Genomic DNA, 71,019 nt, shown 5'->3' with positions numbered 1-71,019 from the left:
ACAAGAGCGACACGAGAGCCCTAAATGTGGGCTTCCTGGGCTACATGGGAAACTCTGTGATCCTTTCAAGGCTGGCTTTGGGTGTTAGGCAGGAGGAGGGGTGGACCTTCGTCAGCATGAATTGTGACCCTGGCTTGTCACCTTTCATCTAACCATGTTTCCTGGGGTAACAGGTGGGAGGGCTCTGCCCGAGGCCCCAGGGCCTGCTGCACATTGTCTCCTGCCTGCCACTCTGCCCCGGAAGTGTATCCTCCTGGGGCCGCTGAGCTCCCGGCATATTGTCAGCCCAGGGACGCTGCCTGGCCCCCTACTCATCCCGCCCCCGGCTGTGCTCAGAGACTCCTCAAGTCCTGGGCTGAGGTGCCTGACTCAGCCTCCATGTGTTCCCTCTCGCAGACACAGGCTGACCTGTTCCGCCCAACGTCCAACGTCTGTGCCGTACGCACTGTCCATGGCTCTACCTGGGTCAGGCCCGGGGTAAATGGGCTTCTGCTTTTCTGTCTTGCGGGGAGAGGAGGTCCTTTCATGTGATCTTGGGAAGGCAGAAACTGTGTGAACTTTTTCCTACTGTGGGTTTCCTCACTCGAGTCGTGGCCCATAAGGTCCTCGGCGCCCGTCTCTACTTCCCATCCTCCCCACCTTGGTGTGTTCAGAGACGGTGGCCGTGGTTAGCAGCGGTTGCAGAAACTCGCTGACCCGGCGTCCTACTCGCTGGGCTAAACCGCTGTGGTGTGGTCTTGAATTTGGTAGATGAATGGTCCTTTCCTCTCCGTCGCCACTCTGACCCAGGTGTGAAATGCCCAATGGAGTGACCATGTTTTTTGTTTTCTGTATTTTATGGTGTTTTGAAGTCTTGAGGACCTAGCTGGCCAGGACAGACTGTCCCTCTAGGGCTGGCTGATTCCTAACTAGCACATGACTCCCTAGGAGCACCCCTTTCACAGGCAAACCAGCCAACCCACGTCCCGTGTCTGCAGCCACCTTCCTCCTCTAACTCAAACACCAAACTAAGATCTCCCCCTCCTCTAATGACCCAGGGCACCAACCAACACCTTCCTGCTTGTTCACAGCCCGCTGAAATTATTCGGACTGCCTTACCCTGAGTCGCCGACCCTCCTGCCGACCCGCCTGCCTTGCCATTGCTGTGGAAACCCGCAGGAGACGCTCCCACCCTGCTTCTCCTTGCCTTGCCTCCAGTCCGCAGTGTGCCGTGTTCCACGTGGCCCCTTCTCCTGGGGTTTGTACGTAATAAAACTCTTCCTTCAAAGGCAGGAGGTCTGTGTCGTCACCTCCACGGCTGATGCTGGAAAGCCTGGTACAAGCTACGGCCTCTGGGAGTCACTTCGGCTGCTCTCAGCCCACACTCTCATCTCTTTTTCCAACAATTGACAGCGTCCTCTTGCCTGTGTTCAGTCTTTCACCGCACAAGACGCCCAGGCTGCTTTCTCTTCCTTACGGACTGCTCTGCAGATTCACACGGCAGGCCCTATAAGAAGAATTTTCATAGGGATATTAAAAGTCATGGGTGAAGGGAACTGAGTCTTGCTGTAGGGTGGGTGGGGGAAAAGAGCTCCTTGGCGGAATGCCTGCCTCATCCGGGAACAATAAGGCCAGGCTTCATTGCCTGGGTTCGTCTACAAACACTAAGTCTCTATCTTGAAGTCTTTTTTTTTTTTTTAATCTATTTTAGAGAGGGACAGAGAGTGAGAACACGAGCAGGGGGAGGGTCAGAAGGAGGAGAAGCAGGCTCCCTGCTGAGCAGAGAGCCCGATGAGGGGCTCGATCCCAGGACCCTGGGACCATGACCTGAGCCGAAGGCAGAGGCTTAACCCACTGAGCCCCCCAGGCGCTCCCCAACCCTGAAGTCCTTTAAAGGGCTTTTCAGGATGATCTGAGTTTCTTCACGTTCTACAGGACAGGGGGTTGGGTCAGCTGAAGGGGCAAACCCCACAAATCCTGAAGGTATTTGTTGTTCTAGAATCTGTCATTAATTCCGTGGATATTCAGGCCGAGGAGATACTCAGAAGTTTTGGAGACATACACACTGCTGTAATATTCTTTTACGGATCGAAGAAGTTCTGATCATTGCCACTGGCAGCCAGAATGGCCCTGGGCCACCTTGGGACTCAGCACACACCTGAGAGGGGCGAGCCCGGAGTCCAGATCACAGACTGCACGCTCTCCAGCCACCAACTGCCCAGCTGCTCCCTCTGGTGGCCACACGGCCCACGGCCGCGCCACCGCCCACACCCTCATCCCAGCTCCGTGGCTCCCTCTCGCCTTAGTGGCTGGGGAGGTGGGTCTCGGACGAGGTGGCACAGCCGCAGGAGGGGCTGCCACAGAGTTCCTTCCAGGCTGGGGCGCCGGAGGAGGTTGCAGAATGGGGCTGGGGTTGGTGGTCATTTCCTGTTGAGAGACAGATAGTAAATGCTCTGGGCTTTGCGGCCACCGTGTCCCAGTGACAACAGCTCCGCTCTGCGGATGGGGCACAGAAGCTGGAGCATGTAATGACCAAGTGTCTGTGCCCACAAAACTTGATTTATGGATGCGGAAACGTGAACCTCGTGTGACCTCCATGTGTCATGCACTGTTGCGCTTTTGATTTTTTTCAACCATCTGAAGATGTAAAAAAACCACTTAAAAGTACACTGGACATTTAAGGGGACTCGAGAACTATTTGCTGTTTTAGGTACGATCCTGATATTGTAACACGCGCCGCAGTGCTTGTCGATAAAAGGGTAGGACCCCTGGAATTTGTGGGGGTGTGGAGGTGTGCGAGGACAGTGCAGATACAGGTGGGGCTGTCGCTGTGCAGGGGGGTGTGGGTGGAGGTGTGGAGGGCGTAAGGGGGGGTGTGGTTATGCAGGGTGTGGGTGTGGAGGGAGTGTGGGAAGAGTTGTGGGTACGGAGGCTGTGCAGGGGGGTGTGGGTATGCGTGGGGTAGGAGGGGGCGGATGGGTGTGGGGGCAGATACGGTGCGGTGTGAGGGGTGAAGAGAGGTGTGAGGGCTGGTGTGGAGGGGCAGGGGTGCGGGGGTGCCTGTCGGAGAGCGTGTCGGGGGACGACCAGGCCCATGGCCCACGGGGGATGAGCCACTTAGCTCCGTCACAGTACTGTGCCTTCCTTTGCCTCTTCCATGTTTAAATTCTCCACAATAAAGCCTCCACGATAGGGAGACGCAAGATTTTGCCGATTACCCCAGCCTTTGCGAGCCGCCATCTCCCAGGAGCACCATTTAACCCAAGAAAGGCTGAAGGCTGTGAGGCCCGGGAGCAGTCCCCTGCAGGCCCGCTGGAGTCCCCCCCCGTCTGGTCCGGGCCCCTGCTCTTCCACACCTCAGGCTGGCCAAGGAACCCATAGGAGCGTGGCTGCGGACACTGCTGGCCAAGGGGCCGTCCGGAGAGACCTGCAGGCCCCGTGTGGACCCCGCTCTGGAATCAGCTGTGTGTTTGGCCGCTGCGGCTTTCCCGGGCGCGACCCTGTAAACCAGGAAGGGACTAAACAGCCCCGCCACACCTGCTCGGGCAGAAGGTCCTCGCGAGTCACAGCGGCTCTGGCTGTGGTGGAACGGTGGGGGCTGTGGCTGGGGACCCCCTTGGGGTGCGAGCCTGTCGCATGTGTCCTGATGTGGAATTCAGACTGGATCAGAATTTGTATTTGCCTAATTTTACCAGGAACCGAAACTCCATCAAATCAACAGATTGACAATTTTTCCCAGAACTGCGTTGGAAAGATAAGTCATGCTTCATGAAAATGATTGACAGGTAAAAAGACTCTATTCAGGACCACTGCTAATGTTTGAAGACGAGGACTGTTTTAAAGAATTTAGCTAAGACGGCGGATCTGAACGTCTTCATGTCTACTGTTCAGTTTCCTTTCTCTCTCCGTGTCTGTGACGCCCCGGGTGAGACCGTGAAGCCGCGCCCGGCCCGCACGTCCCTTCATGGCTCGCCCGGAGCTGGGCTTCACAGCGCCCACGACGGCTGACGCTCCAAGTCCCACGCGTGGCAGCTCCCGTTCACCGCTCTGCGGTGCCTTTCTGTTCTCCTACTAAGGATCTCTTCGTTTACGGGTCGGGCGTGAGACATCTGAGGGTCGAGCTCATCAGACTCCTCGGCTCAGGGAATGTCAATGTAGGACAAGGACAAGGGCAAAAACACTTTCTTCTGCTTAAGCATTTACTGCATTTGTTCTTATCAGCCACTTACATGCCCAATTTCATACACACACAACCACTTTCCTATTGGGTAACTTCTAATTTCTGTGTATGTCCTCTTGCAGATAGTTTTGTGTGCACGCATTTTACATTGTCATAAACGGTGTTTGATAGCGACATTGCTCTGACCCTTCCCATGGTTTCCCCCAAACGCTGCCTGAAGACTCATCCCACTGCGTGTGTACATCTAGCCCATCCATAGACGCCATGTGAAGGGGCGGGTCTGGCACACAGCGGCTGTCACTCACCTCGGGGGACCCAAGTCACCTCTGATGCCGCACCGTGAAGACCTATGTTTGTTCCGTTATGGGCATGACACTATAAGCCTTTTACCAAGGTTACAATCTTTAGGGTACCGAAACATTTTCTCAACAAAGGTCTCGAGTATTTTAATAAGGAGTAAGTGGGCACAGCCATGGACTCCCCAGGGCACAGTGGTTGGCAACTAGGATTCCCGCTGATGAACACACAGTACAAGGAGCACCAGGGAGCTCCCACCACCTGCTGATCTGGAATAGTCTGCCTCGGGGAGCTCTATTTCTTACTTTTTACTTACACTCTCCTGTTGTGTATAGAGAGGTCTTAGGGATGAGCCGTGCTGGCCAGTGGAAGTGCCACACACAGGGCAAGTGGGCAGAAGCTCCATTCCTCCCATCCATATGGCCTTTCCTGCTGCCACAGCTGGCATGGTCCTGAGGACAATGGGGGAGACAGGCTGTCCCCCTCAGGAGCAATTCATTATGTAGGTAAAGGAAGGTAAGTGCTCCCTGACCAAAAAATCAAAACAAAGTTGAACAATAGGGGTCCTGACCCCAGAGGACAATGTACTACACTGACCCCGTATGTAGCAGGATACAGCAGCAGAGACCATGTCCCTGGCTCAGGTACGGTCATCGTCTGTCAGGGCACTTGTGCCGTCTTACCGAGAATTTGGGGTGGGTGGGCGTTTCCACGAACCACTGAAAGCAAAGACGTCACGGATGCTGCCATCTGGGTCTTCTTTTCCCCGAGGACACTGCATACCTCGCTGGAGTCAGGTGTTCAGATTGGCGTGTCTGCTCAGCCCCACTAAGAACACACGATCATTCATGGGTCCTTCCAGCGTGGAGAGCAGCGACTGGAAAACACGGGATGAGAACAGACGCCCTCCAGCAGAGCCACGGCGCGCCAGCAAACCAGGAAACAGAAGGGGAGGCGTCCCACGCCTACATGACGGGCCATCGACAGGCTCCTTCATTTCAGACCAGACTTCAATAGTTCAAACAAACGGAGATTCCGTGTGGCAGAAGGGACAGGAAGCTGTGTGGCTTTCTCTTCTTTGGATGCCTCCTCACGCCTCCTCACGCTGTGTGCTGTGTCGACCACTACAAAGTCATTGTAACTTCAAGATGAAAGCATCAGCAGCTTCTTTGCAGTGAGTAATTCCAGGCTCCTGAGGGATTAATCTGTGACTCTCTGGTGAGGACTGAGCTCCGAGCGCCTGTTCCAGACTTAGTTCTCCCTCCTTGTAGTGAACTTCCTGCAGAACCATCAGGGTTCCCATGCCCTGCTCTGCTTCTGCGTCTCTGGGCTGGACCCCTGATGCCCTTGGCTCCCCACTGTTCCATTGCCTGCCCTCTGACATCAGTGGTTTACTGCTCTGGGTCTCCTCTGTGTCCCAGAGCGGAAGCGCAGCCGCTGCCCCTTCCTCCTTCTCTGCAACAACTCCTGGCCCTACTCCTACTGGTTTTTCATCTGTTACACATTTTGTGTGTTTGCTTTTGAAGAAGCCAACTTAGAGAGACCCTAGACTCTGTGGGTCACAGTCTCCAAGAGTATGTCCCTTCTGCGTTCTATGTGCACAATAGGATCTCCTAGGTTCGTGACACAAAAAGGGAATCCTAGATCCCGTACCGAGTTTTAAATGTAACTGCCTTCTTTTCCTCTTTCTGTTTTTACACCAAGCAGGAGATAAGTACCATAAGAACCTCATGTTAGAAAAAATAAAATAAAGAGAAACTGTAGTTTTCTTTGCAATTTGGCTAGAATTTAAACACAATAAACCATTTCCTGGCTGAGATATGAAAGGATGTAGATCTTTGTTTTCATTGTAACACCACAATGTTTAGGGAGTATAAACACTGTACTTATCGATGAAGCCACTGAAGAGACGTGGAGGCACGAAAATCCCCAACGCACAGATGTTCAAAGAGAGGCACTCTTTACACATGACCGTGGAGGCAGCTCTGGAGAAGAAAGCCTGCTGACGTTCCAAGAGACACGCCGGCCGTGGTGGGGGTGGGGGCGGCTGGGGCACTGGGGTCTGAGAGACTCTCAAATTCAGCGATAATTTACTTGAGCTAACAGTTCTCGCTGACTTCCCTCCTGTAGTGCTGAGGAAAGGGCAGTGTGGGTGAGTCCGTAAGTAGAAAGACTCTAGTCTCATGTACTCTTGTGATTTTTAGAAACAGAGGACGCTACCATTGACTCAAAAGGTGAAACACGTCCAACTCCCACCGGGCTCCGGGATCGAAAAATTGAGGAGACCAACAAAGTCCGACTTGGCTCTGGGAGGAAGGCTGAGAGGCGAGGTCAATTTTAAAAACATGCCTAGGCCGACCTAATTTCATACCTGGGACAATCTGGATACTGACTTCCTCACTTGAGCAGCCGTGCGTTGGACAGAGGCTGCACACTCCTAGAAATAAAAACAAAGCAAAAGAGCTGACTATTTAAGCCACCCCCCCATTATCTATGTGCGATGCCCAGCACGTCATAAAACACTGTGAAGTATGTGAGGAAATGGGACACATAAAAAAAAAAAATTCGAAAGAAAGGGATCCACTGATAACCCCGATGTTGAAACTAGCAGAAAAGGAACTTAAAACTAATATTATCAATATAACGCTATTATATTGCAGCATTTGGCTGGCTCTGTCCCTCAAGTAGAGATCACTGCTCTTCTCAGAGTGGTTGACTCTGTGTGACTTTCTCCCTCTGGGTTCCAGGAATGACTCCCTCTGTTTGGCTAATAGGCCCTGAGCTGGGGATGGCTCTGTGGCTCCTAGCTCTGGGTTATGTTGCTTGAGGTTCCCCTACACTGTGTAAATAGTCCTTTTATAAATGAAACCTCTTTCCATTAAAAAAAAATACATATATGTATCTAGAAATTTACAAGTCAAGATTAAAAAAATGGGTGAACATATGGACAAACATATAGAATATGTGAAAAATTTATTTTTTAAAGGTTTTATTTATTTATTTGATAGAGACATCACAAGTAGGCAGAGCGGCAGGCAGAGGGAGAGGGGGAAGCAGGCTCCTGACTGAGCAGAGAGCCCAATATGGGACTGGATCCGAGGACCCTGGAATCATGACCTGAGCTGAAGGCAGATGCTCAACAGCTGAGCCACCCAGGCACCCCCATATGAAGACTTTACAAATGCGTAGAATGTGTTCTGAGAAAAGCGTAATGGATGATCTCAGTAACAGGATAAACACTGTGGAAGAAGGAGTCAGTGATCTGGAAGAAAGGGCCATAGAAAATACCTGAAATAAAACACTGGGGGAAAAGCTAAAATAACTGAACGGTACCTCTGACTAGTGTTATAATAACTAGATAGAGGCAGAAAAACTATTTTTAGAAATAATGGCCAAATATTTCTCAAAATTGATGAAAGTTCCAGAACCCGTATCAATGTATGTCATAGTCAAAATGCTGAAAACCAAAGAGAAAGAGAGAATCCGAAAAACAGCCATGAAGAAAGACACTACGCACAGGACAAAGGTCAGAATGGCATTGCCTTCCTGCTAGAAACATAAGCTAGAGGACAATGGAATGGTATCTTCCCAGGGTTAAGGAAAAAGCAAACAAAACTATCAACTTAAAGTTTTATAGAATGCTAGATATAATCAGCAAAACTATCCTTCAAATTTAAAGGTCAAGTAGAGATATGTCCTGATAAATGAGAGCTGAGGGGATTTGTTGACAGTAGACTTACTAAGAAATGCTACGGTGAGTCTTTCGGGATAAAGAGAAATGATACCAGCTTTAAACTTGGATATACAAGAGGAATTAGAAAGATCTGGGAATAGTAAATAAGAGGAATATTTAGTAATGATAAAATGATCTATTCAGAGGGATGCCTGAGGACTCAGTCAATTAAGTCTCTGCCTTCTGCTCAGGTCATGATCTCAGGGTCTTGGTGTAGAGCCCGATGTCGGGCTCCCTGCTCAGCGGGGAGTCTGCTTCTACTGCTCCTGTGTACTAGTGCTCACTCTCATATTTCTCTCTCTCTCTCAAGTATATAAATAAAATCTTAAAAAAATAAAATCTTAAAAAAGGGATTAGTTCATAAAGAAAGCATAAAAACCGTAAATGTCAATGCACCTAATAACAGAATTTCACAACTCCTGATGGAAAGATTGGCAGAATCAAAGGGAGAAATACACAAATAGAAATCATGATTGGAGAGTGTAACACACCTGTTCTCAGCAATTAATAGAATAAATGAACAAAAATCAATAAGGACATAGAAGACTCAAGCAACAGGATAACAATATGACTAATATACACCCACTGAACGTTGCACCTTATGAATTCTGGATATATATATGAATTTCCACTGTGCATGAGCAAGTATCACTGTAGACCATTGTGGGCCATAAAGTAGTCTCAGTAAATATCAGAGAACTGAAATCACTCTCTGTATTCTCTGATCAAAATGGAATTGAATTTGAAGTCCATAATAACAAGACATTTAAAATACACAAATATTTGAAAATTAAGCAGCACAATTCCAAATAATTTATTGGTTAATGAAGGATTTGAAAGGGGAATTAGAAAATAGATTTAACTGAGTGGTAATGAAGACATAGCATATCAAAGGATGTGAGATTCATCAGAAGAGGTACAGAACAAAGAGGAACCACAGAGTTTAAAAGCTTGTATTAAACGTGGTGAGAAAAATTTAAAATCAGTGATCTATGTTTTCCTTTGAGAGGCAAGAGCAGAAAGAGCAAAGTAAACCCAACAGAGATGGGAAATAATAGGATCAAGAGGAAGTCAGCCAAGGAGAAAACAACACAATCAATGAAGCCCCCTGTTTGGTTTTAAAAGGATTAATTGAATTAATTTATAGAAGTTTACCAACATGAACAAGGGAAGAGGAAAAAACAAAACAAAACGAACGACCAGTATTAAGAAGAAAAGAAAGGATATTACCACAGACTTTATTACTAAAGGAATATGATGGGAATTCGGAAAACTTCATGCCAACACATTGGAAAACATAGATTAAAAACAAAAAGCCTCCTGAGACATGCAGTTCCCTGTAACGAGAAAAGAAGAGGGAGTACATCTGACTAGCTCCGTATTAATGATTCGTTAGGAATAGAATAAACTTTAAATAGTAAAAGTAGTTTACTTAAATTTTGGAGATTTAAGGAGAATGCCTCCCCAAAGCTGGAGAAATTAGGACTTTCATTACAGATGTGACATAGAGATCTCATTGGAGGCTGACGGTGGCTGTGGGAAAGAATGGGGGATGTGGCCCACAGTCAGATAAAGTCCCGCACCTGCAGCAGAGCCTTCCCGCAGAGTTCCCCACGTTGATGGAGGTCGCTTACAAGGCACCAGGTTGCACCCGCCTGCTCTTCTTAAAGTGGTGGTTAAGATCAGGGTCCCCACCGACGAACAGATGTCACAGCAGGTGACGGGTCACACCCGCTGACAGGCACTGGGCACATCAGGCTCTGGGTTTTTAATTCGGAACGAGCGAGTCTGAGCCGCACGGAATTCGGGCGGTTTCCGCAGACATCATGCCAGCATGGGAACTCGGGGCTTGTGGATGTCTGTATTCCCCGGGCGTCCCTGGGGGCACGTTCCTGAACACACTGGTGTCTTGAAGTCTCCCTATGAAAGAACTGGGTGATTTTCTGTATAGATTATGTTTTGCTTGTTTGCTCATAAAACCCTGTGCCCTGCCTCACCCCACCTCAGCCCAGCTGCTGGGAACCCGCTGCAGCTGCCCTGCTTATCTCCTGCATTTTGGCGCCACGGTGTTTTCTCAGCATGTGGTTGGGGCCCCCGAGTGAAGCGGGTTATGACTTGTGGGCGCTCGGAACTGCAAGCATGGGGAAGTAACAGCCCACCGGGCAATCCTGGACTATTGGGAGGGTCTGGCTCTGTGCTGCCCTCACATTCCTCAAGGGTACCATTGAGGATCAGGGCTTCTGGTGACCACTGTGAAAACATGCCGTTGTGCTGGCTTTCTCGCAGTTCCCGGTCTCTCTTCCCAGCGTCCCACAGCAACGGCCTGGTGTCATGTCTTAACCTATGAACGCCCCAGGTCAGTGCGCTTTTGATTCTCTCTCCTTCCCTGTTGTGAAGGAACCTACGCGTGACCCAGTGCCCTGCTGAGGAATATTCTCAGCACCTGGTAGTCTCCCTCGTGGTCCTTTTATTTTTTATTTATTTTTTAAAAGGTTTTTAAAATTTGTTTATTTGACAGAGAAAGAGAGATCACAAGTAGGCAGAGAGGCAGGCAGAGAGAGAGAGGAGGAAGCAGGCTCCCCGCTGAGCAGAGAGCCCAATGCGGGGCTCGATCCCCGGACCCTGGGATCATGACCTGAGCTGAAGGCAGAGGCTTAACCCACTGAGTCAGCCAGGTTCCGGTTCATGGTCCTTTTAAAGACAGCAGATTTCCCCTCTCCATCAGCACAGAGCAGTTTTGATTCTGTCCTTCACTTCCCGTCACTAGACTCACGTGGTGTGCCCTACTCTGTCTGTCTCCCCCCCAGCAGGGTGACTTCTCCCAGGCTTGTCCATGTCATGCCATGGAGTGGTGGCTCTGTAGTAAGCCACCGGGTAAATATACCACAGTCTATCCATTCTGCTGGGCACGGATATTTGAATTGTTTCCTGACTTTACCTATTTTGAATCGTGCTGCTTTGAACGTTTTTGTATATGTCTCGTTGCAAACGTGACCACTCATTTCTCTCGGGACTGTGTGTGGAAATGGAATGGCCGGCTCACAGGTCACACGTGGTTTTTGCATTTGGTGGATGCTGGCAAACAGGTTTTCACAGTGGTCCACCTTCCGCCTTCCCCACATCCTCCTCTATCCTAGGTACTAATCCTTTGAATTGAAGCCATTCTGATGGGGACATAGTATATCCACTGGTTGTTTTAGTTCCTGTTTGGTGACTAACGGTATGTACCTTTCTCTCATAGGCCCATTAGCCGTTTGGATACTGTCTTTAGTGAAGTACCAGTTTAGGTTTTTAGCTCTACGTGTTAAGGGGAGGGGTCAGTCTTTTTCTTGTTGATTGGAAGTTCTTTATCATTTCTGTATACGAATCCTTGGTTGGACATAAGATTGTGAATATTTCCTGCCAGGCTCTGGTTTACTTTCCAGTTTTATAAAGTCATATTTGGGTGAGGAGGATTTCTTTTTAACAGGACAAAGTTTGTGGATGCTTTTCTTTATGACTATAGTTATCTAATCCTGTGAATTAGTCACTCTAGTCCTGAGGTCACGAGATAATCTCCTGACTCTGTAATTCTCAAATTTAAGTGGAATCACCTGGAAGGCATTTTAAAGCACAAATTGTTGGCACATACCTTTAGAGTTTCAAATTCCTTAGATTGGGAAAGAGGTCCAAGAATTAGCATTTCTTACAATTCCAGATGATGCTGTTTCTGCTGGTCTGGGGATCACCTTTGAAAACCACTGTAGTATTTTACCTTTGAGAAACTCAATTATTTTACCTTTTACATTTAGATCTATAATATACCTGGAACTGATTTTTGTGCCTGGTGTGAAATACAGGTAAGATTTTTATTTTTAGCAATGTTAGTCACTTCACTAAGGCCAGTGCTATGTAGCACCAATTACATTGGGTCTGTATATACGGATCTGTTTCTGAGCTCTTGTCCCATTCCTGTGTTTTGTAAGTCTGTTATGCAATGAAATCTGCTGAAGTAATCTTAATTATTTAGAGTTATAAGAAATCTTAATACAAAAGTAGCTCTTCCTTTTTCCTCTTTTCAAGTGAATCTAGTGGAAGAAGGGGAAAATGTGTTTCTTTTTCAATTTGATAAAGAAACACCAGAATAATTTATACATCTTAGAACATAGATGTTGATTTAAACATAAACACCAAAGCTGTAACTATTAATAAGAAGACAAAACAGAGTCACAGGCTTTGGGAAAGCGGACATTATTTTCACAAGCCAGAGCAATAGTCTCTGAGGTCTAGAAATCAATAATACCCTTGTTAAACACACACATACATGCACACGTGCACACACACATGTGCACACATGTATGTATGTACACACACACACACACACACACACACACACACACACTGGATGGGGTGCCCGGCTGGCTCACTGGGTTCAGTGATGAAGTCTTGGTTTTGGCTCAAGCTGTGATCTTGTGGTCACAGGTTTGCGTGCCACATCAGGCTCCGCACTGAGCATGGGGTCTGCTCTGGAGTCTCTCTCTCTCGCCTTCCTGCTCTTTCTCTCTCTTAAATAAATAAATAGAATCTTAAAAAAAAAACCCCACATTTGAAAGTGAAGAAGATTTTGAAAAGTGAGCTGAGCTGTATCTCCTGGGAATTCATATTTTGAAGCCTTAGCACTCAAGAGTAGGGCCCTCGAAGAGTCATTAAAATGAGGCCTGAGGGTGGGCCCTAGTCTACTCTGAATGGTGTTCTTAAAGAAGAGGAAATTTGGACATTGACACGTGGGGTGTGCAGAGAAAATGTGATGCAAGGACACAGGGCTAAGGTGACCATCTGTCTACAAGCCAAGGAGAGGCCTTAGGAGGAACCAAACCTGCTGACCCCTTGGTCCCAGACTTCCGGTCTTTGGAACTGTTAGAAATATGTGTTTGAATATTATACTTAAATGAAACAATAGAATGAAATAAAATACATATTATAATTAAAACAAACAAACAAACAAACAAGAAAATACATGATTGAGCCCCCCTGTCTAGGGTATTTTGCCATGGCAACCCCAGCAGACTCATACAATGTTTTCTTCTGGGTAAATAGGCATTAAGCAAGATAGCAAAGTAAGCAAACATAGAACAATCCTTGCAGGATAGTAAGTAAACACTTAGGCAGCATTTTCAGAACTTGCTAGCAAAAATTCACGTCTTCTTCAGGTCATGTTTGTAGAGGGTGCTCTTAAGGACGAGTGTGAGTAAACACGCGGCAGAGAGTACCTTCACCGACTTTCTATCTGGTAACAAGGGTCCTGGCAAAATAAGTCAGAAAAAAAAATCAACATTAAATGCAATCAGTACAACTCTATTTGTTACTTCCTCTACCCACTGAGTTTTTAATTGCAGTGGTAAGAGTTTTTATTTCTAGAAGGTTATTTTGCTATTAAAAATCTGGTATTTTTTGATAATGTCTGTTTCTTTTCTGGTGTTATTTCTTTTTATATCTTTGAGCTTTTAAAATATAATTTCTGCTATGTTTGATTTCTTGTGGGATCTAATGTATTATTTATTTGCCAACTTGACTTCGTGATGCATTATATCTCTCTGCATTCTCTAATTTAGGAGTGTGGCCTCATACAAGGAAAGGCTTTATGTGTGGGGAACCCTTTGTACCTGGTGTTGAGGGTGGCTCTCTTGAGGTTAACATAGCATGAAAATTTCACCAAGTGACACAGGTGTGTTCCAAACTTGGAATTGACTATTACTTTAATTTGTCAGATTGTGTACTCCAGTGTTACACAAGTGAAAAATTTGTGAACTCCAGGGTAACCCTTGTGATTAGTAATTCTTAGAATGAGGAACAAGCAAATAAGGAAGCCAGCATTCGGGGAATACACAGATGGACCAGCTTCCTCTTCTGTACAGTTGGGTGGTTTTCTTCTGATTCCTCCTGTCACTGAGAGGAGACAGCAGAAGGCTCGATGCCAACACTCATCCATTCGCCTGGTCTCAGGCGTTGTGTCCTGATCTGAACAGAGCAGCAAGAACAACCAACCCCTGGGAGATACACATGGTTACTGGTATGCTCACACGCCCTGTTTGCCATGTCACCTTTCCATTTCTTTCTTTTTTTAAAAAATTTTTAAAATTTATTTTCAGCATAACAGTATTCATTGTTTTTGTACCACACCCAGTGCTTCATGCAATCTGTGCCCTCTCCAATACCCACCACCTGGTTCCCCCAACCTCCCACCCCCCAACCCTTCAAAACCCTCAGATTGTTTTTCAGAGTCCATAGTCTCTCATGGTTCACATCCCCTTCCAATTTCCCTCAACTCCCTTCTCCTCTCCATCTCCCATGTCCTCCATGTTATTTTTTATGCTCCACAAATAAGTGAAACCATATGATAATTGACTCTCTCTGCTTGACTTATTTCACTCAGCATCATCTCTTCCAGTCCCGTCCATGTGGCTACAAAGGTCGGGTATTCATCCTTTCTGATGGAGGCATAATACTCCATAGTGTAATGGACACATCTTCCTTATCCATTTGTCCGTTGAAGGGCATCTTGCTTCTTTCCACAGTTTGGCAACCGTGGCCATTGCTGCTATAAACATTGGGGTACAGATGGCCCTTATTTTCACTACATATGTATCTTTGGGGTAAATAACCAGTAGTGCAATTGCAGAGTCATAGGGAAGCTCTATTTTATTTTTAATTTCTTGAGGAATCTCCACACTGTTTTCCAAAGAGGCTGCACCAACTTGCATTCCCACCAACAGTGTAAGAGGGTTCCCCTTTCTCCACATCCTCTCCAACTTTTGGGACTTCCCATTTCTTTTGTGTTATTCTCTGGGTGTTTCCATTTTTTTTCCCACTATGACCACAGATCTGGATTCAGAAAAAAACTAAAAGACTTTTTTTTTTTTAAATTTTAATCTTGCATTTCTGGATGTTTGTTTTTTATGTCTTTTCAAGTTACGGAGCATGTCATCTTGCCAGAATAGAGTTCATATCTGTTCTGTATATTTGCACGCAGAATTCCAAAGGGCATGTGAGAAAACAGTGTTTCAGGTTTGAAAGTGAGTCTGGAAGGAAGGACTGAGATTAGATTGAATGGGCAGGAGGAGGAGGAAATGGGGGAGGGGGTCCTGGGAGCTGAAGTGAAGGTTGTGTGGACCCCATGTGGCCACAGAGCAGAGTAGGGAGGAGCAGGACATGTGGGTGGGGGGGACACAGGAACACAGGAAGGCGTGTGGAGTGTCAGAGCCCAGGGTACTGCGAGAAAACATTCACTTCTTTCAATCCTGTCATAATACAGATGAAGACATTGAGACCAGACACCAGTATGTTTTCTCCAACTCACTGCATCTAGTGCGTGTCCACCCAGGACTTTTCTTGATACTTAGCCCAAAGCTCTTTTAGTACAAGAGATGTGTTGTGAGAGGTGAGAAGGGCCCAGAGTAGATGTGGGGAGAGCTGCTCGAGGCCAGACAACTGGGAGAGAAATGGGAGGCAGAGTGTGGGTGGAATGAGAAGCTCAGGAAAGGGAAACGGTTATTAGGGGCAGTGGATTTCTTCAGCAGGGAAGTTGAGGTTTCTGTTGGTGGGAAGGGCACATCAGTTGAGTGTGTGGGGCTGTTGGGGAGGGGGATCACATCTGGGTCCTGAGGAGGGAGGAACTCAAGGACTATGATGATGTTTGGGGGGCATCCAGCAAGGGCTTTTGGAGAAACAGGACTGTGCTCAAGGTCTGAGCACAAATGAGCCAAAAGGAGGGTCTCAAGGACATCTGGGGACATGGCTGATGCCCTGATCTCTGAGGGGGGCTTGAATATCCTGCCAGATAGCCTCCAAGCACCTCCTAGATTTCTCCTTGGGGGGCTCCTCTGTCCAGGGATTACACAAGTGTCAGTGACATGACAAACATTCCTTCACCCCCAAAAGTTTGCTCTCTCTCTTGAGAAGACCCTCTCCTATCTACTGCTTCAGAGCTTGTCCTCTGTCCACTATCAGCCAAGCATACACAGAAGTGGAGCTGGCTGGTGCTTGGGAGGAAGAAATTCCTCTGCCTTTCACGGTCCTTCTAGCTGGACTAAGAATCAAACTGACACGAGACAGATTAATAGCAGAAAATAAAATCCAATTGCATGTGTCCAGGGAATCCACACAGATATGGGATTCCAAAGACAGTGAGGCAACATGAAGCTCATGTGAGCTCAGGAGAGGTGCACAGGTCTGGACAGGAAGGGGAGGAAGACCATTAAGGGGAAGGTGAGGAGAGGATGGAAAACAAAGATGTTTTATTATGCAGATAAGTTTTTTTAGGTAAAGAGGACTCTCTGTTGATAGCTCTCTTCCTGGTACAGTCTCCTTTCCAATGTAAATTTAGACAGTTGAGGGTGAGGCAAAGAGCTTTTTCTGAACCTGCTGGATTTTGATTTCTTTTAATTCACAATAATGTTCATGCTAAAGTGGTCCACACTGGGGCAGCCTGCCTTTGACCTCGATGCTGAGAAAGTGGCAGATCTTCAGTGGAACCATGACTAATGCAACAGCTACTTCCTGCACCACTGATTGGAGTCATCCTGCCCACAGGAGCTGAGCCGAAGGATGAGGGGCTCCCCTCCAGTTCAATTTCCAACCCTCTTCTGCTTCCTCTTCCTTCACCTCCTTCTTCTCTTCCTTCTGTTATCTGAAATCTGCTTGCCTCTTGGTAGGTGTTGAGTCAAAAGACACAACCAAGCCAAAGAATAGGACAAGGAAGGGTTTTACTTGCAACAAGTAAGGTGAACACTGGGGATTTTCCCAAAGCAGTGTTTCCACAGACAACAAAATTGAACAAGTTTAAAGTATGGGCAATGCATGCATTTGCAGGAAGGGACTCGTGCAATGAGGAATTCAGCATTGAACTGGGGGAAAAGTCACCTCAAGATGACAGAGTTTGGGTCAGTCATGAGGTCAGCAGAAGTGGGCATCACCTATTATCTGACCCCCATAGGTCCAACATCTGGGTGCCCAACGGGCTTAGATACTGCAAAGATAACTCAAGAGTGTGTCAGGTTAGTCTTCATTTTGAACCAGCCCTGCGAGTTTTACCACTGACTTATTGTGAAAGGATTAGACTCTCTCTTGGCCTGATTAGTGGCTGTTCATACCTACTTCACAGAATGGAGGTTTAAAGTGACTTTTCTTATGTCAGGAAAGCTATATTTTGCCTTTTTTTTTTTTTTCCTGGAGACCCCTAACTCCTCTTGCTTATACTCTGTCTTCTGGCTCCCTCCTTCTCTTGCATCAGTTATTTCCTTTGGTGTCTCTGAGCATCTCTGGACACTTTGATCCCAGAATTGCACTCCTCATTTCGTTATCACTCTTTCTTCTTCCTCCTCAAACCTACCACCCCCTCCCACTATCCCCACACCAAACTTAAGGGTGTTAGTACTGGACATTTATAATTTTCGTGGTCTAGTGCAAAAGGCAATTGTGAGGTGTCATACTCAAAAAGAAGGGGAAAAAGTGCTCTTAAAGACTTTAAAATAAAAAAACTTCTCCTTCCTTTGAAGTACTTACCATTCAACCTGTCATAGTGTTTCTTGTTGCTGTAGGTTTTGTTCATTTCATGTGCAAAATGTCACTCTCCCCTGGGTATAGGGACTCAGAGGGCAAGCGCAGATTCTCTTAGGTGCCAGGGGGACACCATTCACCTGCATTTATTTGCACGTATTTAATAATTTTTGAACGAACTGCAGACATCTCATTAAGATAAGACTCTGAGGCACATAGAATATATATTTTAGCATGGAAATGCTTCTGCCTGTTCTTTTGCTAAGTGCTGTGTAGGGGGTTCAGTCCTTCTAGTCCAGTTACCTGGGTTTTTGTTGGTGGCTCTGTCCACAGTCCTCACATTCTTTTCCCATTACTTTCTTTGTAGGGTGGGGTTGTTTGCCTGAGGGCTTACTTCCTATCAACTGTGAGTGTTACCTTTGGGATGTGCCTCAGGGTGATTTATCTTTATAGAGACCAATAGCAGACCATTCTAAGATGGGTGACTTTGAAAAAAACAATATTTTTAGTTAAAAGCTATAAAAATGAGACAAATTCAAGAAAAGGTCTTTACCTCCCCCTCCCCTGCCTGCCAACGCCAGGAAGAGAGCTGAGATTCTTCTTTACCTAAGAAATTTATCTGCATAATAGAGCACCTTTCCCCACCAAGACTCTCTTCTCACCTTCCCACTAATGGTCTTCCCTGCTTCGTATCCTCAGACCCCTACACCTCTCCTGAGCTCACATAAGCTTCATATTGCCTCAGTGTCTTTGGAATTTCATGTCTATGTGGATTTCCTGGACTTAAGCAGTTGAATTTTATTTTCTTTTGTTAATCTAGTTCATGTCAATCTGATGCTAGCCTAGTGAGAGGGACTGTGAAAGGCAGAGAAAATTTTTTCTCCTTGACATCTTCATCCTTTAGTCCCTCCATTAGCAAGAGCTGCTGTTTGTACCCTGCTGGCTAGCCTACTTTGGACAGAGCAGGACACTAGCTCTGTTCTGATCCAGGCTCATACTCAGCCTGAGGCTTTGTTTTTCAGGTTAGGGATTGGGCCTTCTAAGGGTTTCCACCTTTCCCTCAGCAGATGGAGCTTCTTAGTCTGGGACGGGATGTGGTATTCTCCTTCCCCTACAGGCCCTTTCCCCCAGTGGCTGCATGGCCTCACTTGTGTGCTGAAGCAATTCCCTGACCTCTCCACACCTCATGAATGCTTCATTCTGCGTGGGAGACGATGGTCTTCCTGCCCTTCTCAGGTAGCAGGTCCTCTCAGGCCTCAGGCTTGTACCCCAAGAAAGCAGTTCTCTGGTCCATATCTTGGATTCCAGCCTGTCAGGAGCCCCAGAAATGTCAACGGGAAAAAGCCTAAAGAGACAGAGAACTTCCTGAGTCCATGACTCTCGAAGGCTCCAGGTGCTCACCTTCAGACATTTGTTAATCATTTCAGTGGAATTTTTCTTTCTGGCTGTAGAACATCTGGCGTCTGTCCCAAGTAAGTGAGGATTTGTATCTCTGTTTCCTTAGAGGAGACTGTCTTTTCCAAGATGTTAGGTTAAGTTGCTCTGATCCCTCAGCTCTGATGAAGTCAGATGGAGTCAAGAGATTTTGATTACCCAGCTTTTCATAAGATTAAATACAGCAGTGATCTCTTTCCAGTTTTCTAGATTCCAATCTTAACTTTCCAAAAAATGTTATCTTTATAATGTTAGCCCGAGATTATTTATTTACTTGTAAACCAAGAAACGACAAGACAAATAGTTCAAACACATTTATCCAGATGATATAAAGCACAAACAAATACTGAAGAACTTTTAGACACTTACAAACACCATGAAGGAGGAAGGTCAGCATGTCCAGCAGAGGCCAGCTCATGATAAGACAAGCAAGGAGCTTTCAAGCAGGAACAGTAAGAAAGGAATCTGGATACATGATTCCAGAACACTCTATTAACTTTCGTTGCTGCAAATTCTCATCATTTCTTACTACAAGTAATAGGAGATTCACAGCAGAACCCTCTGTGTAAACATACCGATTATTAGCATCTGGCTTTATTCTAAACAAAACTGTATACAATTCTCATTTTATCAAATAGGATTACAACTAATATATTGTGATGCTAAAAAAATTTTATGTTGAAGATTTCCATAATATTTAAGAATAGTTGGATCCCAGAGCTGAAGTAATCGATCATTCAGAAATAATCTTTGAGCACTTACCACTTGCCAGGCCCTCTTTAAGATGTGGGGATCAGGAGGAGGTAGAAACACCTGGGGCCAAACAGTGAGTCAAGATTCTGAGAGTGCAAACATCAGCAAGGGTCACCACTTTAGAAAATGTTGTTTCAAGCAGGCTTGTTTTTGTCTAGAGTGTGCATTTTACAATAAATCTCAGAACACCAAAATTAATAGTCTTGGTTTACATGCTTTTCTTCTCAAGTAGGGTAAAAGCTCCTTGAAGAAGGGATTGGGCTGTCAACACTGTATTTTCATCAGAGTAGCACAGTGCCTAGATCCAGGCAGGTGTAAGTGACTGTTCCCTGAGTGAACATATGTTAACACAAGGCAGCTGTTTCAATGTCCTGTGGTCTCTGCAATTGCTACTGGTTCTTCCCTAAGACAATGGTGGACTGGTAGTTGCAGGCAATCAAGGGGAATCTGGACAAACAAATAGATTAACTGTTGAACAAAAAGTGGGCCCCAAATGGTGCCATGGGCCATGCCAAGTCCTTAAACCTTGCTTACTCCCTAACCTAAATGCAGTTCTAGCTCCCCCCAGAAATGTCCACCTGTCACTGAGGAATTCTCTGGTCAACACAAGGGAACTATTCTGTCACAGGGGCCCTCTCCAACCCCAAGGAGGAGGGGAGATCATCCTTATGATAGCACCCCTGCTCTCCCAATTAAGGGAGGGTGACCTTCCCTGAAACACTCCTTTCTCTTCTTTGCCAACTTCCTTGCTATAAAATCTTCCCATTTGCACCACTCTTCAGAGCTCCCCTCTACTGGCTGGATGGGATGTTGCCCCATTCTTTAATCACTTAATAGAACCAATTAGATCCTCAAATCTATCTGGTTGATTTTGGTTTTTAACATAAACAATGTGAAGTCAGAGATGTGAAGAGAGTTAGGGGAAGGGGCTCCCCGCTGGGGAGAGCCCGAAATGGGGCATGGGACCCTGAGTGTCACAAGGGCCTTAGGGACCCAATGGCAGCAGTTTCCAGGGCTGTGAATGGTTAGGGTGGTGGTGGGAGCCACATGGTGATGTCACAAGGGCCTTAGGGACCCAATGGCACTGTTTCTGGATGTGAGAACTGTCTGGATGAGAAGAAAATGTAGGAAAGGTAGGGTCATTTTCTATGCCACATAGGACTCATCCTATAGCAACTGAATTAGGGGACAGGGAGCAGGATAGAAGTTGGTGACAGGGAGAAGATGGAAGTCAGAAAGGAGAATCAGACCATGAGGGGAAGTGAGATTCTGAGTAGGTGTCCAGGGTTGAGGGAGAAACATATTTGCATTGTTTCAGAGACTCAGGGAAGGTTGTGTGTGGAGAGGAAGTCAGAAGAGAAGTGCTATGTGGGGGGTAGGTTTGTTAGAACAACCGTCAAAGACCAACTTTCTAAGAGACAGAAAGAACATCTGCAAATACAATGCTATTCTTACAACTTGTGTTGCTGGTGTTTCTCCTCCCAGGTGGTGACAGTGAAGATGGTGAGAACTGTGGCCCTACACTGTGTGTGTGTGTGTGTGTGTGTGTGTGTATCTGTTTCTGTGATACGTGTACTACATGTGTTTGTATGTGTGTGTACTCATGTACACATGTGTGTCTGTGGGTGTGTTTGTGTGGGAGTGTGTAAATGTGTGTATGCTGTATGTGTGTATTTGTGTAATCATGTGTATGTGTACACTGGGGGAGTTGGTTCCCCAGCACATACCTGGGAATGAGAGCGTCTGCCTGGTTCCTTCCTGAGCATTCCCAACCCCAGGGCCGTGTGCTCTTCTGAAGGATGGGTATGAAGCTCTGGGCTGTGGGGCAGCACATGTCTCCTGAGACAACTATGGCTTCCTTGTCCCCTAGATTTTGGTTCCCCTCCCTGGCCCTATCTTCTCCATTCTCTCTCATGTGCTCCTCTTCCAATATCAAACTGTTCTCTTCCACAGATTTCGAGGAGCCGACCTCCTTCCAAATCATCCTGATCTCATCCTTTTACAACCATCCCTGGGCACAAAATTCGGGCTCAGCGTGAGTGGATGAGCTGCAGCTGGTGGATGCCTGGGACAGCAAGACTGGAGCTTTCACATATCCGCAGCCTTGGTCCAAGGGCAGCTTTAGCAGGGAGATGCTCAGAAAGGGAAAGGATACTCCATACAAACGCTATGAGATTTTTTCAGATAATGTAATCATGTCAGTGAATGGCTGTTTGAATGTGAGTTCAGTTTCCTCCTGGGTGAGATGAGGGTGGCAGCTGTGTGTGTGTGTGTGTGTGAGTGTGTGTGTGTCTTCTTGAGCTTATTTTTCCTCTAGGAAAAAGAGGAGGCATCTGAAACTCATATCTCCCTATTATAACTGAATCACACTTGTGTGGGCAAGAGGTAGAAGCCAGACCCTTGAGAAGCTTCACATCTTCTGCTATTTCCCACTCCTCTCATTGACTACAAGTTGTGCTATCCTGTCTCATAAACTTTCTCCTGTGACATCCCCCTCACTGGTCTCCAACCACACACCCACATGTGCTTCCTGACATGTTTGTAGTGGTTGAAATATTTGGTACTGTTAATGTTAGAAGTGTCTCACTTGGCTACAGTCTTCAGAATTTCCCTGTTCTTGTTGACATCTCCAGGCCCCTAAATAGAAACAAGTTTTCATGTGAAGGTTTATATTATATAATTATAGACACCTACTGGAGTGGACCTGCAGCTCCAAGTATTCTGAATAAAAAGAGGAAGTTAGGGTGCTTGCTGTTTGTGGGGCTTGGGGACAGCAACACTGTTGTCAGCATGGGGCTTGTTGGAAATACAGGGTCTTGACCTCAGCTGAGACCCAATGAATCACAACTTGCATTTTAGCAAAATCAGCAACAGATTCACATGTGCATAAATGTGATGTCTGAGAGGTAGCAGTGTAAATGCATCCCTGAGGGGAAAAGAGATGCTCCAGGAAATAGAACAGGAGTGTTGTGGTCGGGAATGAATGAAGATCCAGCGGGGACCGTACATACAGTGATTCCTGGCATTTGTGGCTGCCCTATACAGTCCTGAGGACTCAGAGTCAGTGACTGTTGAACCATTGCTCCTGGGGGAAATGTGGAGTTGTGTTTCTGGGGACCTCTGCTTACAATGCTTGCCAACTGATGACCACCTGGTCTGATTCCATGTGTGTTTCTGTTTAAAGACAGTGTCTCCTAAAATTTGTGTGGAATCAGAAAAGACCCTGAATTGCCAAGGAAGTGTTGAAAAAAAACCAACCGGGGGAATCATATTGTCTGATTTAAAGCTATATTATAAAGCTGTGATCACCAAGCAGCATGGGACTGGCACAAAAACAGACACATAGATCAATGGGAACATAATAGAGAACCCAGATATGGCCTTCAACTCTATGGTCAACTAATCTTCCACAAATCAGAAAAAAAAATATCCAATGGAAAAAAGACAGTCTCTTCAATAAATGGTGCTGGGAAAATTGGACAGCTATATACAGAAAAGTGAAACTGGACAATTTTCTTACACCATTCCCAAAGATAAACTCAAAGTGGATGAAAGACCTCACTGTGAGATAGGAATCCATCAAAATCCAAGAGGAGAACATAGGCAGTAACCTCTTAAACATCGGCCATGGCAACTTCTTTCAAGACATGTCTTTAAAGGCAACGGAACCAAAAGCAAAAATGAACTTTTGGGACTTCATCAAGATCAAAAGCTTCTGCACAGCAAAGGAAACAGTCAACAAAACAAAGAGGCAACCCACAGAATGGGAGAAGATATTTGCAAATGACAGTACAGACAAAAGGTTGATATCCAGAATATATAAAAAAATTCCTGAAACTCAACACACACAAAACAATCATATCAAAAAATGGGCAGAAGATATGAACAGACACTTCTCCAATGAAGAAATACAAATGGCTATCAGACACATGAAAAAATGTTCATCACTATCCATCAGGGAGATTCAAATTAAAACCACATTGAGATACCAACTGACACCAGTTAGAATGGCCAAAATTAGCAAGACAGGAAACAACATGTGTTGGAGAGGTTGTGGAGAAAGAGGAATCCTCTTACACTGTTGGTGGGAATGCAAGTTGGTGCAGCCACTTTGGAGAACAGTGTGGAGATTCCTCAAGAAATTAAAAATAGAGCTTCCCTATGATGCTGCAATTGCACTACTGAGTATTTACCCCAGAGATACAGATGTCGTGAAAAGAAGGGCCATCTGTACCCCAATGTTTATAGCAGCAATGGCCACAGTCGCCAAACTGTGGAAAGAACCAAGATGCCCTTCAATGGATGAATGGATAAGGAAGATGTGGTCCATATACACTATGGAGTATTATGCCTCCATCAGAAAGGATGAATACCCAACTTTTGTAGCAACATGGACAGGACTGGAAGAGATTATGCTGAGTGAAATAAGTCAAGCAGAGAGAGTCAATTACCATACAGTTTCACTTATTTCTGGAGCATAGCAAATAGCATAGAGGACAAGCTAGAGAGGGGAAGGGAGTTGGGGGAAATTGGAAGGGGGAGGTGAACCATGAGAGACTATGGACTATGTAATATAATAATTATAATTATATAATAATTATATACCTTGAGGCCCCACTCCTCAGTGCATCCTCAGGGAAAATCAGCCAAACCCTCTCTTGTCTTCATGATCTCTATCTGCACTCTGTGCTCATCCAGCCTGTGACTGAGTAGTTCTAACTCAAGTATAAAACCCCATTTGGAGTCTCCACATGCTGCACTGCAGGCTCCTATGGCTCACACCTGCACTGCTCCTTTGATTCTGCTGCTTGCTGGGACCCTGCTCAGAAAGTGGCCACTGGAATGTGTGGTAGGTTATGGTACATGGCAACCCCAAACTGAGAGCCCACTCTTAGGCTCACTGGTTGTAGCTGGCTTCTGTGCTCTGATGCCTGGAAACTCTGCTGCACTCTGGCACCCTGGTCTTCCTGTGACTTCAAGGATCCTGAGACCACACTGCCCCTCCTAGGATTCTGTCCCACTTGCCACCTGAACATCTTTCATACAGAGATGTCCCTCACTGGAGCAGACTTCTAAAAGTTCTGATTTTGTGCTCTGCTGCTGTATCACTTTCTAGTAGCTGGCTTAGAGAGTCTCCTTCCCCCTGTGGTTTATCTTCCCATGTATCACTTTGGATTCACTTCTCTGCACCTCCTACCTTGCAGAAAGTGGTCATTTTTCTATTAGCAGAGTTGCAGGTATTGTTTTTTTTTTTTTTTTTTTTTTTTTTTTTTTTTTATATATATCTCTGGTTGCATTCTGAAGTGTTCAGAATGATTTGATAGCTGTCTAGGTGAATTCCTGGGACCAGATGGAACTAAGTTCCCCTACTCCTCTGGCATCTTGGACTCCCTCTCCCTTGCATTTCTATACAGTAGTGATGAGGCAAAAGGAAGAGAAATTAAGCAAACCATCCCATTTATAATTACACCAAAATAATAAAATACCTAGGAATATACTTAACCAATGAGGTGAAAGACGTTTATGTACAATTAAAACTATAAAATATTGATGACAAAAATTGAAGGTGACACAAAGAAATGGAAAGATATTCCATGCTCATGACTAAAAGAGCAAATATTGTTAATATGTCCATCTCATCCAAAGCAATCCAGAGATTTAATGTAATGTCTATCAAAATACCGACAGTATTTTTCATAAAATGAGAGCAAGCAAGCCTAAAATTTCTATGGAACCACAAAAGACTCTGAATGACCAAAGCAATCTTGAAAAAGAAAAACAAAGCTGGAGATAGATTTCAAGTTATCTGTCACAGATCTTGTAATCATAGTACAGCACTGGCATGAAAACAGACACAAATACCAATGGAACATAGTAGAAAGCACAGAGATAAAAACACTACCTTATGGGCATTGAATCTTGGACAAAGAAGGCAAGATTATGCAATGGGAAGGACAGTGTCTTCAACAAACTGTGTTGGGAATATTGGACAACTATAAAGTTAAAGAATGAAACTGGACCACTTTCTTCCACAAAATACACTCAAAGTGGATTAAGAACCTAAATGTGAGACTTGAAATCATAAAAATCCTAGAAGAGAGCACAGGCAGTCAGGTCTCTGACATTGGTCCCAGCAACATTTTTCTACATGTGTCTCCTGAGGTGAGGGAAACAAAAGCAAAAATGGACTGTTGGGACTACATCACAATAAAAGCTTGTACACAGGAAGGGAACAGTCAGCAAGGCTGAAGGACAATCTGCTTAATATGAGTAGGTATTTGCTAATGATATCCAATAAAGAGATAGTATCCAATATATAAAGAACTTGTAAAAAAACAAAAGAACAACTTGTGCAACTCCACAACAAAAGAACAAAAAAAAATTTAATAAAACAGTAGGCAGAAGACATAGACATTTCTCTAAGAAAGTCATCCAGATGTCCAATACATTGTTCAAAAGATGCTTAACTTCTCTCATCATCAGGGAAATACAAATGAAAACCACAGAGATATCACCCCACAGCTGTCATATTGGCTAAACCTAACACACACACAAGAATAAGTGGTGGGGAGGATGTGGGGAAAAAGAAACCCTGAAGCCCTCTTGGTGGGAATGCAAACTGGGGCAACCACTGTGGCAAACAGTATGGAGGTGCCTCAAAACATTGAAAACAGGAATACCACCTGATCCAGTAACTGTACTACTGGATATTTACCCAAAGAATGTGAAAACACTAAACTGAAAAAAAAAAAAAGTGCATCCAAATGGTTACTGCAGCATTACTTACAATAGCCAAATTAGAGATGCTGCACACGCATCCATAGACAGATGAATAAAGAAAAAAGTATGCAGCATATACACACAGCAGAATGTTACTCAGCCATAAAAATGCGTGAAATGTTGCCATTTGAAACAATATGGATGGAGCTAGAGAATATGATGGGAAGTGAGCTAAGTCAGTTAAAAAAAAAAAAAGGCAAGTACCACACGGTCTCACTTATCTGTAGGATATAAGAAACAAAAGAAAGGAAGAAAAGTAAAAGTGACAAAGGGAAACACAGACTCATCTATAGAGAACACACTCCTGGCTCCCGGAGGGGAGGTGAATGGAGAGACGGGGATTAGCATTGCACTTACACTGATGAGGACTGAGTACTATCTAGACTCTCTGGATCACTATATTGTACATCACTAATTTAACCCTGACTTAACTAGAATTTAAAAAAAGAACCAACTAAACAGAAAAGTAACTCCGCACTCTGAAAGTTATAGTTCTCAGTTTACGTGTGTGTGTTTTTTTCCTCCCGAGTAGACGGAAAGCTCCTTGAATGAAGTGACTGCACGGTGCACACCATATTTTCATGAGGGTGGCGCAGTGCTTGGATCCGTGCAGGTGCTAAATGTTTGGTGAGTGAATATATATTAATGCAAACCAGATTGAGGGGGTCTTATTCCTCAGATGTTTCAACGTCCTGTCGTCCCTGGGATGGCTACTTGTTTTTTGTTTTTTTTTTTTTTCCCACATTTTATTTCTTTTCAGTGTTCCAAAATTCAGAGTGACAACACGGTCCAGGGCTGGGTGCTGGGGAGTCATATGTTTTCATGGGTTATTGTCTGGATGAGAGGAAAGTCAGGGGAGAGGTGTAGTCACTTTTCCATGTCACACAGGACTGGTTCTGCAGCAACTGAATTAGGAGATGGGCAACAGGATGGAAGCTGGTGACAGGGAGAAGCTGGAAGCCAGAGAGGAGGGTCAGACCAGGAGGGGAAGTGAGAGTCTGAGTAGGTGTCCAGGGTTGAGGGAGGAGCACAATTCTATTTTAGCAGAGACTCAGGGAAGGCTGGTACATGGAGAAAGAAGTCAGAACAGTAGTGCTGTGTGCGGGGTAGGTTTGTTAGAACAACTGTCAAAGACCGATTTTGTAAGAGACAGACAGAACATATGCAAGTACAATGCTGTTCCTGCAACTTGTGCTGCTGGTGGCTCTCCTCCCAGATGGTGACAGTGAAGATGGCGAGAACTCTGACCTTATTCAGTGGGTGCACACGTGTGTGTTTCTGTCAATCTCTCTCTGTGTTTGTGTGCTTGTGTGAGTGTATGTATGTGTTTTATTATGTGTATGTGTGTACATGTGTCTGTATATATATGTGTTTCCGCGTTTGTATACTTGTGTGTATATGTATCTGTGTCAGTTCTTTGTATAAGTGTTTTTGTGTATATGAGCATCTGTGCACCTGTGGGGTGTGTGTGTGTGTGTGTGTGTGTGTGCATTTCCCTTTGAGTGTGTGCACTTGTGTAGTGAGTTCTCCAGCATATATTTGTGGAGTGAGCGTGTCAGTCTGATTTCTCCCTGAACATCCTGACCCCAGGGCCCCGTGATCTTCTGAAGGATGGGTACCAAACTCTGGGCTATGGGTGGCACATGTCTCTGGAGACAACTATGTCTCCCTTGTTCTCTAGATTTTGGCTCCCCATTCTTCCACTTTCTTCACCATTCAGTCTCCTTTTAATGCCATCTTATTCCAGTCTATCTGTTCTTTTCCACAGACTTCCAGAAGCCGATCTGTATCCGAATCATCCTGACCACATCCTTTTACAACCATTCCTGGATGCAAAGTCAAGGCTCAGCTTGGCTGAATGAGTTGCAGACTCATGCCTGGAACAACAAGACTGGAGCTTTCATTTTCCTTCAGCATTGGCCTAAGGGCAAATTTTGCAACAAGGAGCTGATGGAAGTAGATGAATTATTCTCATCATACTACACTGGATTTCCTCTAAAATTTTATGACCATGGCAGCCAATGGCAGCTTGAATGTAAGTTCATTTCCCTCAGAGATGTGATGTGATGGAGGTAGCTGGTGTGTGTGTGTGTGTGTGTGTGTGTGTGTGTGTTTCTTTGAGTTCTTTCCTTCTCTAGGAAAGATCCTCCACCATCTTCTGAAACTCACATCTCCCCGTCATAAATCTGAAGCACACTCATCTAGGCAGGGGTAGAAGCCCAATTCTTGTTAAACTTAACAACTTTTGCTATTTCTTACTCCTCATTAACCACAGTCTGTGCTCTCCTGTCTCCCACTAATGTCTCCTGTGACCACCCCCTTCTCTGGCTTCCAACCGGGCACCCTCTGCTCCCTCATTCTGTGACTGACGATTGCACTGTGCTTTTGTTCCCCATTCAATCCCAGCAGCAAAATCTGACTATGCTTTCCCCCAGCCCCACTGCACTCCTTTGGCTCTAGACTGTTTTTATCCTCAGGTTCCCCACTGAGCCCTTCTTTACTCTCTCCCCACACCCTTTCTATCTCTCCTCCAACATTTGTTCCTTCCTCAATAATTCACCTCTTCCTCTCCCTCTATCCACCACTACTTCCCCTTTGTGTGAGCCCCCCATCAAACCAAACTTTGTTGCATTCCTTCCATTCCCCTGAGACTTTTCCTTTTGCTTCCTCCATTCCTGGTTTCCACTCATCTCATTTCTTCTCTTTCCCTCTGTACAACAACTCAGAGTCTTTCTTCCCCAGATCCCTTTCAGGTACAGCTGATAATAGGTTGTGAACTGCACTTTGGAGAAGCATCAGTAGGCTTCATGAGGATTGCTTATCAAGGATCAGAACTTGTGAGTTTCTGGAACATGACATGGTGGCCATCTCCAACAGGAGGAAGTAGGGCTCAACAGGTCTGCAGACTACTCAATCAGGACCATGAAGGCAATGAATTAATGCATACATTCATCATAGATTCCTGTCCTCTTTACCTCTCAAGTCTTCTTGATGCAGGGAAGGCAGATCTCCAACGAAAAGGTCAGTCCCGCTCCATCCCTCTCTCCAAGTATTCTGCTTCTGCACTCACAAATTTGCACCATACACTCATTTTCAGGGTAAGAAGGAGTCAAGAAGGAGAGAGGATGGTGGTGGCAGAATTCTACAGGTGGAAAAAATGTGTCTAAAGTGATGTGATATGTACCCATTTAATCTGTGAATTCCTGTTCTGTCTCTGCAGTGAGGCCAGAGGCCTGGCTGTCCACTGGCCCCAGTCCTGGTCCTGGTCATCTCTTGCTGGTGTGCCATGTCTCTGGCTTCTACCCAAAGCCTGTGTGGGTGATGTGGATGCGGGGTGAGCAGGAGCAACAGGGGACTCAGCGAGGTGATGTTCTGCCCCATGCTGATGGGACGTGGTATCTTCAGGTGTCCTTGGATGTGAAAACCAGGGAAGCAGCTGATCTGTTGTGCCGGGTGAGACACAGCAGTCTAGGAGGCCAGGACTTGGTCCTCTACTGGGGTAAGAAAGAACTTGGGTCTGGCTGCGAGAGGGTATGGGTGTTCCTCCAGCACAGCAAGGGAACCACGTGAAAAATTAGGGAATCTAGGGACCCCAGAACAAAAAGGGCACAAAACCAGTAACCCATAAAATAGAAAAGGTGAGGGTGAGGGTCCTGAGGATGTGGGAGGGTGCATGTGGTTGGGTGAAAGACCATCCCTGAGAAGGGATGGGTGAAGAGAGAGGAAGAAGGGCAGTTGGTGAGGCAGAGGATGACATATGGAAAGAGGAAGAGGGAGGTGCAGGTCAACATGGGATGGATGGGAAATGGTATCTTCTGTGGACCAAACCCACAGAGCAGTCACACACCACAGCCTTGGACTTCCTGGTGGTGATAATGCCCCTGGTGCTTCTGGCAGGTCTGACGTTGTGGCTCTGCAGGCACTGGTAAGTCTCTGGAGCCACCTTTCTGCTCTTTCCCAGGTGTCTCCCCACCTTTTAGTCTGTCCTCAGCCCTCTTGCTCTCAGTGCCCTTCCCCCCTACAGTCTTCACCTCCACCTGCTGCAGAATGACTCTTCCTCTGTTCCTCTCAGGAAAACACACTGGAGACTTCAGTGCACTGGCTTCCCTTCTGAGCAAGATCCCAGTAGCCCAGGCTCTGGTACGTACCTAAACCCTACTCAACAGTGATACCCTTGCAACTCTCTGTGTGCAACTTTGTCTTTCATTTCTGCTTAATGATCAGTTGTCAATATAAGCTCCATGTAATTTAGCAGGATTTGTTGTTCTGACTTAGTTCTACAGTCAAAATTTGACTCAGTGTAAAATGAAGTCTCAGCACTTTCATTGGTCACAGGCATCAGATGTCACTTCTTCTAGTGAGCCCTTTCTGAATCAGTAGTGGAAGCAGTTTCAGCCTGGTGAGAATTTCCACCACTTAAGCCTGCACTTTGGCTAATCTATTCCTGACTCCCAGTCCTTGTTGACCCATTAGGTCCCTTTTGCCTTTTAAGTCTTAAGGTTCTTTACAGCAAAGACCATATCTTTTTAATATTTGTATCCTTGATGGGGAGTGTCACCTGCATGAAATATGTCCCTAAAGAAAACCAGGTGGTGGGTATTGGGGGGGGCACAGATTGCATGGAGTACTGGGTGTGGTGCAAAAACAATGAATACTGGTACGCTGAAAAGAAAGAAATAAATAAAAAAGAAAATATGTGTTGAATGTATGCTAAATTCATTCTTTTTTTCTTTCTATCTTGCTCACATGTTTGTAGTAGTTGAGATGTTTGATGCTTTTCTTGTTAAATGTCTTGTCACCTGGCTGAGGGAGTTCACACTTTCCCTGTTCATGTTGACATCTCTAGTGCCCTCAGTAGAAACAAGTTTCCTGTGTAGATTTCTATTATTTAACTACAGCCACCTATTGGACTGGACCTGTTGCTCCAAGTGTTCTGAATTGAAAGGGGAAGGCAGAATGCTTGTTCTTCGTAGGGTTCAGGGACAGCAGCAGGTTTGTCACCTTGTGGTTTGCTAGAAACATGGGGTCTTGGACTCAGCAGAGACCCACAGAAGCAATTTGCATTTGAGTGAAATTAGCAGGGGATTCACAGGTGTATAAAATGTGATGCTTGAGAGGTAGCAGTGCACGTTTGTTGCTGAAGCAAGAGGAGATGCTCTAGGGAGGAGAACAAGAGTGTCATGGTCAGGAATGAATGGGGATCCAGCAAGGACCGTGCATGCAGAGCATCATGGCATCATGGCTTCTGTGTTATAGTGCTGAGGACGTGAAGTCAGTAATAGTGAGCCATTGCTCCTATGGGAAATGTGGGGTTGTATTTCTGGGAGCCCCTGCTCATAACATTTGATGACTATCCAGACTGCTTTTTTGTGTGTCCATTTAAAGACATTTTTTGTTATCCATTGGTCCGTTGAAGGGCATGTTGGTTCTTTCCACAGTTTGGCGACTGTGGCCATTGCTGCTATAAACATTGGGGTACAGATGGCCCTTCTTTTCACTACATCTGTATCTTTGGGGTAAATACCCAGGAGTGCAATTGCAGGGTCATAGAGAAGCTCTATTTTTAATTTCTTGAGGAATCTCCACACTGTTCTCCAAAGTGGCTGCACCAGCTTGCATTCCCACCAACAGTGTAAGAGGGTTCCCCTTTCTCCACATCCTCTCCAACACATGTTGTTTCCTGTCTTGCTAATTTTGGCCATTCTAACTGGTGTCAGGTAGTATCTCAATGTGGTTTTAATTTGAATCTCCCTAATGACTAGTAATGATGAACCTTTTTTCATGTGTCTGATAGCCATTTGTATGTCTTCATTGGAGAAGCGTCTGTTCATATCTTCTGCCCATTTTTTGATATTATTATCTGTTTTGTGTGTGTTGAGTTTGAGGAGTTCTTGATAGATCCTGGATATCAACCTTTTGTCTGTACTGTCATTTGCAAATTTCTTTTCCCATTCCGTGGGTTGCCTCTTTGTTTTGTCGACTCTTTCCTTTGCTGTGCAGAAGCTTTTGATCTTGATGAAGTCCCAAAAGTTCATTCTCGCTTTCATTTCCTTTGCCTTTGGAGACATATCTTGAAAGAAGTTGCTGTGGCTGATATCGAAGAGGTTACTGCCTATGTTCTCCTCTAGGATTCTGATGGATTCCTGTCTCACATTGAGGTCTTTTATCCATTTTGAGTTTATCTTTGTGTCCAGTGTAAGAGAATGGTTGAGTTTCATTCTTCTACATATGGCTGTCCCATTTTCTCAGCACCTTTTATTGAAGAGACTTTTTTCCACTGTATATTTTTTTCCTATTTTGTCGAAGATTATTTGACCATAGAGTTGAGGGTCCATATCTGGGCTCACTACTCTGTTCCACTGGTCTATGTGTCTGTGCCCTTCAACGGATGAATGGATAAGGAAGATGTGTTCCATATACATTATGGAGTATTATGCCTCCATCAGAAAGGATGAATACCCAACTTTTGTAGCAACATAGATGGGACTGGAAGAGATTATGCTGAGTGAATTAAGTCAAACAGAGTCAATTAGCATATGGTTTCACTTATTTGTGGAGCATAACATGGAGGACAAGGAGAGGTGGAGAGGAGAAGGGAGTTGTGGGAAAATAGAAGGGGAGGTAAACCATGAGAGACTATGGACTCTGAAAAACAACCTGAGGGTTTTGAAGGGGCGGGGGGGGGGGTGGGAGGTTGGGGGAATCAGGTGGTGGGTATTAGGGAGGGCACGGATTGCATGGAGAACTGGGTGTGGTGCAAAAACAATGAATACTATTACACTGAAAAGAAATAAAAAATTTAAAAAAATAAAGACATCTTTTCTAATATACACTTGTATTTGTAAATAATTTATTGTATAGTGTATTTCCCTATACTGAAACACCAGCTCGGAAGTGTGTAACCTTTCTCAGTTTGGGTACTGTGATCACCAGGGTCTCTGGCTTCCTGCCCTGCATCAGTGCTGCTCACAATGGTTTTCTGAACAAACAGGAAATGGTCATCTTCTCATGAATTCATGAATATAGTTACTTTCATCCTTTTTCATTGCACCATCATTGTGTGCTAGATGTTACTCTAGCAATTTCTGGAGTGGCCCCACATAGGTGGGTCCTATTCCTAGGACCCACCTAGGTGTCCCATTCCTAGGTGTCTTATTCCTTTTCCTGGATTTCCTGCATCTTTGACTCATTATCAGTGAACACAGGGCCCACAGCTCTGCATCAAAGGTCTGAGCAAGTCTCACCTACACACATATTTTGTCATGAGGAACATTTCACCTTCTTGTGCTTAGAATACCAGTCATTCCTGCAGAATACCTGTCAGTCTGGGCTTCAGAGCCTTTTTAAACTCTGAAATCACCAAGTGGGAGCACATAATTCAGAAAATGCGGCACCAAATGGGCTGTGAATAGGACACATATTTACAGTGTGGGAATTAACACCATAAGGTAGAGGGGCACCTGGTCTGGCCTCAGCTGAGATTACCTGAGGTGGGTGATTCTTGTCAGCTACTCTACGTGTCCATGAATAGTGGCAGGTGCCTGTGTTGGGGGTTACAAATCAATGTGAGGAGGTAGGCCAATTCATGGAGTATGTGCTGACAGACAGACTCCATGAATAATGAAGATGGACCCTCTGTAACTGATGACTCCCATGGCAGTGTGAGTGGAGACATCCATAACTAGATTTCAGCTATTCTTGGTTTCATTAATTAACACAACAAACCATTCTCAAGCTCTGACATGCAGCTGGGACATTTTGAGTGTAAAGTAGTGAGGAAGAAAAGGTCTTCCCTGTCTTCATAGCTTGAAAATTTTGCTTTCCTGATTTGGTTGTGGTTTTCATTGTTGTTTGTAACCAGTTTGTTATTGCCACTATTTATGTGGGATGAACTAGGTGATAGGGACTTAGTTTTAATAAGTGCAGGTGCTGAGAGAGGAGCCTAGGGCAGTGGAGCATCCAGAGGGAGCATGTGCAGGCTCCTGGCCCTACATATGTGGACATTTCCAGAAAATAATGTTGACATAGGAGAGGTGGGAAAGGTGAAAATATGGGAAGGGAGAGAGCAAATCATTGGATTTCTGGACTCTTCTCATGGATCAGACTGACTGGCTGTTTCTCTAACTTGCAGTCCGTCTCATCTTTCTGTGGTCACCATGTGGATTTTGGATGGTTGACTGCACACTCATGTGTACCCTGGGCCAGCCTGAGGTCATTAGTAGAAATGATCCTTAAAAATGTGACAGGCTATAGGAAGGACAGGTAACATGCAGTTCAGGGCTGTCATCTGATAGATGCCACTTGTATTACCCAGAGTGATGATTCAGGCCAGGCACCTGCTCCAAGTGGTACAGGTCAGTGGGGTCTGATTCTGATGCTTAATGAAGGGAAAAGAGGTATTCTCTCTTGTTCTGGATAATAAGATCAGGGTATAAAGCCTGAAATAAATGCAATCATTTTTTTCATCACCAGAGATAAAAGCCTGAAGATGAAGCCTGCTTGCAACAGGCAGAGAAGTTAAAATAAGTGAAATTTACCAAGAGGTGGGAATCCCAAGTGTTCTCACCAAAAGAAAGCAAAATAAGAGAGAAAAGAAGACATTCTAGATGAGAGTCCATGGCACTGTTAATTGACTTGGTTGTAAGCATGATGTCACTATGTACACATACACAAAAAACTCAAGTGATTATTTTATGTTTTTAAAATAAAATAGCAATAAAAATATACAAACACATGACTAATACTACATTAAAGAATAATTTTCACGATTTGCCTCAATGCAAGTTTTCTTGACCAATTCAGCCTTTTCTTTACAAAATGTGCTTGCCTCAGTAGAGACTCCACGGGCAAAGATGTGCATTCATGTGTAGCTCTATGCACACCCCAGTGCACCAGGCTCCTGTGGTTCTTCAGGACTTCCTCTTTGAGAAGTTGTCAGAAGGCTTTCACAAGAAAGACCTTTGTTCATGTCACATCACAGGACCTGCTATACCTATCAGAGCCCATGAGGGCCTACACGACCCTGGTGCCTCCCAGCCTTCCTCCCTGGGCAGCTGGAAATCTTCATACTATCCATAGGTACAATTTTTATTTGTTATCATATTCCAGTGCCACCGAAAATAACAGCAATAACAAAACCAAAGCATCAGAATAGTGAAGGCAGACACATAAACCCACAGAAGGGGATGGAGCCCCAGTGACCCTAAGCTCCACAGTTACACCAGCCAATACCTCCTTTGAGTAGTTTTAGCACAAGGTGGATTTTTGTCCTTAGGGACTGAAGATTCCCCCCAACCCCACCAATGGACATGGATGTGGCCCCCAGGGGACAATGGGCCAATGTCTCTCTTCCTTGCAATGTGCCTCCTGACTTTGCTTTCCTTCTCTCAATGCTTCAAAATATGCTTGCTTTTTTCTCATGTGCCCTTATCTTGTGACACTCTTACTCTGTCTTGCTTGTTAGCCCTGGCATCTGGAACGATCCCTCTCCTGGGTGTTTTTATGGATTTCCAGCAAACCACTAGTCAGGAATTGCTGACTACATTGCTATGTTGTCACATTGCTGGCTACATTAATGGTAAAAATTGACATGAGGGATTTTACAGAGATGAAAGGACAAGCTGCCTGCATCCATTGGCTGCAGTCTTTTTCCAAGATAATCTTATACAAGCCTTACTAACACGCTGTCTCCCACCACCATACTCTTCTGAAGATCTGCCTTCTGCAATAGACTTTTGATAGGGCCTTTCCTAATTGGTGTCACAAACCTGGGAGTGTGCAAGCAGCCCATACTGTTCCATGGGAGTCCTGCTCCAGGGAGAGGGGAGGATTACCACAAGAACATCTGACTCAGGCCCCAGATGTGGCCTGGTAGCAGACATCTGGTCTAATGGTAGGGCCCTCCCAACAATGAAACTTATCAGGGGACAACTTAGAAAATGTGCCCTGCAGTTCACTGATATTTCATCTCTAGAAAATGCTTGGTTTGACACAACTTAACCCCAAGGGGGTCCAACTGGCCACTAACACAAAAGGTACTAAATCTGGCCCACAACAGGCAATGAGAGCCATTTAAAATGAAAGGACTGAAACTAAAGTGGCTCAACCACCACAGGAGGGCACATGCATCTCACATAGGAAACACTCTTGCAGTGCAAGGTCCTGAAAAATAAGGGACACTGAACTGAAGGTCACTACATAATCTCTTCTTTATAAAGTCACTACTTTGAAGAGTAGGAGACATAGCTAACCTTCCTGACACAAAGAAATAGAATTGGACACAATGAGGAGACACAGGACTATATCCCATGAAAAAACGTATAAAAAATAAAGAATTAAAAAAAAAAAAGAAAAGAAAAAAAAACAGAATAAATTCACATAGAGAGTTAAGTAGAAAGAGGATAAGTGTTACACCTGACAAAGAATTTAAAGTAATGGTCATAAAAATACTTGCTATACTTAAGAAAAGAGTAGAGGCCCTACTGAGATCCTCAACCAATAGATAGAAAGCATAAAAAAGATCCAATCAAATATCTTCTCCCATTCCGTGGGTTGCCTCTTTGTTTTTTTGACTGTTTCCTTCGCTGTGCAGAAGCTTTTGATTTTGATGAAGTCCCAAAAGTTTATTTTCGCTTTAGTTTCCTTTGCCTTTGGAGACATATCTTGAAAGAAGTTGCTGTGGCTGATATCGAAGAGATTACTGCCTATGTTCTCCTCTAGGATTCTGATGGATTCCTGTCTCACGTTGAGGTCTTTCATCCATTTTGAGTTTATCTTTGTGTTCAGTGTAAGAGAATGGTCAAGGTTCATTCTTCTACATATAACTGTCCAGTTTTCCCAGCACCATTTATTGAAGAGACTGTCTTTTTTCCACTGTATATTTTTTCTTGTTTTGTCGAAGATTATTTGACCATAAAGTTGAGGGTCCATATCTGGGCTCTCTACTCTGTTTCACTGGTCTATGTGTCTGTTTTTATGCCAATACCATGCTGTCTTGGTGATCACAGCAAATCTATCTATGAAAGACCCACAGCAAATATCATCCTCAATGGGAAAAAGCTTGCATCCTTCCCGTTGAGATCAGGAACACGACAAGGATGCCCACTCTCACCACTCTTGTTCAACATAGTATTAGAAGTCCTAGCAACAGCAATCAGACAATGAAGGGAAATAAAAGGTATCCAAATTGGTAATGAAGAAGTCAAACTCTCTCTCTTTGCAGATGACATGATTCTTTATATGGAAAACCCAAAAGACTCCACCTCCAAACTACTAGAACTCATACAGCAATTCAGCAACGTGGCAGGATACAAAGTCAATGTACAGAAATCAGTGGCTTTCTTATACACTAACAATGAAAAGACAGAAAGGGAAATTAGAGAATCGATTCCATTTACTATAGCACCAAGAACCATAAGATACCTGGGAATAAACCTAACCAAAGAGGTAAAGGATCTGTACTCAAGGAACTACAGAACACTCATGAAAGAAATTGAAGAAGACACAAAAAGATGTAAGACCATTCCATGCTCTTGGATTGGAAGAATAAACACTGCTAAAATGTCTATACTGCCTAGAGCAATCTATACTTTTAATGCTATTCCGATCAAAATTCCACCGGAATTAGCCTGGCCCCTGATAAGGGCGGGGCAATTCCTCCTCTGGCAAAGACCCTTGAGAATCACTATAACAGGCTCCACCCCCAGAAGATCAATAAGAAACCAGCCAAGACCAACTTCACTCACCAAGGAGAACAGCGGAATTCCAGAGGAGGAGAAAGCAAATCTTATCTGGACAAAATGACAAGGTGGAAAAACTCACCACAAAAAAAAGAACAAGAGGAAATACCTAAGCCTGGGGACCTAATCAATACGGACATTGGTAATATGACAGATCTAGAGTTCAGAATGACAATTCTCAAGGTTCTAGCCGGGCTCAAAAAAGGTATGGAAGATATTAGAGAAACCCTCTCTGGAGAGATAAAAGCCCTTTCTGGAAAAATAAAAGAACTAAAATCTAACAAAGTTGAAATTAAAAAAGCTATTAATGAGGTGCAATCAAAAATGGAAGTTCTTACTGCTAGGGTAAATGAGGCAGAATAAAGAATTAGTGACATAGAAGACCAAATGACAGAGAATAAAGAAGCTGAGCAAAAGAGAGACAAACAAATAATGGACCACAAGGAGAGAATTTGAGAGATAGGTGACACCATAAGATGACACAACATTAGAATAATTGGGATTCCAGAAGAAGAAGAAAGAGAGAGGGGAGCAGAAGGTATATTGGAGAGAATTATTGGAGAGAATTTCCCTAATATGGCAAAGGGAACAAACATCAAAATCCAGGAGATGCAAAGAACGCCCCCAAAATCAATAAAAATAGGTCCACACCCCGTCACCTGATAGTAAACTACAAGTTTTAGTGACAAAGAGAAAATCCTGAAAGCAGCCCAGGAAAAGAAGTCTGTAACATACAATGGTAAAAACATTAGATTGGCAGTGGACTTATCCACAAAGACCTGGCAGGCCAGAAAGAACTGGCATGATATATTCAGAGCACTAAACGAGAAAAACATGCAGCCAAGAATACTATTTCCAGCTAGGTTATCATTGAAAATAGAAGGAGAGATATAAAGCTTTCAGGACAAACAAAAACTGAAGGAATTTTCAAACACCAAACCAGCTCTATAGGAAATATTGAAAGGGGTCCTCTAAGCAAAGAGAGAGCCTAAAACTAGCAGATCAGAAAGAAACAGAGAGGGGCACCTGGGTGGCTTAGTGGGTTAAAGCCTCTGCCTTCAGCTCAGGTCATGATCCCAGGGTCCTGGGATCGAGCCCCGCATTGGGCTCTCTGCTTGGCGGGGAGCCTGCTTCCTCCTCTCTCTGCCTGCCTCTCTGCCTACTTGTGATCTCTGTCTGTTAAATAAATAAAATCTTTAAAAAAAAGAGAAAGAAACAGAGACAATATACAGTAACAGTCACCTTATAGGCAATACAATGGCATTAAATTCATATCTCTCGATAGTTACCCTGAATGTTAATGGGCTAAATTCCCCAATCTTTTGATTGGGTATCAGAATGGTGTAAAAAACAGGGTATCAGAATGGATTAAAAAACAAAACCCATTAATATACTGCCTACAAGAAATTTATTTTAGACCCAAAGACACCTCCAGATTTAAAGTGAGGGGGTGGAAAACAATGTACTATGCTAATGGACATCAGAAGAAAGCAGAGGTGGCAATCCTTATATCAGATCAATTAGATTTTAAGCCAAAGACTATAATAAGAGATGAGGAAGGACACTATATCACACTCAAAGGGTCTGTCCAACAAGAAGACCTAACAATTTTAAATATCTATGCCCCTAACATGGGAGCAGCCAACTATATAAACCAATTAATAACAAAATAAAAAAAATACATCGACAATAATACAATAATAGTAGGGGACTTTAACACTCCCCTCACTGAAATGGACAGATCATCTAAGCAAAAGGCCAACAAGGAAATAAAGGCCTTAAATGACACACTGAAATCACAGATATATTCAGAACATTCCATCCCAAAGCAACAGAATACACTTTCTTCTCTAGTGCACATGGAACATTCTCCAGAATAGACCACATCCTGGATCATAAATCAGGTCTCAACTGGTATCTAAAGATTGGGATCATTCCCTGCATATTTTCAGATCACAATGCCCTGAAGCTAGAATTCAATCACAAGAGGAAATTTGGAAAGAACCTAAATACATGGAGACTAAACAGCATCCTTCTAAAAAATGAATGGGTCAACCAGGAAATTAAAGAAGAATTGAAAAAATTCATGGAAACAAATGATAATGAAAACGCAGCAGTTCAGAATCTGTGGGACACAACAAAGGCAGTCCTGAGAGGAAAATATATAGCGGTACAAGCCTTTCTCTCAAGAAACAAGAAAGGTCTCAAATACACAACCTAACCCTACATCTAAAGGAGCTGGAGAAAGAACAAGAAAGAAACCCTAAATCTAGCAGGAGAAGAGAAATCACAAAGATTAGAGCAGAAATCAATGAAAGAGAAACCAAAAAAACAATAGAGCAAATCAATGAAACTAGGAGCTGGTTCTTTGAAGGAATCAATAAAATTGACAACCCCCTGACCAGACTTATCAAAAAGAAAAGAGAAAGGACCCAAATAAATAAAATCATGAATGAAAGAGGAGAGATCACAACTAACACCAAAGAAATACAAACAATTATAAGAACATACTATGAGCAACTCTACGCCAACAAATTTGACAATCTGGAAGAAATGGATGCATTCCTAGAGACATATAAACTACCAAAACTGAACCAGGAAGAAATAGAAAACCTCAACAGACCCATAACCAGTAAGGAGATTGAAACAGTCATCAAAAATCTCCAAACAAACAAAAGCCCAGGGCCAGACGGCTTCCCTGGGGAATTCTACAAAACATTTAAAGAAGAACTAATTCCTATTCTCCTGAAACTGTTCCAAAAAATAGAAATGGAAGGAAAATTTCCAAACTCATTTTATGAGGCCAGCATCACCTTGATCCTAAAACCAGACAAGGATCCCATCAAAAAAGAGAATTATAGACCAATATCCTGAACACATCTGAACACAGATGTGAAAAGTCTCACCAAAATACTGCCCCTATAGAGATCCAAACATGTACAATTCTGATATCAGGCTGATTTCATGGGTGATCAGAGCTCTTTGGTAAGTAATCAGCTCACTTTAGGGTACAGGTTGAAATGGTGCTTCCTCCTACTTCCCCGCCATCTTGTATACCCCCTCACCAAAATACTGGCTAATAGGGTCCAACAGTACATTAAAAGGATTATTCACCACGACCAAGTCGGATTTATTCCAGGGCTGCAAAGTTGGTTCAACATCCGCAAATCAATCAATGTGATACAATACATTAATAAAAGAAAGAACAAGAACCATATGATATTCTCAATAGATGCAGAAAAAACATTTGACAAAGTACAGCATCCCTTCCTGATTAAAACTCTTCAGAGTGTACGGATAGAGGGCATATACCTCAATATTATTAGAACTGTCTATGAAAACCCCACTGCAAATATTATTCTCAATGGAGACAAACTGAAAGCTTTTCCACTAAGGTCAGGAACACGTCAGGGATGTCCATTATCACCACTGCTATTCAACATAGTACTAGAAGTCCTAGCCTCAGCAATCAGACAACGAAAAGAAATTAAAGGCATCAGAATTGGCAAAGAAGAAGTCAAAGTATCACTCTTTGCAGATGATATGATACTATATGTGGAAAACCCAAAAGACTCCACTCCAAAACTGCTAGAACTTGTACAGGAATGTAGTAAAGTGTCAGGATATAAAATCAATGCACAGAAATCAGTTGCATTTCTTTACACTAACAACAAAACAGAAGAAAGAAAAATTAAGGAGTCAACCCCATTTACAATTGCACCCAAAACCATAAGATACCTAGGAATAAACCTAACCAAAGAGGCAAAGAATCTACACTCAGAAAACTATAAAGTACTCATGAAAGAAATTGAGGAAGACACAAAGAAATGGAAAAATGTTCCATGCTCCTGGATTGGAAGAACAAATATTGTGAACATGTCTATGCTACCTAAAGCAATCTACACATTTAATGCAATTACTATCAAAATACCATCCATTTTTTCAAAGAAATGGAACAAATAATCCTAAAATTTATATGGAACCAGAAAAGACCTCGGATAGTCAAAGGAATATTGAAAAACAAAGCCAAAGTTGGTGGCATCACGATTCCGGACTTCAAGCTCTATTACAAGGCTGTCTTCATCAAGACAGCATGGTACTGGCACAGAAACAGACACATAGATCGATGGAACAGAATAGAGAGCCCAGAAATAGACCTTCAACTCTATGGTCAACTAATCTTTGACAAAGCAGGAAAGAATGTCCAATGGAAAAAAGACAGCCTCTTCAATAAATGGTGTTGGGAAAATTGGACAGCTACATGCAGAAAAATGAAATTGGACCATTTCCTTACACCACACATGAAAATAGACTCAAAATGGATGAAGGACCTCAATGTGAGAAAGGAATCCATCAAAATCCTTGAGGAGAACACAGGCAGCAACCTCTTTGACCTCAACTGCAGCAAATTCTTCCTAGGAATATCGCCAAAGGCAACAGAAGCAAGGGCAAAAATTAACTATTGAGGCTTCATGAAGATCAAAACTTTTGCACAGCAAAGGAAACAGTTAACAAAACCAAAAGACAACTGACAGAATGGGAGAAGATATTTGCAAACGACATATCAGATAAAGCGCTAGCTATCCAAAATCTATAACGAACTTACCAAACTCAACACCCAAAGAACAAATAATCCAATCAAGAAATGGGCAGAGGACATGAACAGACATTTCTGCAAAGAAGACATCCAGATGGCCAACAGACACATGAAAAAATGCTCCACATCACTCAGCATCAGGGAAATACAAATCAAAACCACAATGAGATACCACCTCACACCGGTCAGAATGGCTAAAATTAACAAGTCAAGAAATGACAGATGCTGGCAAGGATGCGGAGAGAGGGGAGCCCTCCTACACTGTTGGTGGGAATGCAAGCTGGTGCAACCACTCTGGAAAACAGTGAAAATAGAGCTACCCTATGACCCAGTGATTGCACTACTGGGTATATATCCTAAAGATACAAACGTGGTGCTCTGAAGGGGCACATGCACCTGAATGTTTATAGTAGCAATGTCTACAATAGCCAAAAAGAAACTAGATGTCCATCAATCGATGAATGGATAAAGAAGATGGAATACTATGCAGCCATCAAAAGAAATGAAATCTCGCCATTTGCGACAACATGGATGGAACTAGAGGGTATTATGCTTAGCAAAATAAGTCAATCAGAGAAAGATAACTATCATATGATCTCCCTGATATGAGGAAGTGGAGATGCAATGTAGGGGGTTTGGGAGGTAGGGAAAAAAAATGAAAGAAGATGGGATCAGGAGGAAGACAAACCATAAAAGACTCAATCTCAAAAAACAATCTGAAGGTTGCTGGGGGGAGGGGGGACGGGAGAGGGTGGTGGGGCATGGACATTGGGGAGGATATGTGCTATGATGAGTGCTGTGAAATGTGTAAATCTGGTGATTCACAGACCTGTACCCCTGGGGATAAAAATACATCATATGTTTATTAAAAAATTTAAAAATTAAAAATTAAAAAAAAAGGAAAAAATGGTGTTGGGAATACTGGACAGCTCTAAGGTTAAAGGATGAAACTGGGTCACTTTTTTATACTATTCACAAAGTAAACTCAAAGTGGGATTAAGGACTTAAATGTCAAACTTGAATCATTAAAATCCCAGAAGATAGAACAGACAGTAAGGTCTCTGACATTGGCCCCAGCAATATTTTTATAAATGTCTCCTGAAGCAAGGGAAAGAAAAGCAAAAGTAAACTATTGGAACTACATCAAAATAAAAAGCTTGTGTGCAGGAAGGGAAGCAATCAGCAAAACTGAAAGACAGTCTACTGAATGTGAATAGACATTTGTTAATGACATATCTGATAATGGGTTATTACTCCAAATGATATAAAGAACCTGTAAAAAACAAGAAAACTTGTACAACTCAACAACAAGGAACAAATTATTCAATTAAACAATGGGCAAAAGGCATGAATAGCTGTTTCACAAAAAAGACATCTGGATGCCCAATATAACATGAAATAATATTCAACATCACTTATCATCAAGGAAATGCAAATGAAAACCACAATGAGATATCACCCCACACCTGCCATATTGGCTAAACTTAAAAACACACACAAGAATAAGTGGTGGGGAGTATGTGTGGGAAAAGGAACGCTGAAGCCCTCTTGGTGGGAATGCAAACTGGGGCAGTCACTGTGGCAAACAGTATGGAGGTTCCTCAAAACATTGAAAATAGGAATACCACCTGATCCAGTAACTGTACTACTGGATATTTACCCAAAGAATGTGAAAACACTAAAATGAAAAGAAACATACACCCCAATGTTTACTGCCACATTAATTACAATAACCAAACTGTAGAAGCTGCACAAGTGTTCATAGACAGATGAATAATGAAAAAAAGATGTGATATGTATACACAGCAGAATATTACTCAGCCATTAAAATGCCTGAAATCTTGCCATTTGAAACAGCATGGATGGGAAGGGCCGTAGAGAAAGAAGCAAAGGAAAAAAAATCGACATCTACAGAGAACACACTACTGGTTCTCAAAGGGGAGGTGGGTAGGGAATGGGAAAAGTATATGAAAGGGATTAGAATTATACTGACACTCACGAACACTGAGTAATGTATCGAATTCCTGAATCACTCTATTGTACATCAGACCCTAATATAACACTGTGTGTTAACTGAGTTTAAAGAAAAGAACAAACGAACACATGAAAACTAACTCAGCATATCAAAAGTTATAGTTCTTGGTTTATGGTTTTTTCCAAAATAGACTAAAAGCTCCTCGTTTAAAGTAATTGCACTGTGAACACTGCATTTTCATGAGTGTAGCACAGTGCTTGGATCCAGGCAGGTGCTAAGTGACTGTTTGGCGAGTGAATACATATTAATGCAAATCAGGCTGAGGAGGTATACTTCCGGTGTTTCAGTGTCCTGTGGTCTCTGTGATGGCTGCTGGTTCCTCTCTAGGAATAACAGTGGACTCGTGGTTGCTGGTACTGTTACACAGACAATCATGCGAGAATCTGGACAAGCAAATAGAGTAGCCAATAAAAAGAAACCCATGGGTCAGGCTAGGTCACCGAATTTTGGTGATCCATAACCTAACTGCAGTTCCAACCTCCCCCAGAAATGCTCACCTGTCAGTGGAGAATTCTCTGGCCAGCACCAGTGAGGTATTCTGTCACATGGGTCCTCTCTATCCCCAAGGAGGAGAGGCACCTGCATGGTAAGCCTCCCTGCTCTCCCAGTTAAGGGAAGGTGACCTTCCTTGACATTCCTTTCTCTTGTTTTGTCAACTTCATTCCTATACAAACCTTCCATTTGCACCACTCCACAGAGTTCCTCTTACCTGCCAGATGGGATGCTGCCTAATTCTTGAGTCACTTAATAAAACCAACCACCAACCAGATCTTCAAATTTACCTGGTTGATTTTTTTTTTCACACAAGCAGGGAGAATTCAGAGATGTGAATGAGCTGGGGTGGGGGAGAATGGGGATGGAAACATATAGGGGGTGTCACAAGGGCAGGAGAGACAGAGTGACAGCAGGGTTCAAGGCTGGGTGCCAGGGGCTGTGTTTTACCATGGGTCATTGCCTGGATGAGAAAGAAAGGCATGAGAGGTGTGGTCACTATTCTATACCACACAGGACTGGTTCTGCAGCAACTGAATTAGGAGATGGGCAACAGGATGGAAACGGGTGACAGGGAGAAGCTGGAAGCCAGAGAGGAGGGTCAGACCAGGAGGGGAAGTGAGAGTCTGTGTAGCTGTCCAGGGTTGAGGGAGGAGCACATTTGTATTGTCACAAAGACTCAGAGAAGGCTGGTATATGGAGAAGGAAGTCAGAAGAGAGGTGCTGTGTGTGGGGTAGATTTGTTAGAACGATCATCAAGGACTGACTTTGTAAGAGACAGAACATCTGCAAGTACAATGCTGTTCCTGCAACTTGTGCTGCTGGTTGTTCTGCTCCTAGATGGTGACAGTGAAGATGGTGAGAACTCTGGTCCTGCCCAGTGGGTACATGTGTGTGTGTGCGTGAGTGTGTGTAGATATGCTTGTGTGACTGTATGTGTGGGTTATTTTTTTAAAGATTTTATTTATTTATTTGACAGACAGAAATCACAAGTAGGCAGAGAAGCAGGCAGAGAGAGAGGAGGAAGCAGGCTCCCCGCTGAGCAGAGAGCCCGATGTGGGGCTCGATCCCAGGACCCTGAGATCATGACCTGAGCTGAAGGCAGAGGCTTAACCCACTGAGCCACCCAGGCGCCCCTGTGTGTTTTAATATATGTATGATTATGCATGTTTGTATACATATGTTTCTGTGACTGTATACTTGCATGTATATGTATCTGTGCATGTTCTTTTGTGTAATTGTGTTTGTGTATATGAGCATCTGTGCACTTGTAGTGTGTGTTATTGTTTGTGTGTGTGTGTGTGTGTGTGTGTGTGTATCTGCACTGTGGTGTGGGTTCCCCAGAACATACCTGGGGATGAGAGTGTCAGCCTGGTTCCTTCCTGAGTATTTTGACCCCAGGGCCTTGTGCTGCTCTGAAGGAAGGGTTAGAAGCTTGGGACTCTGGAGCAGCACATGTCTCCTGAGACAACGATGGCTTCCCTGGCCTCCAGATTTTTGGCCTCCAGAGTTTGGTTCCCCTTCATGGCACCTTTTTCTCCATTCTTTCCTCTTCCCAATGCCTTCCTTTTCATCAGTCTTTCTGTGTTTTTTCCCACAGTCTTCCAGGAGCCTATCTCCTTCCGATTCATTCTGACCTTATCCCTCTACAACCGTTCCTGGACACAAAATTTTGCCTCAGCTTGGCTGGATGAGATGCAGACTCACGGCTGGAACAACAAGACTGGAGCTTTCATTTTCTTGTGGCCTTGGTCCAAAGGCAACTTAAGCAATGAGGAGGTGATTACAGCAGAAGAGTCACTGTATTCAAACATCGTTGGAATGCCCCAGTGTTTTCATGACCATTTCAGTGAATGGCGGCTTGAATGTGAGTTCTATTCCCTCAGAGGTGGAATGGAGGTGGCCGTGTGTGTCTCCTTGAGTTCTTTCTTCCACTAGGGAAGAGATTTCTGTGGCTTCTGAACCTCAAGCCTCCCCAACATAAATCTGAATCACACATGTGTGGGTAGAGGGTAGAAGCCAGATCCTGATTCTTCAAAACTTTCACGTCTTCTGCTCTCTCCCACTCCTCTCATTGACCACAGGTTGTGTTCTCCTGTCTCCCACTAGCATCTCCCATGACCCCTCTTTTCCCTGGCCTCCTAGCAGGCACCCTTTGCTCCCTCACTATGTGACTGACTCTCCACACTCAATCACATCAGTGAACTCTGCCTACATATTCTCTGTACCCCCTACACTCCCTTCATCCTAGATGGTTTTTACCTCAGCTCTTCCACTGAGTCCTTCCTTATTCTCTGCCCACACCTTTCGTCTTTCTCCTCTAACACTTCTTCCTTCCTCAATAATTTACCTCTTCCTCTGCCCCCATCCACTACCACTTCCATTTTGTGTGAATTTTGCCTCAAACCAAAGTGTGTTCCATGCCCTCCAATCCCCTGGACTTCACTTTTGCTTCCATTACCTTGGTTTCCACTCATCTCATTTCATCTTATTCACTCCCCCTGTCCTGAAACTCACAGTCTCTCTTCTCCAGATCCCTTCCAGGTACAGCTGGCAGGAGGCTGTGAGCTGCATTTTGGGGAACCATCAGTAGGCTTCATGAGGATTGCTCATCAAGGATCAGATCTTGTGAGTTTCCAGAACACGTCATGGTGGCCATCTCCAACAGGAGGAAGTAGGGCTCAGCAGTTCTGCAGACTACTCAATGAGGACCATGAAGGCAATGAACTAATGCATAAGCTCATCATTAACTACTGTCCCCGTTATCTCTCAAGTCTTCTTGATGCAGGAAAGGCAGATCTCCAGCGACAAGGTCAGTCCTGCTCCCTCCCTTCATGAATTCTCTACTCTGCACTCATAAATTTGTACCATTCCCTCAAATTCATGGTATAAAAGAGCCAAGAAGGAGAATGGAGGATGGTGAAAGGTTTCTAGAGGTAGAAAGATGTGTCTACCTAAAGTGATCTACCCTCTCAGTCTATGAACACATATCCTGTCTCTGCAGTGAGCCCAGAGGCCTGGCTATCTACTGGCAGTAGTACCAGTCCTGGCCATCTCCTGCTGGTGTGCTGCATCTCTGGGTTCTACCCAAAGCCTGTCTGGGTGATGTGGATGCAGGGTGAGCAGGAGCAGCAGGGGACTCGGTGAGGTGACGTTCTGCCCCATGCTGATGGGACATGGTATCTTCAGGTGTCCTTGGATGTGAAAGCCACGGAGGCTTCTGGCCTGTCATGTCGAGTGAGACACAGCAGTCTAAGAGGCCAGGACTTGGTCCTCTACTGGGGTGAGAAAGAGCTGGGACCCAGCTGGGAAAGAGGGAGGTCTTCCTCTTGGAAAGCTGGGGAGCCTGATGAAAAATTTGGGAATCTAGGGACTCCAGACCAAAAAGGATACACAATCACTAATTCAAGAAATGGAAGCGCTGAGGGTGAGGGTCGTACAGTTGTGGGAGGATGCATCAGGTTGGGTGAAGGGTACATCTCTGAGGAGAAATGGGAGAAGTAAAAGGAGGAGGGCAGTTGGTGAGAGAGAGGGTGACAAGAGCAAAGAGGACCAGGGAGGTAGATTTCAGTACTGGCTGGATGAGACATGATACTGTCTACGCACTGAACCCACAGAGCAGCCCCACTCCATGGGCTTGGTCTTCCTGGCGGTGATGGTGCCCCTGGTGCTTCTGGCAGGTCTGGCATTGTGGCTCTGGAAGTGCAGGTAAGTCTGTGGAGCCACCTTCCTGCTCTTTCCTCCCACCTTTCAGTCTGTCCTCAGCTCTCCTGCTCCGAGCACCCTTCTCCTTTGCAGTCCTCACCTCCGCCTGCCACAGAGTGACTTCTTCCTCTATTGCTCCCAGGAAAACACACTGGAGACTTCCATGCACTGACCTCCTTTCTGAACGAGATCCCAGCAGCCCAGGCTCCGGTACTTACCTACGCCCAGCTCAGCAGTGACATCCTTGTAAATCTCTGTGTGCAACTTTGTCTTTCATTTTTGTGTAATGATCAATGGTCAATATAAGCTCAGTGTAATTTAGCAGGATTTGTTGTTCTGACTTGGTTCTGGAACTTAAATCTCAAAATTTAACTCAGTGTAAAATGAAGTCCCAACACTCATGTGTCACAGGCATTAGATGTCACTTCCTTTAGTGAGGCCTCCCTGATTCAGAAATGGGGCATGTGTTGTGATGAGCACTGGGTGTTTTATGCAACCAATGAATCATTGAACACGACATCAAAAACTTATGATGTACTATATTGCTGTCTAACTGAACATTAAAAAAAAGAATATATAAAAAACAAAAACCAACCAACCAACCAACCAACAAAAACAAAGTGCAAGCAGTCTCTGCCTGGTGAGAATTTCCACCACTTTTTTTTTTTTTTTTTTTAAGATTTTATTTACTTATTTGAGAGAGAGACAGTGAGAGAGAGCATGAGCGAGGAGAAGGTCAGAAAGAGAAGCCGACTCCCCATGGAGCTGGGAGCCCGATGAGGGACTCGATCCCGAGACTCCAGGATCATGACCTGAGCAGAAGGCAGTCGTCCAACCAACTGAGCCACCCAGGCGTCCCAAGAATTTCCACCACTTTAACCTGCACTTTGGCTAATCTGTTTTTGATTCTTGGCCCTTCTTGTTCCTGGTTAGGTTCTTTTTCCCTTCTAAGTCTTAGGATTGTTGAGAGCAATAACCATATCCTTTCAATATTTGTTTCCTTGACAAGGAGTCTCACCTGCATGGAATATGTGCTCAATGAAATACATATTGAATTTACGACAAAATTAGAGTTTTTTTCTTTTGCTCCCTGGCATTTTGCAGTAGTTGAGACATTTTTTTTCTTTTTTTGTAAGTTTTCTTACTCGGCCAAGGTCTTTAGTCTTTCCCTGTTTCTGCTGACATCTCCAAGCCCCTAAGTAGAAACAGGTTTTCCTGTGAAGATTTCTATTATTTAACTAATAAACCTACTACACTGGACCCATTCCTCCAAGTATTCTGAAGTAAAGGAGGAAAACAGGATTCGGACCCTTGCTATTTGTGGGGCTCCAGGACAGCATCAGAGTGGTCACCTCAGGGCTTTTAAAAAATACAGGGCCTTGTCCTCAGGACAGACCTCCTGAATCACAATTTATGTTTTTGCAGAATCAGCAGAGGATTCACAAGTGCATAAAATGTGATGCCTCAGAGGTAGCAGTGACAGTGTGTCCTTAAAAGGAAAAGAGAAAATATAGAAAAAAGAAGACTGCTGTCCTCTAGAATGAAGAGAGATTCCGCAAGGAGGATGCTTGCAGTTCATTCTGGCGTTCGGGCTGTTGGGTTGTAGTCACTGAGGACATGGGGTCCGTGAAGTGAACCATGGCTCCTGGTGCAAATTTGGAGCCGGGTTCCTGGGAGTCTTTACTCACAATGCTTGCCAACTGATGACTACCCAGCCTTGTTTCATTTGTTTCTGTTTAAGGACAGTTTCCTTTATATATATATATATATAAAGGAAATATATATTAAGGAAATATATATAATATAGAATTTATATTGTATTATTATATTATTAATATGAATAATTAATACTATATTATATATAAAAATAAATTACTTACAAATATATATGTAAATAATTTATTTCATGCTCTATTAAATAATTTATTTTATGCTCTATTAAATATATATTTTATATTATATTATTAATATTAATAATTAATATATCATCATATATAATATATCATATAATATCTAATATATATTAAAATAAATTATTTACACATATATATGTGTAAATAATTTATTGTACATTCTTTTTCCCCATACTGAAATACTAGCTCAGAAGTATGTAACACTTCCAATTTAGATCCTGTGTTTCCCAGTGTTTTTGACTTTCAGCCCCACGGCTCTGCTATCTGTGATGGTTTTAGAAACAAACAAACAAACAAGAAGTGGTCATCATTTCTGAATCCATGAATATAGCTCCGTATCCCCTTTCCTCTAGTGTTATGATAGCATCCATATGTTAGTTCAGCACTTTCTGAGTGGTTCCACATAGAAATTATGAGTGTCTTATCCTTTTTCTTGGATTTACTACATTGTTTACTCAGTAGCACTGAACTCATGCCCCACAGTTCTGCATCAGGAATCTGAGTAAGTCTTAGCTAAAAAGGTGTTTTGTCTATGAGACTCATCCTCCCTTTGTGCCTAAGAATACCAGTCAGCCCAGTAGCTCTGGCTTAATGGCCATTTTAAACACTAAAATCACGAGAGAGAGCATGTAATTCAGAAAATGTGACACCAAATGGACCATGGATAGGACACATACTTCCAGTGTGGGAATTAACACAGGAAGGCAGAGAAGCACATGGTGCAGCCTCAGGTGGGATCCCCTGAGGTGGGTGACTCTTGTCACCCTATGTGTCCAGGAGAAGGAGCCAGCTCCTGGGTCTGGGGCTTACAAATCAGTGTCAGCAGGTAGGTCAATCAGTACAGACAGACTCCATGAATAATGACAATGGACCCTCTGTGACTGATGACTTCTATGGCAGTGGGAGTGGAGACATTCATTGCCTCAGTTATCTAGGTTTCGTTAATTAACTCAACGAACCCTTCTCAAACCCTGACCATGCAGCAGGAGCATTCTGAGTGTCAAGTAGTGGGGAGGAAAAGGTCATCACTGTTTTAGGAACCTGAAAATCTTGTTCTCCTGATTTGAATATGGCTTCCCTTGTTGTTTTTATCCAGTTTGTTAGTGCAGCAACTTATTTGGATTGAACTAGTTTTAATTGGAACTTAGTTTTAATTGTTTAGAGGCTGATTGAGGGGCTCAGGGTAGAGGAACTTCCAGACAGGCTTCTACTGTTACATATGTGGACATTTCTGGAAAATAGTATTGAGATGCGAGAGGTGGCAAAGGTGAAAATTATGGGATACAGGTGTGGAAACAGTGGTATTTCCCCAATCTTCTCTCCTGATGAGACCAGCTGGCTGCTTCTCCAGTTTACAGTCTACCACATGCCCTTCACATTGCCACCATGTTGTTTTTGGTTGGTTGGCACTACCCTCACGTGTAGTTCTGGACTCCAGTCAGTCTGAGGTCATTGGGAGAAAACAATCTTGACAATGTGACAGGCTGAAGGATGGGCAGGCAACTCCCATTTCAGGCCAACTAGCAGACAGATGCTACTCATCCTCACACAGGTTGATGCTTTAGCATTAGACTCCTGCTACAGGTGGAATAGGTTACAAAGACTGACTTTTACATGGGCAGAAGACTTTTACAAGGGTAGGGTTATTTACCGGGGATAGACATGTTCTTTCTTGTTCTAGGTTTTAAGGTGCAGGGTATATAGCCTGAAACAACTACAATCCATTTTTCAGCAGCAGAAGCAAGCCTGAGGATGAAATATGCATACCAGAAGACAGAGACATTGCCTATGTGAGATTTGCGAAGAGGGTTGGTCCCAACTGTCTTACCACAAGATACATAAAAGAAAAGTACATGATAGCATGGAGGACAAGGGGAGATGGAGAGAAGAAGGGAAACGAGGGAAATTGGAAGGGGAGGTGAACCATGAGAGACTATGGACTCTGAAAAACAATCTGAGGGTTTTGAAGGGGTGGGGAGTGGGAGGTTGGGGGAACCAGGTGGTGGGTATTAGGAAGGGCACGGATTGCATGGAGCACTGGGTGTGGTGCAAAAACAATGAATTCTGTTATGCTGAAAAGAAATAAATAAAAATAAATAAAAAATAAAAATAAATAAAATATCGCATAATGACTATAGTTAACAATACTGATTGTGAATATGAAAAGTGCTAAGAGAAAACCTTAAAAGTTCTCATTATATGGAAGGAAAAAATTGACATTATGTGAAATGATGAATTTTAATTAGTTGTCTTATGATACACATTTTGCAAAATATACATGTATCAAATCATTATGTTCTATACCTTAAAATTATACAATATTATATGTCTAAAATCGAGAAAAAAGGATAAAAAATGAACATTAAAGAAAAAGAATGTAAAAACATTACAAAGAAAAGATATATGTGTTCTGATGTTTCCTGCAGCATTACTTACAAAAACCAAATTAGGAAAGCAGCCCAAGTGTCCATCAAGGGGTGAATAAAGAAAAAAAGATGTGGTATATACACACACTGGGATATTACTCAGCCATAAAAATAAATCAAATCTTGTGATTTGCAGCAATACAAATGGAGAGAGAGTATGATAGGAAGTGAAATAAGTCAGTCAGAGAAAGAAAAATACCTATGGTTTCACTCAAATTTTGAATTAAACAAAAGAAAGGAACAAAGAATAGTGTGACAAAGGAAAAACCAGACTCATCTATAGAGAACACACTACAGTTTCCCAGAGGGGAGGTGGGTAGGAAAATGGGGGAAACAGGTGAATGGGATTAGGATGCTTATATTGATGAGTACTGTGTAATGTATAGAATTGCTGAATCACTATATTGTATACCTGGAATTAATATAACATGATATGTTACTATAGTGGAATTCAAACAAACAAACAAACAAACAAACAAAACAACCAAAGAAAAAGTAAATCAGCACACCAAAATGTGTAGTTCTTGGTTTATGCATTTTTCTTCCCAGGTAGACTAAAAGCTCCTTGCATAAAGTGATTGCATTGTGAACACTAAGTTTTCATAAGTGTAGCATGGTGCTTGGATCCAGGTTAAGTGACTGTTAGTTGAATGAATATATATTAATGAAAGTCAAATGGAGGGAATATGCTTCAGATGTTTCAATGTCCTGTAGTCTCTGTGAGGCTACTGGTTCCTCCCCTAAGAATAATACTGAATTGGTAGTTGCTGATACTCTTATATAAGTAATCATGGGGGAATCTGGACAGGCGAATAGAGCAACTTTTAAAAAGAAACGCTTGGGGAATAAATGGCACCCCAGGCCAGACCAAGTCCCCAAACTTTGCTTAGTTCTTAACCCAACTACAGTTTCCACCTCCCCCCAAAATGTTCACCCATCAGGGATGAATTCTCTGGTCAGCACCAGGGATATACTCTGTCACATGGGTCCCCTCCATTTTCTAAGGAGACGAGGTCATCCCTGCTCTCCCAATTAAGGGAAGGTGTCCTTCCCTGAAATGCTCCTTTCTATTCTTTTGCCAACTTCCTTCCTCTAAAAATCTCCCATTTGTACTACTTGTTGGAGGTCTTCTTACCTGCCAGATGGGATGCTGCCTGATTCTTCAATCAATTAATAAAATCAGTTAGATCTTCAAATTTACCTGGTTAATTTATTTTTTTAACACAAACAGTGCAAAGTCAGAGATATGAGTGAGCTGGGGTGGCAGTGAGATGGGGAAGGAAATACATAGGGGGTGTCACAAGGGAAGGAGGGACAGAGTGACAACAGGTCCAGGGCTGAGTGGTGGGAGCCATGGATTTTCAGGAGTTACTGTCTGGATGAAAAGGAAAAGCAGGAAAGGTGAGGTCACTTTTCCATGCCACACATGACTCATTCTCTTGCAACTAAATCAGGAGACAGGGAACAAGGGAGAAGCTGGCGACAAGGAGAAGCTGGAAACCAGAGAGGAGGGTCTGACCAGGAGGAGAAGTGAGAGTCTGAATAGGCATCCAGGGTTGAGGAAGGGAAGCATTTGCATTGTTGCAGACAATCAGGGAAGGCTTGTGTGTGGAGAAGGAAGTCAGAAGAGAGGGCTATGTGTGGGGCAGGTTTGTTAGAACAACCGTCAAAGACCGACTCTGTAAGAGACAGAAAGAACATCTGCAAGTACAATGCTGTTCCTGCAACTTGTGTTGCTGGTGGTTCTCCTCCCAGATGGTGACAGTCAAGATGGTGAGAACTCTGGCCTTGCCCTGTGGATGCAAGTGTGCCAGTCTGTGTGTGTGTGTGATATGTGCACATGTCTTTGCATGATTGTACTTGTGTCCTTTGTCTTTATGCTTGTTCATATGTGTATATCTGTGTATCCATTTGTGTGAGTGTATAAATATGTATAAGTTTGTATGGGTGTGTGTTTGTGTACATGTGCATATGTGCACTTGTGGAATGCATTCCCCAGCACATACTCTGGGACAAGAGTGTTGGCCTGATTATTTCCTGAGCATCCCAGCCCCAGGGCTCTGTGCTCTTGTGAAGGATGGGTTTGAGGCTCAGGGCTCTGGGGCAGCGCACATCTCCTGAGAAAACTATGGCTTCTCTGGCCTCCAGATTTTGGTTCCTCTTCCTCCCACCTTCTTCTCCATTCTCTCTCCTTCCCAACACTCCCCACTTCCAAAGTTTATCTGTAATTTTCCCACAGACTTCCAAGATCCAAACTCCTTTCGAGTCATCATGATATCATCCCTCTACAACCATTCCTGGACACAAAATCGGGCCTCTGCTTGGCTGGGTGAGCTGCAGACTATCGGCTGGAATAGCAAGACTGGGGCCCTCATTTTCCTGTGGCCTTGGTCCAAGGGCAACTTCAGCAAGGAAGAGATGATGGAACAGGAAAAGGCGCTCCATACGTTCTCCATTAGATTTCCTCTGATATTTAAGGATCATTTCAGTGAATGGCAGCTTGAATGTGAGTTCATCTCGCTCAGGGGTGGGATGGGGTGGCAGGTGTACGTGCATCTCCTTGAGTTACTTATTCTTCATGGGGGGGGGGAGCCTCCACTGGTTTCTGGACCTCTTATCTTCCCCTCATAAAACTGAAGCAAGATGTAGAAGCCAGACCCTGATTATTGAAAAGGTTTACGTCTTCTGCTCTCTCCCACTCCTCTCATTGACCACAGGCTGTGCTTTCCTGTCTCACACTTTTGTCTCCTACGACCACTACTCTCCCTGGCCTCCAACCAGGCACCCTCTGCTCCCTCACTCTGAGACTGACTTCTTGAACTGTGTGCTTTTCTCCCCATTTGATCCCATCACTGATGTCTATGTGTCCTCTGCATCCCCTGCATTTCCTTCACCCTAGATAGTTTTTACTCCAGTTTTCCCACTGACACTTTCCTTATTATCTGCCCACACCCTTCATGTCTCTCCTCCAACAATTGCTCCTTCTAAAATCATTCACCTCTTCCTCCTCCAGTGACCACTACTTCCTCTGTGTGTGAGCCTCCCCTCAAACCAAATGTTACTGCATTCCCTTCAATACCCTTAACTTCTCTCTACTGCTTCCACCATCCTTGGCTTCTACTTATTTTATTTCTTTCACTCTCCTGTCTTGTCACTCATGGTATCTCTTCCCAGATCCCCTTCAGCTACAGATGGCAAAAGTTTGTGGCCTGCAATTTGGGGAACCTTCAGTAGGCTACTTGCGGATTGCTTATCAAGGATCAGATCTAGTGAGTTTCCAGAACATGTCATGGTCACCATCTCCAAAGGGAGGAATTCAGGCTCAGAAGGTGTGCAAATTGTTCAGTCAGTACCATATGATCAACTTAAGACTACACAGGCACCTCAGTGACACCTGTCCCCGGTTCCTGTTGGGTCTTCTTGATGCAGGGAATGCAGATCTCCAGCGACAAGGTCAGTCCTGCTCCCTCCCTCCATAAGTCTCTATCCTGCAATCATATATTTGCAATGTTTCTTTTAAATTAAGGATAAGATGGAGACATGAGGGAGAAGGGAGGATGGTGAAAATTTTCTAGAAGTGGAAACATATGTCTATCTATAGTGGTGTGAAGACCTACCCTCTCAGTCTGTGAATACCTGTCCTGTGTCTGCAGTGAGACCAGAAGCCTGGCTGTCCACTGGCCCCAGTCCAGGTCCTGGCCGTCTCCTGCTGGTGTGCCACGTCTCTGGGTTCTACCCAAAGCCTGTGTGGGTGATGTGGATGCGTGGTGAGCAGGAACAACAGGGCACCCAGCGAGGTGACGTTCTGCCCCATGCTGATGGGACGTGGTATCTTCAGGTGTCCTTGGATGTGAAATCCAGGGAGGCTGCTGGCCTGTCATGCTGGGTAAGACACAGCAGTCTAAGAGGCCAGGACATCGTCCTCTACTGGGGTGAGAAAGAATGCGGGTCTGCCTGGGAAAGGGAATGTGTGGTCCTTCAGCACAACTGGAGATCTTGTTAAAAATTTTGGGAAATTAGGGACTCCAGATTAAGAAGGACATAAAATCAGTGTAATCCACCAACTGAGGGTGAAGGTCCTGCAGGAGTGGGAGGATTTGGAGGGTTGGTGAAGGGCCTATCTCTGAGGAGGGATGGAAGAAGTGAAGGAAGGAAGGATGGTTGGTGAAGCAGAAGCTGACATGAGCAAGGAGCACCAGGGAGGTGCAGTTCAACCCGGGTAGATGGGAAATAACAACTTCTGTATATCAAACCCACAGAGAAGCCCCACTCCGTGGGCTTGGTCTTCCTGGCTGTGATAGTGCCTCTGGTGCTTCTGGCAGGTCTTGCACTTTGGCTCTGGAAGCGCTGGTAAGTCTCTGGAGCCACCGTCCTGCTCTTTCCTATGTGTCCCCCACCTTTCATTCTGTCCTCAGCCCTCCTGCTTCCAATGCAGTTCCTTCCCCTTCTCTTGCCTCCTGCAGTCCTCACCTTCACCTACTGCAAAGTAACTCCTCTGTTCCTCCCAGGAAAACACGCTGGAGACATCCATGCACTGGTTTCACTTTGGAGTGAGAATTCAGCAGCCCAGTCTCCAGTACTTACATAAACCCAGCTCAGCAGTGAAGTCCTTGCAAATTTCTGCAAGCAACTTTTGTCTTTCATGACTGTTTAATGATCGATTATCAATATTATTAAAGTATTATAACAGGATTTGTTGTTCTGAGTTTGTTCTGGAACATAAATTTCAATGTTTAAGTCAGAGTAAATGAAGTCCCAGCAAAGTCCATGGGTCACAAGTATCAGATGTCACTTCCTCCAGTGAGACTTCCTTGATTCTAAGTGTTAACAGCCTCTGCTGGTGAGAATTTCCACCACTTTAACCTGCACTTTGGTTAATATATTCTTGTCTCCCAGTCCTTTTTGTCCCCAGTTACATTTCTTTTCCCCTTATAGTTCTTGGACTTTTTGAGAGCAAACTCCATGTCTTTTTAATATTTGTATCTTGGCCTGGAGTCTCACCTTCATGGAATAAAAATCTGGGAGAATTTATGCCATGTTTACATGTTTTTCTTTTTCTTTTGTTTCTTGACCGGTAGGTAGTAGTTGAGATGTCTGATGCTCCTTTTGTAAAAGTGTTCTCATTTGGCCAAGGTCTTCACACTTTCCTTGTTCTTTTTTTTTTTTAATTCAATTAATTAATATACTGTGTGTTATTAGTTTCAGAGGTCGAGTATAGTGATTCATCCCTTACATACAATGCCCGTCACTCAGTTAACCCATCATCATACCTCCCTCCCCTCCAGCAACCCTCAGTTTGTTTCATATGACTAAAAGTCTTGTGTGGTTTGTCTCCTTCTCTGATTTTTGTCTTGCTTCATTTTCCCTCCCTTCCCCTATACTCCTCTGTTTTGTTTATTAAATTCCACATATGAGCGAAATCACGGGATAATTCTATCTTTGATTGAATTATTTCACTTAGCATAATACTCTCTAGTTCCATCTACATTATTGCAAATGGCAAGATTTCATTTTTTGATGGTTGAGTATTATTGTTGGGCTGGCAGAAAGGGCTACTTAAGATGGTGAAAGTTCCTGCCACAAAACCCGAGCTCAGATAGGAAAACAAAGACCCAAGCAGGAATCTGAAAACCCTCCCACCCGGGGCTCCCGTGGACCAATGGGACCCTGAGGAGCAGGCGAGGTATCCGAATAAGGGAAACTTGCCAAAAGACCCCTGAGCTTCCCCCAAGACGCCTTAAAAGCCCCCTCCTCCCTGCCTTGGGTGCGACTTCCGCCACTCTGCTTTCCAGAGTCACGGAACCTCACCCGAGGGTGTCCACCTCCTCCCAGGGCAACTTTCCTGGCTCCCCTTCTCCTGAGCCCTGAAACTTTGCTGGAGAGTGTTTTTAATAAATCTTGCCTTGCACCCACTTCGCCTGGTGTTGTGTTTATCTCCCTGGAAAAACTTTACAATTATTATATATAGAGAGATAATCTTCTTTATCCATTCATCTGTTAGTGGACATATGGGCTCTTTCCATATTTTATCTATTGTGGATATTGCTGCTAAAAGCATTGGGATGTGGATGCCCCTTCAGTTTACTACATTTCTATCTTTGAGGTAAATATGTAGTTGTGCAATTGCTAGGATTTAGGATAGCTCTTTTTAAGTTTTTGAGGATCTTCCACGCTGTTTTCCAAAGTTGCTGTACCAGCTTGCATTCCCACCAACAGTGTAAGAGGATTCCCCTTTCTCCAAATCCTTGCCAACATTTGTTTTTTCTCGGCTTGTTAATTTTAGCCATTCTGACTGGTGTTAGGTGGTATCTCATTGTGGTTTTGATTTGTATTTCCCTGATGCTGAGTGATGTGGAGCACTTTTTTTTTTTTTTTTTTCATGTGTCTGTTGGCCACTTGTATGTCTTCTTTGGAGAAATATCTGTTCATGTCTTCTGCCCACTTACTGACTGAATTATTTGTTTTTTGGGTGTTTTGGGTGTTGAGTTTGATAAGTTCTTTATAGATCTTGGATACTAGCCCTTTATCTGATATGTCATTTGCAAATATCTTCTCCCATTCTGTTGGCTGCCTTTTAGTTTTGTCAGCTGTTTCCTTTGCTATGCAAAAGCTTTTTATCTTGATGAAGTCTGAGTAGCTCATTTTTGCCTTTATTTCCCTTGCCTTGATTTCTTGTCTAACAAGAAATTGCTGCAGTTGAGGTCACAGAAGTTGCTGCTTATGTTCTCCTCTAGGATTTTCATGGATTCCTGTCTCACATTTAGGTCTTTCATCCATTTTGAGCCTATTTTTTGTGTATGGTGTAAGAAAGCGGTCCAGTTTCATTCTTCTTCATGTGGCTGTCCAATTTTCTCAACACCATTTGTTGAAGAGATTGTCTTTTTCCATTGGACATTCTTTTATGCTTTGATGTAGCCAGTTGACCACAGAGTTTAGGATTGATTACTGGGTTCTCCTTTCTGTTCCACTGCTTCGTGTGTCTTTTTTTTACCATACTGTCTTGGAGATTACAGTCTTGTGATATAGGTTTTTGTAGAGGGAGGGTGGGGCCAGAGTTAGTAGCAAAAGAGGAAGATTGTTCCAGGGACAGGTCTATTTTCTTGGGAGAAAAATCAAGGGATTTTTCATATTCATGACTTCATCTGCTTTTAAGGGACAGAGAGGTCCCAGCAGACAGACTTCACTGGCTCTGATGGAAAGAAAAATTTCCTGCATGACTAGTTAAGTCTACATTTCTGGGCAGGGGTGGAGGGTGGGGGTGGCAGTGGTTGATATTGTAATTAGACTGGGATTGAAGCCTCAGTGTGAAGCCCCAGTGTGGGAACTGGGTCTAAGCGACACAATTCTGGGCCTGTGATTTTCTTTTTCTAAGGGGAAGAGCCTCATGGGGATATATCTTCAGACACTTGCCACTCCACCAGCAGAGGTACTTTTGGTATCCTGATGGCTAGCCTGCTTGGGACAGAGCATGGGTCACTATCTCCATTCTGATCCTGTCTCATTCTCAGTCAGCTGCTCTTTCAGTTTTGGGATTGGGTCTTCTAATCCCAATTGGGTCTTCCCTTTCCCTTAGTAGATGGAACCTTTTAGTCTAGGACAGGGATTGGGTCTTCTAATCCCAATTGGGTCTTCCTTTTCCCTTAGTAGATGGAAACTTTTAGTCTAGGACAGGATGTGGTACTGTTCTTACCCCACTGGCCCTTTCCTCCAGCTGCAGTGTGGCTTCACCTGTGTCCTGAGGCAGGTTCCCTGTCCTTCCCACACCTGGTTCCCTGCTCTTCCTACACCTGGTTAAGGCTTCTTTCTGTGTGGGAGATGGTGGCTTTCTGCCTTTCTCAGGCAGCAGGTCCTCTCAAACCTCAAGCATACACCACAATAAAGCATTCCCCTGGTCTGTATCCTGGGTTCCAGCCTATCAGGAGCTCCTGGTGAGGTCAGTGGGAAAAAGCCTGGACATACGAAGAATTTCCTTAGTCTGTGACTATCAGGGACTCCTGGTACTCATGCTAGCAACTTGTTAACAATTTCAGTGGGATTCTTCTTTCTGGCTGTAAAGCATCAGGCATCTGTCCTAAGCAAGCAAGAGTTTGCATACTGTGTGTGGAGGCTGAGAAAAATGAAGGCCATCCCACCTCAGGTTTAACCTTAGCATAACCTTAGCATAGTACAGGTATCTCAGACCCCTATGCCTAAGGGCTGAACTACCCCCTACTTTACTTTAGTTCCAGGAAGTCCCACCAAGCTTTGGTTCAAGAGACTTCTACCCTGTTTTTGTAAATTTTCTCTCCTCCCCCGCCCAGCCTCTTGTAACGACCCATAAATACCCCTGCCTTAACTAAGTTCGAGGTCCAAGTCCCTACTCCACTGTGTCTGGTGTACTTGGGCCCAAGCTTAAGCTTGTGGAATAAACCCTCGTGTGATTGCATCGGTGTTGACTCCTTGGTGGTCTCGTAGATGCGAGAACTTGGTTACAACACTGTGGGGTGATTTTGATGTTATTTTAGAATATAGGTGAGGTTCTGTGGGGTAAGGTCCAGAGGTGAGGACCCAGAAAGAATTCTTGAGATGTCTTTAGTGCAAAATGGTGGTTTTATTAAGGCCTGGGGACAGGACCTGTAGGCAGAAAGAACTGCTGCCCAGGGGTTGTGAGGAGTGGCTAATTACACGTGTACTTGGGAGGTAATGAAAAGGGAGGTTTCAAAAGGGTTTTCATATGTTAAAGGCTCACAGGATACTGGAGGCCTTGCCATTATCAAGTTAAGGCTGTTTAACTCTCTAGCAAGGCATTAAAATTAAGACATTTGGGAGCTTCCGGAATGAATGTCTCACATATTCCCCCAGGATTGTGTGTGTGTGTGTGTGTGTGTGTGGTGGGGAGTGGTTGCAGGGTGTCAGCATGTGCTTTGTCTTCAGCTTGCCTTCTGCTCCCTCATTAACCTGATCAGGTAAAGGATGGTATTTCAGGTGGGGGAAGAATTTACCCAAAATAGAGAAAAGGAGAAAGAACTTTATTGAATACACTGCAAGGGGCCTGCACGCAGAACAGGAGGGAAATACTGTCTTCCAGGAGGCAGTGATAGGGGCCTTGGTTAAGGAGGAACATAAGCATATGGAATTTCCTTCATTGGTACCTGTGTCCTGCTGTAGGCCTAAACATATTTTGAGGTGATTTGTCTAATGGACCTGTTTATATTCAGCTGGGGGTGGGTGGTCACTCTGGGTCCTTTTTCCTGACTCAGATTTCTTCATTCAAGATGGTTGCCTTCTAGTGGCCTCTACATTCCCCCCAATATTGACAGTGACAAATCTTTGGCATTTGCACAGAGGTCTCATCTGCAGTTGCTTCTTCCTTCTGAATGAGTGCAGCATAGAGGGGTCCCCACTGAACTCAGTCCATCAAGTTTTCTATGCAGTTATAGACAAGAGCATAGTGTTATATTAAAATGCTGATAGGTGATTTGAGTGAAATTCTTTGATGGCCTGGTCTGCAGGATTAAGGGGAAGGGACCCCTTGACAATATAGGCTTCAAACTCTATTGAACTATTTTATTCATATATGGAACTGCTGGATTCTAGAAGAGACAAGTTTAACAAAGGGACTAAATAAACGGAGGCCAATAATTAGGAGTAGGGGTGTTGAGGACTGGGGTCCTAAGAAAGGAAGTAGCCAAGAGAGCCATTGCCAGGTTTCACCCCAGGAAAACCATCCTTATATTTCACAGTCCTGGAGGAAGGAAGCCAAAGAACTTTTAGATGAGAAGGACAAGGATAATTCTAAAACAGCTAATGATTGTATTGTGAAAACAGGACACCAAGGTGGGGAAATGGGGGAGCCCCAGGTGCATTACAATTTCTGACCAGGTACATTCTGAGAGTTCACATTGTAGGAAAATGTTGAGAATGTAGTCTTGGAATTGGGAAGGAGAAATCATAAGAGTTTGGGGAGGAAAGTATTTAGGGAGTTTTTCTAAGATAATATCTTAGAATGATTGAATACAGGAGAGTGGAGATCGGCAATGGTCCAGATTCATGGGCCTCTAGGCCTCTGGGTGTGCATCCTCCCAGTCTCTGAATAACAGGTGTTGATTTTCAACTGGATTGCAGCCGTACTTGGTGGAGGACTCAGAGGACAAAAATGCCAGCAAGTGTTGGTCAGTCTCAGAAAGACAAAGATTAGTTTGTAACTTTGTCACTATCTCCCCTCCAAGTAATGGAGTTGGGCAGTCAGGTAAAACAGGAAAGGAGTGGGGAAAGGTATTTAACCCTCCAAGAAATAAAAAGGCAGTGAAATGCTCACTCTTTGGGGACCCATCTATGTGGATGAGGAGTCTAGGACTGCAAGATGATGCCTGAGTATTTGGTAAGGGTGGAATAAGTGATTCCCACATACAGTAGAAATTTCAGCTATGTCTCATGCCACATCCAGCGTTGCCTGAGGCTGTGCTGTAATGACAGAGAATATGGGAGCCTGAAGTCTTTGCACCCTGTCAGTCAAAGGAGAAGAGATTTTCTACCCTTCCTCCACTGGGCTCCTCATTGTACAGAGCTAAGGGCAGCTGTGGACCGTCCAGAGTTTCCTTGGCCTGAAGCTGGTGATTACCTGGAACAGCTTGGGCTTAGGCTTTGGGGATGGGATGAACTTCCTGTTAATGGGAAGGAGTGGCAGTCCCATTTCCAATGCCATAGTTGTTGCCATGACAGGTGAAGACCTGACAAAGGGGGCATTAGACACGCCAGGGCAGATGTCCTGATTGGCATATTGGGCCTGCCCCTTGTCTCTCTTGTTCCCTTCTGGCATTCATGACTACCTCTTGGTTATTGAAGACCCTGAGCCATATATAGAAATGTGGGAACAAAGCTCTGAGGTCCCTGACTGAGCTTCTGAAACTTTTTTTTTTTGATAGCAAGGGAGCCCTGGATGATAAAGCACTTCACTGCCTTCCTGGCCTTCAGGATGTAGGTTGGTGTACTTTCCCAGGCCTGGCTAAAGAAGAATGAAATCACAAAGGATTTTCATTTCAGCCTTGAGTTGTTTCTTTAAGTTGTGCATAATTCCCTGTTTTTATACCCTCAATTAAACAAGGTATCATGTAATCTGAAATAATTATACCAGGCTTTAGGTATAATAATCCTTGACATTATCCTTGATAATGTCAACTAGGATTGGTTTTGGGGCCACACCAGAGCACATTCATGGGTATGGGTGTGGGACTCATTAGCCCAGTTCTGAGACAAAGACCATATACAAGGGTATTTTTTTGTTTTTGTTTTTGTTTTTTCCTAATTGTGCAGAATATAGTAAAGATGATGTGAATGTCTTGAAAGGTGAGATCAAAAACAACCATGAGGCTCTCAAATTTCTTAGTGAAATGGGAAGAAACTTGGCTAAAGAAGTCAAGATTTTTTCTATCTAGAACAGAACAGACATTGGAAAAGGGACATGGACCCTAATGGCCCTTGTATCCTCAGTCTCTACAAAGGGACATGACTTTCTCTGTGGAGAAACAGAAGTCAGATTCTTAGGCTCATAGTTAGTGCCAACTGGGTGTGGGGCGGGGAGAAGGGACCTTGGTTGGGTGGTGGCATGGTGGCAGCAATAGCAGGGGCCGTTAGGGTGTGAGGAGGATCAGGGAGCCTCTGGGTGTTCAGAGGAAGGGATAAGATGATGGGGTGGAATAAAAAATGCATCATCTAAAAAGTGGACAGCCTCAGACACCTATGAAAATGGGCAAGACACATTCTACAATTTTTGTGAAGGCCAATGTTTTGAAATAATGTCATTAGGACTACACATTTGAGACTTCCAATCCTTTGGGGGATTTCTGGAATAAAGGTTAAGCTTGAATATAATATTATAAGAAAGAGTTCCATGGAGTAGTCTTCCCTCTTGATATGGAAGTTTATATTGAGGACAGGAAACATTACATAAAATGATGAGATGTTTCCATGGGACTTGGGGGGTCAATTTTAATTCAGTTTCTAAGAATGCAGCCCATGATGAGTCTGAAGGAATAGAGGTTTTGTGTCATAGTGAGGAAGATCAGCTGCCAATTCTAAAAAAGCCATCATGCCAAAGGGAATGGAGGCCTGAATCTTGGTTGTGATTTCAGTCAGCATACCCCACTGACCTCAAAAAAGAACGTGATGTGTATGGAGTCACTGAATGTGATGCAGAGTCCCTCCATTAAAAGCACCAGGACAAATAACAATGACAATTACTGGTGGGGTACCCCTGCAACAGGGAGAGACAGACAACAGTTGACTGAATAGGGTCAAAAAAATGAGGGTGAGGACTCACCAGTCATTTATGTAGGAATGTATCCTGCCTGTAGATCAAGGTGGTGAGTGGACCCATAAGAACAGAGGAAAAAAAAGAGGTGGGAGCTGAAAGAAGTAAGGTAGCTGATAGCTAACATTAGGAAAGCATCCCAACAGGTCTGTAATGTGTGAGGATTTGCTCTGTATAAACTGTCACTGGCAAGTGTACTACACATTGGGAAAGGAGACTTCAGGAGGACAGAGTGGGAGAGCAGAGGAAAAGGGGTCCTTCTCCCTCACAGGCATGGAAGCTTGACCTGATTGTTCTTAGACATTCAGTTCACACTGGGAAACACTGTTGGCCAGAGATTTTCAGTTATCTGGGAAATTCTAAAGGTAAGCTTTCCAGGGGCAAAGAGAGAATGGAGAGGTGCTGAAGGATCCCTCTGATGGGCAAGAGGGAAAAATCCTTCACCCTTTGGGCAAGGGAGATCTGGCTGGTTCTCCCTAGGGCTTTGTATCTTTACCAAGGAGTAACCTTGGCTAGAGGACATCCGTTCTTTAAGGAGTACTAGAATCTGTCCACTGACGGAAAGTCCCAAGAAATTCTTGGAGAATCTGGGGAAGTCACAGGGTTAGCCAAATCTTCACCTTAGGGCCACCAAATCTGGGCTGACCCAAGTAGTGGGAGGTCAGTGACGCAGGTACTGGAAGAATTCACCAAAGACTGAACAAAGAAGATTGAAGTTTATTGAATACACTGTCTGTGAGCTGTGGGCAGGACATCAAAGGAGTGATTCTCTGGGAGGAGGCAGTGTTGGGTTGTCTGTAGTTAAGGCAGAAGCTGAGTAGGTGTTAGAACATATGGAATTTTCCTTTTTTGGTACCTGTGTCTGGGGGTAAGTAACCCATTGCTCAGCTAGAGCTTATGGATATTTTAAGGTGGGTAACCTAATGCACCTGTTCTTACTCACCCGGGAGGTAGAGTAAGATACACTCTGGGCCCTTCTACCTTATTCAAATTTCAATTGCTCAGGTTGGTTGCCTAAAATTGGCTTCTACAGATACCCTGTTTCTTTGGAGGAGTTTGTCTTTCCTTAGATTTTAGGTTAAAAAGTTGCCCTGATACTTCAGTTTTGTGATGCATTAAAAAATGACTTTGATTATCCAGCTTTTCATAATCTTTTTTTATATAATTTTTTTTATTTTTTATAAACATATATTTTTATCCCCAGGGGTACAGGTCTGTGAATCACCAGGTTTACACACTTCACAGCACTCACCAAAACACATACCCTCCCCAATGTCCATAATACCACCCCCTTCTCCCAAACCCCCTCCCCCCAGCAACCCTCAGTTTGTTTTGTGAGATTAAGAGTCACTTATGGTTTGTCTCCCTCCCAATCCCATCTTGTTTCATTGATTCTTCTCCTACCCACTTAAGCCCCCATGTTGCATCACCACTTCCTCATATCAGGGAGATCATATGATAGTTGTCTTTCTCCGCTTGACTTATTTCGCTAAGCATGATACGCTCTAGTTCCATCCATGTTGTCGCAAATGGCAAGATTTCATTTCTTTTGATGGCTGCATAACTTTTCATAATCTTAAGTAGAGGAGTAGATCCTCTGATTTCTATGTTCCAATCTTGACTTTCTAAAAAATTATTTCCTTCCTTTCATTAGACTGAGTATAATTCTGTTTACTGGTCACCTGAGAAATAGCAAGGCAAATAAACCAAACACATATATACAGAGTGTATAAAGCACAAACAAATATTGAAGAGCCTTTGAGAGTTACGAACATCATTGAAATAGAATGTCAGAATGTCCAGCAGAGGCCAGCTCATGTAAGATAAGCATAAAACATTCTAGCAGAAACAGTAAGAAAGGCATCTGGAGACTTGATTCCAGAACACTCTCTTAATTCTATTTGCTACAAATTCTCACTGGTTTCTTATTATAGGTAATGGAAGATTTTCGGTAGGACTCTCTGTGTGAATTTCATGATTATTAACATATGCTTGTACCCTATAGAAAAATAGTGTAAGACTATTCCATCAAATAGGGTTATAAGTAGTGCTTTCTGAAGATTAAGAAATTTTAGTGTTGTAGATATCTATATATTTAAAATAATTGGATGCTTAAACCAAATTATTCAATCATTCAAGAATAATCATAGAGCACCTACCACTTTACAGGCCCTCATTTGGATGTTGGTTATCCATTTTAAGAGGAATGTATATCTATCACTCAAAGGCAACCAATGAAGTCATAATTCCAAGTGGGCAAATATTAGTTAAGGGTCACTTTTAGAAAATATTATTTCAAGTAGTCATGTTGTTAGGCAGAGCCTGTACTTTATAACATAACTCAGCACACAAAGTTCTGGGGAAAATGGTGCTATAGAAAGACCCCAAGATCCACCTCTTCCAACTAGATAACACCCAGATCAGTGTAAATAACCCAGATATTGACCTGAAGACTGGCAGAACTAACTTTCCACAGATAAATGTAGAGAAGAGACCGTACTGAACAGGGAAGGATGGGTGGAGGTGTGGTAGAGAGGTAAAGGGACCCACACAATGTCCACAGATGGAAGGGACACAGCAGCCACAGAGAAGGGATAGAAATAGATTCATATAAGGAACCTACTGGGGAAGATGAATTCCCATAATATTTGGTTTTGAAAATCACGGTTTCTGGAGTCCTTATGAACCATGGGGCTTACACCTGGAACATAAAAAATTGGCAGGCTTGGCTCTGGGAGAGCTGGATGTCAGGAGGAAACTGAGTCCCCACACTCTGAAAGCAGTAGCATAACATACAGTCCCACCGAGTTACAGCATAGAAGCCACAGTTTGAAATACACCTGGGGTTACAGGAGGGAGAGTTATTTCCTAATCTCATGGCATGCTCCAAACGAACAGAGACTGTTGGAGGTCTTCTCCAGGAATAAAGATGCTGTCAGGGGCCATTTCCCTCCTCCTCCCCGGAGTGTGAGCACACAGGCACTGTAGGAGCCCATGTAGAGACAACACTCACTAACTTGCTTGCAGTGTGCCCCAAATCCATGTTCCCCTGCAGGCGTATTCCCTCCAGCCAGACCTTTAATGCCAGGTCCCTTCCCACAACTGATCTGTGCAAACCCTGTTAACACTGGGCATGCAGACCCAGTGTGCTTCTGTGGATCTTCCCCCTCCAAGCCAGACGGCCTGCATCCCATTGAGTGCAGGCTGCTCCAACAGCAGACCTGTGGAAACTCTGCTAACACCTTGACACCCACCCTCATGCTATTCTGAGCTTCTGCTCACTCCAATCGAATCTTGGTAGGAACCCATCCAAAGTGGTGCCACAAGTCTGGTAATGCCCAAGCATTCCTGACAGGGACCACTCTACTACAAAGTGAATCTTGCCCTGAGGAGAGGGAAAGATGAGTACCCAGAACATTCTGACTGAGGCTCTGCAAGTGGGCTAGGTAGACATCTGTTCTGATGCAGGGCCCTTCCACCAATGAAAATTCACAGGGGGCAGCTATAGTTCAGTGCTACTTTGCCCCTGGCAAACATTTAATATGACACAACTTAAGACTAAGGAGGCTGCTGAATGACCCACGAAGAACATAGGGGCCAAACCCAAACAACACAGGCAATGACAGCAAAGCAAAAAGTGGATTAGCTTTCACAACAGACATGTAACACTCATAGGAGATAACCCTAAAGTGTCAGGCTCTGGTGAACAGGGGACACCACACTGAAGAACATTACAGACCTTTTTCATAAGGACGTGACTTTCAAGAGCAGAAGATGTTGCTAATTTCCGAACATACAAAAAGAGACCAGAGATTTAAACAAAATGGGGACATGGAGGATTATGTCCCTAAAGAAAGAACAGGACTAAATCACAGCCCAAGAGCTAGGTGAAAAGGAGATAAATAATATGCCTGATAGAGAATTTAAAGTAATGATCACGAAGTTGCTTTCTAGACTTGAGAAAAGAGTAAAGGATCTTAGTCCTTTACAGAAAACATAAAAAAGAACCAATCAGTGTTGAAGAATTTAATACCAGAAATTAAAAATACACTAGATGGAATGAGTAGGAGACTAGAAGAACAGAAGAACAGATCAGTGATCTAGAAGAGAGAGTATGGAAAGCAATCAATTTGAACAGGAGAGAGGGAAAAATACAGAAGAAAATAGACTTAGGGAGCTCAGCAACCCGTCTAACATAAAAATATTTGCAATAAAAATAATAGAAAGGGAGGGGGGCCAAAAAATTATTTGAAGAAATAATAGGTGAAAATATGCAAACTGGTGAGGAAAACAGAAATCTAGCTTTGGGAGACACGGTGAGCCCTTAACAAAATCAATCCAAGAAGGTTTATACCATCATACATATTAGTTAAAATAACAAAAAGTAGCAATGAAGGAGAATTTAAAACCAGCAAGAGAAAAGAAAATTACATGCAAAGGAAACCTATAGAGGCATCAGCTGATTTTTTTAGCAGAAATTATAGATCAGAAGGATTACAGCATGATATATCATGATACATCCAAAGTACCAAAAGGAAAAATATCCACAGCAAAGAATACTCTATCCACCAAGACTGTCATTCAGCATAGAAGGAAAGATAAAGAGTTTCCCAGACAAACTAATGTGAAAGGAGTTCCTGAACACTAACTCAGCACAAGATATGTTAAAGGGGACTCTGAGTGCAAAGGAAACGAAAGATGGAAGGAAAAGCAAGCGGAAAAGCAGTAAAATAATATATGAATAGTATATGAATACATAAAAATCAGTCAAGGGACCCACAAAATAAAAGGTTGCAAAGTATGGCACTGTATCTCAAAAAATTGGGGTGTGGGGATGAGTAAGAATGATTTCAAACTTAGTGACCTTGACTTAATGATGACTGCTATAGACGGAAGCTCTTATATTCAAAGTGAATGATAACAACAAATTAAAAATTAGCAATACATATGCAAAAAATCAAGAGAGAAGAATCCTTGTGTGTAACTGAAGAAAGCCAATTCACCATGGGAGAATGCAGAACTACAAAAACAAAACAAGTAATAAAATGTCAATAAGTATATACTGATCAATAATTAGATTGAATGCAATGGACTAAATGCTTCAGTCAAAAGACATAGGGTGAAGAAATGGATG

The 71,019-nt window shown here is 43.8% G+C and overlaps 3 protein-coding genes across 9 annotated transcripts; all 3 read left to right on the top strand.

The window, feature by feature from the left end:
- Positions 1-27,687: 27,687 nt before the first annotated feature.
- Positions 27,688-35,422, top strand: LOC101691406 (T-cell surface glycoprotein CD1a-like). Of its 7 annotated transcripts, none has more exons than XM_045086634.1 (7): positions 27,692-27,946; positions 28,459-28,725; positions 29,433-29,711; positions 29,911-30,189; positions 30,588-30,615; positions 30,763-30,830; positions 32,755-32,792. In XM_045086634.1, exons 1-7 carry the CDS (start codon positions 27,853-27,855, stop codon positions 32,763-32,765), a joined length of 1,026 nt encoding a protein of 341 aa, XP_044942569.1. In that variant the 5' UTR covers positions 27,692-27,852; the 3' UTR covers positions 32,766-32,792. The 7 variants fall into 7 exon arrangements, with proteins under 7 accessions (XP_044942570.1, XP_044942569.1, XP_044942566.1 ...); XM_045086632.1 differs by lacking the exon at positions 32,755-32,792 and adding an exon at positions 35,163-35,422 and having other exon boundaries at positions 27,693-27,946; XM_045086629.1 differs by lacking the exon at positions 32,755-32,792 and adding an exon at positions 35,163-35,422 and having other exon boundaries at positions 27,693-27,946; positions 30,525-30,615.
- A 10,840-nt stretch (positions 35,423-46,262) lies between these two features.
- Positions 46,263-49,729, top strand: LOC101690926 (T-cell surface glycoprotein CD1a-like). Its single transcript, XM_045086548.1, has 5 exons — positions 46,263-46,410; positions 47,153-47,419; positions 48,086-48,835; positions 49,170-49,260; positions 49,400-49,729. Exons 1-3 carry the CDS (start codon positions 46,350-46,352, stop codon positions 48,388-48,390), a joined length of 633 nt encoding a protein of 210 aa, XP_044942483.1. The 5' UTR covers positions 46,263-46,349; the 3' UTR covers positions 48,391-48,835; positions 49,170-49,260; positions 49,400-49,729.
- A 5,474-nt stretch (positions 49,730-55,203) lies between these two features.
- Positions 55,204-57,950, top strand: LOC123393721 (T-cell surface glycoprotein CD1a-like). Its single transcript, XM_045086547.1, has 5 exons — positions 55,204-55,369; positions 55,836-56,102; positions 56,771-57,049; positions 57,250-57,528; positions 57,856-57,950. The coding sequence occupies exons 1-5, from the start codon at positions 55,309-55,311 to the stop codon at positions 57,948-57,950; spliced, it is 981 nt and encodes a 326-aa protein (XP_044942482.1). The 5' UTR covers positions 55,204-55,308.
- The last annotated feature ends 13,069 nt before the right edge of the window (positions 57,951-71,019 follow it).

Source organism: Mustela putorius, unplaced genomic scaffold, assembly GCF_011764305.1.
Source record: "Mustela putorius furo isolate JIRA1106 unplaced genomic scaffold, ASM1176430v1.1 tig00000997_pilon_pilon_pilon, whole genome shotgun sequence".
NCBI classification, from domain to species: Eukaryota; Metazoa; Chordata; class Mammalia; order Carnivora; family Mustelidae; genus Mustela; species Mustela putorius.
This window is presented reverse-complemented; position numbering and strand designations above follow the sequence as displayed.

What these genes read in the sequence shown, in the direction of transcription:
- LOC123393721 (XM_045086547.1), top strand. Translation starts at nt 55,309, where the DNA reads ATGCTGTTCCTGCAACTTGTGTTGCTGGTGGTTCTCCTCCCAGATGGT. An exon ending in AGATGGTGACAGTCAAGATG is followed by an intron (nt 55,370 to 55,835) that starts GTGAGAACTCTG and finishes ATTTTCCCACAG; the next exon opens with ACTTCCAAGATCCAAACTCC. An exon ending in GGACATCGTCCTCTACTGGG is followed by an intron (nt 57,529 to 57,855) that starts GTGAGAAAGAAT and finishes TCAAACCCACAG; the next exon opens with AGAAGCCCCACTCCGTGGGC.
- LOC101690926 (XM_045086548.1), top strand. Translation starts at nt 46,350, where the DNA reads ATGCTGTTCCTGCAACTTGTGCTGCTGGTTGTTCTGCTCCTAGATGGT. An exon ending in AGATGGTGACAGTGAAGATG is followed by an intron (nt 46,411 to 47,152) that starts GTGAGAACTCTG and finishes TTTTTCCCACAG; the next exon opens with TCTTCCAGGAGCCTATCTCC. An exon ending in CAGTGAATGGCGGCTTGAAT is followed by an intron (nt 47,420 to 48,085) that starts GTGAGTTCTATT and finishes TCTCTTCTCCAG; the next exon opens with ATCCCTTCCAGGTACAGCTG.
- LOC101691406 (XM_013047489.2), top strand. Translation starts at nt 27,853, where the DNA reads ATGCAAGTACAATGCTGTTCCTGCAACTTGTGCTGCTGGTGGCTCTCC. An exon ending in CAGCCAATGGCAGCTTGAAT is followed by an intron (nt 28,726 to 29,432) that starts GTAAGTTCATTT and finishes TTTCTTCCCCAG; the next exon opens with ATCCCTTTCAGGTACAGCTG. An exon ending in GGCAGATCTCCAACGAAAAG is followed by an intron (nt 29,712 to 29,910) that starts GTCAGTCCCGCT and finishes CTGTCTCTGCAG; the next exon opens with TGAGGCCAGAGGCCTGGCTG.